The following is a 60948-nucleotide window of genomic DNA, read 5'->3' as shown; positions in this document are numbered from 1 at the left end:
GGCCGCAGGACAAATAGTCCCCGCCGTCCCCCGCTCCTCCTCTCTCCCGCCCGGCTCTCCTCCTTCGCTCCCAGCCCGGCCTCCGCCTCCCCCCGTCGCGGCGTCCGCCTCCGGGCCGCCAACCGGGCTCTATCCGGCGGCGGCGGAGCGCGGCGAGGGTAGGAACGCCGCGGCGGAGTGATACGCGGAAGGCCGGCGAGGAGGCGCCAGCGCATAAAGAGGCGGCGGAGGGATGCGGTAGGAGCTGCGGCAGCCCCAGCCAGCTCCAGCCCAGCGGTACCGCCAGGGGAGCAGCGCGCCAGGCCAGCCCGCCCGCAGGCCCCCCGCCCCCCCTCCGCCGCCGCCTTCTGGGGGGGCCCCCTCCCCTCCCTCCTTCCCTCCCCCCTTCTCTCCCCCCCTTCTCTCTCTCCTTCCCCTCCCCCTTCCCCTCCCCCCTCTCCTGCCGCGCCGCCGCCACCTCCGCGCTCCTCCTTCCCCCCCCTCCCCCTCGGAAAATAGTCCCCGCGGGCTGCCCCCTCCCCGCCCGCCCCTCCTCGCCGCCTCGCGCACACAATGGCGCTGAAGAGAATCCACAAGGTAAGGGCAGGGCCCCGCCGCGTCCGCCCGGCCCCGCCGCGTCCGCCCGCCCCGGCCCCGCGCCCGCCTTACATAACGCGGGGAGGCCGCCGCCGCCCCGGCCCGGGCGGGAGGAGCTGCGGGGCGGGGGGAGGCCGGGCCGGGCCGAGGCCTGCCGCGACGGCGCGGGGTCCCTCCGGTGCCCGCCTCGGCCTGGGGGGGGTTGGGGTGGCGGCGCCTTGGCCCGCCCGCGCTGAGGGGACGGGCGGCCGCGCCGTCGGGAGAGGCGGCAGCCGGGCCTGGGGAGGGGCACAGCGGAGGAGAAGTTCCCCGGCGGCGCGGACCGGGCCGCGGTTGCAGGAGCGGGTTGGGGGGCTCCGGCCCAGCCTGCCGGGGAGCTTTGTCTGTTCCCCGGGGAAGGTCCCACCTCCCCGGCGCTGGGGGCGGCCGTGCCGTGCCCTCGGGGGCCCGTTACCCCGGGGCGAGGGGGGCCGGCGGTGGTCTCGGCGGCCGGGCCCTACCGAAGCAACGTGGCCCCCGGAGGCCGGGCCCTGGGACCGCGAGGGGGCGCCGGGCAGGGCGGCGGGCCCGGGGGTGGGCAGCAGCCGCCGCCAGCTGTCGGAGCCGAAGGGGCTGCTCCGCGGCCTGCGGAACGGCTCCGGGCGTGGGACCGGACACGCGTGGGGGGCAGCGAGGAGCCCCGCGCTGGAGCCGGGGAGCGCCGCTCTCGGGAGAAGGTGCCCAGCGGAGCGGAGGGCTGCCCGCGCTGGAAGTTTTGGCGTAGCTTGTTGGGGAGCTTCGTGGTGAAAGGCTCTTCTCCTTCCTCAGGGAGCGAGGGCCTTGGTGCTGGGTACTGAAGCGCTGAGCGTAGTAAACGTCACGTTCAACTAGTCAAAATAGTGTGATTTATCGTTTTAATGGAGCCAGGGCTGTTCCACAACCTGAGTCATCTCCTGGGCTTGTAGGGAAAGGCAGGCGAGGTGCCTTCTCCCGGAGCAGGAGGTGTGCTGTGCTTGGTGTCCTGGCCTCTTAGAAGAACACTGCTGCTGAATCCCCTGGGCTCTCAAAACTGTACTTTGCTTGGTCATCACAGTATCTTTCACCGGGGGAGGGGGGGGAAAGGGGGGGGGGGATTATTGAAGTACACTCTTACTGCTTCGGTAAGTCAGGCAGGGGATTTATATCCTGTTCCCTGGAAAACGTGTCACTGTCAGTTTGGGGTCCCCATGCAAGGTTCAGGTGTAGAAGCCTGTGCTCCCACAGGGTCTCTGGTCTCGATTACTATGTAAATCTAGTCTTTGTCTAGAACCAGATGTGAACCCGCTACCTAATGTTGAACGTCAGTTTGCTGGCTCTGTTCTGTTACGTGTGGAGCGTCAGATTTGGATTGCGTATTAACATCTTTGCTTTGATTGTAGGTTATCTTGAAGTTTTTGTGAAGCTTCGTGTGTTGTACTGATCAAATTAAAGCTAAGTGGAGAAGAAAATTGAAGAGAGCTTGAAGGCTTACGTATGCTTGTGGAATTAGATAGAGCTTGAAAGGGAAGGATTTTGAGTATAATTTTAGTGTATTGAAATTTCCAGATAAGCGTACAGTAGCGGGTTACATAAGGAAGTTGTGCTCCAGCTGAGTGTCACTTGTCTGCCACATTCTGTCACTTTAGCAATCCTCAGCACCCTGTGAAGGCTGTTCCACAGTGTGTTTGTGGGCTCGCAAGGGTTTTGGAAGAGGGCTTCCTCTGTGGGAGTGGGTCGTGTGCCTGCCATCGGAGCAGACCTAGGAGACAGCAGTGGATGCTGAACAGGGCAGATGTGGCTGGTAGGGGCAGGGAGGACATGCAGACAGTGCAGGGCTGTTGTGGGGAGGCAGTATCTTCTCTTGGGTAACTCGAGGAGCAGGGAAAGCTGCTTTATTGTAGTTCGGTGCGTGCTGAGGTTCAGGGTTCAACACTCTTCAGAGCACTTCTGCTTCGAGTCTGTGGTTTTTAACAGGAGAGGAGCCGAGTGTGCCAAGTCTTTGTTAACATCAGGTGCTCATGGACTGAGTCCTAGTGCTGCTTTTCAAAGATGAAGAATCCTGAGGGATAATGGGGACTGTGTATGGTGACGAGAGTCTAAAGCCTTGGGAGGCAGTGAGAGCATTGCCAAAGCAGGGGTGTGTGTTGAGCTCTGCAAAGTACCAAGTGCTTCAGTTGTTGACACTCTAGCTGTTTTAAACCCCATGGAGAGTTTTGTTATCTTGTGTTTGTTCTGATCTCTGGGAAAAGCAGCAGTGTCTTCTGGGTAGTGACCATCCCTGTCAGGATAAGGAGGGGGACAGCAGGTTTCCGACCTCTGCTGTTGCACCTTGTGGCAAGAACAAAAGCCTGCGAAATGTGGATCAAGTAGAAATGATCCCAATGGACTGGAGTGCAGGGAAGCGATGAGAAGGAAAGCTGCTGCTTAAGTGTTTTTTTAGAGGGTATTGTCAGTCTCGACATATCAGTGTTCAGGTCTCAGTCTTGCCGCTGGCTCTTATGCTTGGCAGTCTGGGTTTTATGCTCGACCGCAGACTGAGGTTTTCTCCAAAATTGTGTCCTTGGGTAACACAGGGATGAGAACTTGGACACCAGCACAAAATCCCCAGAGTAAGCCTTTGATACAGTGTCAACAGTGTTACCTGAAATGGCCTCTTGCATGTTGAACTCCTCTGAGCTGGGAGAGGGGCAGGACAAGAAGCTTTTTGCAGCTGGGTGAGTAGCGTCGGTGCTGGCATGTGAGGTGGCGTAAGAACCTGCATGGTCTGTCCCAGCTTGTCTCTGGTGGCACAGTTGCTCTTGGGGTTGTCCAGAGCCTCGTGCTGAGGCAACGTGGCCGCGTGAAGCAGCAGCAGCAGCTGTTCTCTAAGCAGATGCTCCAGAAGAGCTCAGCCTTGAGTCCTGCTATCAGATTGCTGCTTGTATTATTCACCATGTTCTCCCAGGCAGTGGTGGTTTTAATCCTCGCTGAGGTGCTCACTGGCTTGCCGGTCTAAGGCTTGGAACTCTCTTCTTGTGAGAACAGTTTGGTCTGTAAGCAGCGATGCCAGCCAGAGCCCCCGTGAGGCGTGGGGGTGACAGTGAAGTGTAACAATTTGGTGGTCATCTGTCTTTCTGTGGATCTATACGAAACGCCATGTGAAGGTAGCCGGGGTAGGATGGGAGTGGTGCTGGAGGGCCATAACGAGCGGCTTCCATTTTCGGGTTTAAGCCGAAGCACTTTGGATTCAGCCACGTCCCCATCTGCGTTGCTTCCCTTTAGGAAATGCGTTGCCTGTAACTGAATAACTAGGGCACAGTTTGGAGCTTTCTGAATGGGAGAGCAAATAAAAGGTTAGTTCACTGGTTTTTATGGGTTCCCCCAGATGAACTGCGTGAGGGACCCTGCAGTGAGGGGGAAGGGGGCATCGGGAGCTGTGCTTCAGCCCTGTGCTGGGAAAACATTTTTGTATAGCAGAGGAATGGTGGCTTGTTACTGCTTATAATGTAGAGACCCAAATACCAGGGCATGCTTTGCAGCACTAAACTGTCTGTTCCGTAGTGATGTCCCTGTTCAGCTGCAGAAGACGATGGGCTTCTCTGGAGTCCAGAGCTGCTCGACCTCCCGAGATGCTGCGGTATCCCTTCTGCCCCGAGGAGAGCTACCTGCGATGGGACGCATCGGGCTGGTTGGCCAGTTGGGCAGCGTTAGCGTTCAGAGCTGTGTGTGTGCTACCTGTGCTGACCAAACTGGGATATTTCTGTGCTCCCAGTCCTGCTTTACAGCAGCCGGTGGGAACAACGTGGTTCTTCCGTTACGGCCTCTCGCTGTGTTTGTGGAGCTGCCAGCGCAGCCCATCTGTGTTACATATCTTGTGTGTTGCTAGTACGGAGAATACTGGTTAAGCTTCTGTTAGCTAGCGAGGCTTATCGCTACTGGGATTCCACACCAGGAGGAAGTTACGCAATGCTTTGGTCTTCTTGCTGTTCAAAAAAATAAAAAGAAAGGTGGCAGTTACATCAGAGCTTGTTTGTAACATGTACCTGGGTTATTCCTGTGTTTCATGCAGCTTGATGCTACTCGCTTAACTGCTTGCCTTCTGACTTCTGCCAAGCCCTGGACAAAGCCAAAGTCAGTGGATCTGAGCCATTTCAGGCGTTGAAGGAGCAAATTCTGTCAAGGGGCAAGGATTAAAATCTTTCTGAAGATTAAAATACTTCTGTTAATAGGGGTAGTAGCCTTCGAATGGCTGATGCTCTGAAATCGCAGGAGTCCCGTAGACCAGGAGAGCACCTATGGGTGCTTGGGGAGCCGGTGGTGGGACCTTGGTGCGCACCTGTGAGCGCAGGGGGACTTGCCTGCTGGGCAAGGGGAACGCAGCGGAGTGACACGCGTGGTGCCTCCTGCGCCTCGCCCTGTGCGGTACCTTCAGCAGGGCAGAACCTGCAGGTCCAAGGAGGGCTCCTGGCCAGCCCGGCACCTCGGGCCTGCCTGCGCTGCCCTCCTGCTGCTGAGGGGGCGCCGAGGGCTGTCGGTGTGACCTGGGCCCCCGTTCCGTATTGCTTGGCCCTGCTCTGTCGAGAGCTGCTGACAATCCGCGGCGGCTGCAAGCTCCGTTATGGTCAGATAAATCACGATTTTGTGGCCTAGGCTGCCTGTCACAGAAGGGTTTGGGGGCTTCAGGCAAATAAACTTGCTGAAGTCGGATTAAAAGCTTGTTTCACTTACAGCAGCAGCCTGAAGCAAAAAATTATGCTTACAGTCAAGCTGATGATGTGGTCTCTGAGTAAATTACAGTTTGAAAACTGGAGTAGGGCAGAAAGGCCATGGAGTCCAAGCTAAAAGGACTTTGGACGATCTTTGACTGTTTGGAGGCGTACATCTGGTGTGTTGGGGTGTATTGGGGGAACTCTGGGTACCAAGGTTTAGTAAAATTGCTGGAACTGACTGCTGAAGGGTGCTGGCCTTTTACTTGCTTGACTGGCCACTTGAAGTTGCCAGTTATGTTGGTTATTCTTACTAAAGGCTGTATTAGCATTAACTTAATCCTTAAAACTAGTCTTATCTCCTGGCCCAGAGCAGTTTTTACCAGGAACATGTTAGACTGGCAAGGGAGTTGTTGTCTAGAGGAATAAATTTGAAATTCTCCAATAGTGTCTTTGGAGCTTATGATTAATACTAATTATAACTTGAAACCTGTGCAGGATTAAATGTTAAGACTTAAACCACTTGTGTTTGATAGTGCTTTAAAAACTTGTTGTGCAGTTTGAACTCATTGATCAAGATGCGTTTTAAACGCACTGTGCCTGCTGCTGGGAAGTAGACTGATGGGAGGAGGAGGAGGAGGGTAGTGTGGGTCTGGTTGAGACTCCTGGCACTGGCTTTCCCATGTGTCCTGAGGCCCCAGCTGCTCCTCTTCACGACTTGGGAAGCACAGCTAGGGGGTCCGTGGCATAAGCATGCTCCATCTTCCTTAAGATGCTTTCCTGGAGGCCCTGACTGGGGGTTTGTTTTGTTGGGAACTTAGGAACACGATTAAATCTGCTTTTGGAGCCTAAAGGTCAGTTTCCTGTGCAAGTTTTGTAGCTTTTAGGCTGTCTGGTTCGTGGGTGTAATGGCAGGAGTTTCATTCAGCTTGGCCTTTGGGCAAGACACCTTGAACCTTGCTTTGCTTTGGGCCATGCTTCCACTTCCTCGTTTTTGCTGAGGAACTAATTGCTACTCTTACCTGTAAGATGGTCAAGTTAACGGTGTGATCTGCAGCAGTGGGCCCGACCCCAAGGGTGTTTTGCTGTAGGGGTGATGGCAGAAGCTTCAAGTTGTGTAAGCTGGCTTTCCAGTGGGAGGCGGTTGGGGGTGAGGGAGCCTCCTGGGAGCTGAGTGACTCCAACTGACACTTCATCTAAAGGCTGCTCGAGTCTTTGCTTTTAAGGTCCTAAAGCAAAACCTTCTGCGTGTGCGTAGGGATCAGAAACTGCCTTGAATGGTAACCAGCTACGGCTTTCTTCAGGTTTGGTTTAAGATCGGTGTTGTCAAGATCAGACTTGATCGTTGACCTGTGGGCCTTCCCGGATCCCAGGGAAATACAGCAGGCTTGCAGCTTGGGCTCTGAGACATGTGGTGGTGGCTGGCTCGTAGATGGTACGAAACTGTGGTTGAATCTTCCCTTTATTAAGAATATTATTATATTCTTAATATAATAATATTCTTATTAGAGAATAGGCACTATTCCCAGTTCCATGGGAATTCCAGAGTCATTTCTTCTGAGTTACAAACCAGCTGGTTCCTAGTCTTCCCTCAGCAACATCTGGAGGCAGAGACCTCCCCGGGTCTGGAGGTGTGCTAGCAGAACCTTGGAAACTGTGCAGGGGTTTTCAAAAGGCAGAATAACCTCTCGGACAGATGCCGAAGCTTGGCACTGTGCTGCAGCAGTCAGTGCTTCTCTCCGTGCGTGCCTGGATAACTGCAGCCGTAGGGAGCTGCCGTTCCTGTTTTTAAGCTTGGCTCTGCAGGTCTGACAAGGGAGCAGTCGCACCAGCACGTCGGCAGCTTGAAGAGAATGGCACGTTCAAGCGATCGTCTGGGCCCTGCTGGGAAATCCAGTAGTGTGGTGGCCTCTCTGGTGTGCAGAGGCAACTGGCGGCTAGTGGTGGTGCTCCAGAGGTGTCTCGTGGAGGTTCAGCCTCCTCGTTGTGTCTGAGCTGCTGCTCTGCAAAAGCTGGGAGGTCTTGTATCGCAGGGGCTTGAACTGAGAGTTGCGGCAAAACTTTTCCAAGCTGAAGGAGCTTACGCGTTGCTTTTTAGTCTGTGATGTTTCCATCCCAATTTCCAGAGCAGAACCTGAAACGCTGCCTTAGGTGAGAGCTGCACCACTGGGACAAGTGGTATGAGCGTTTGCTGTGAGTTGTCTCTTTCTAGTGAGATACTGCATACAGCTTCAGAAAGCCAAAAGTATTCCTTCTAGCTGGAACTGAAGGTTGAAGAGAAAGAAATAGTATTTTGATGAGAAACGGGACTGTTACTAACTGACCTTCGTTGTTGCCTCTGCATCTGCTGTGAGACTTGCCTTGTGGTGTCACTGGAGGTGTGTTGTTTCAGCCAGCTGGCAAAGCGGTGCTTTGAGCAGCAGGATGTAGGGCAAACCTTGGGGCAGCTTTGGAGCTGTGTATTCCACTACCTGGTAGAACGTGCTCAGGCTGCAGCCTGTGTTTGTAACACTTTCCCCTTGCAGCAGGGAAGGTGCGTGCAAGGTTCTTGCATGTAATCCATAGCAGGTCGTGGTCTTACATGGATTCTTACAATGGTACTCTTCCTGAGTCTAGTGGTGTGGCATGGTGTTTATGCATAAAACAGGCGTGAGGGGGATGGGAAATGGTAAGGAAAAGAGGTTTAGATGTGGGGTGGTTTTTAATAGATGTGTTTGGGGTTTTGAGTACTGTAGCATTAAGTTGTCTCTTCCAGAAGAGTAGAGTCTGGTAGCAGTGGAAGTGGACTGTACTCTGTACACCTTTAGAAAAAGTAGTTCCTGCTTTGAAGTTTTCATTCCCGTACTTCTAATTTCTGTGTCTGGAGACGCACTTTGTGCTTTGTAGCCCTAATCAGACACTGTGAAGACAGCGAGTGGGCCTCGGGTGCCGGTGAAGCTGGGTGCGAGTGGCTGCGTGTCCCTTCGCTGCGCTGGTCGCACAGGGTGTCTCGGCTCACTGGTGCCGAAGCAGCGCGGGGCAGTCTGCTACTCTGGGTCTTTCAGGCTGTCGCTATCTGAAGCAAACTTTTACAGCACATGCACCTCTCTGGGGTGGAGCAGTAGTCTTCTGGAGCTCGGGATGGTAATATATTTAATGTTCTGGAGTTAAAGTAGAGGTGTTGAGTGGGTGGTGTGAAGTGCGCTGGTGGGGAGCGAGAGCACATTCCTGATCTTCATGCTAGCTGATACTTGCAACCAGGGGCTGAGAGGGAATCCTCACTTGGCTAGAGCTGGCTACTCTGAATTGACACGCCTAACTGACAGCTCTGAAGGGCTTTCCTCCTTCAGAGGCTGTCTGGAGATGCTCTCCACCTTTGGGTGTGGGTGGGAGTCGGCTCTTCAGCAGGTGCTACGTGCTCAGTATCTGCTCCTGTCCAAGTCCGTGCTGAGCCATGAGCTGTGGGAGCAAGGTTTGCTTGGTCAGCAGTGTGAGAAGCTCAGCAGGAGCACTGAAACAGCTTCTGTAGTCTTGCCTCAAGTCAGGAGGCTTTCAGCTGGGCTCGTTAGAAGTTGGGAGCAGCTGAGAGCAAAACCAGACTTGTGTATGCTTTACAGTAGTCAGGGTATGTGAAGCTTTGTATCTCCACTGCAAGGCTTCTGGGGGACTGCATACTGGGGGAAAAATCCCAATATGTGCCTCTTTGATGTCAGGCAGCCTTCCTGTATTGTAACAGAAGGGGGTTTGGTTAGTGATGGCATCCCAATTCATGGGAAGTAGGAGCTGGAGCTTCCAGAGATCATCTATTCAAGAGCTTAAATGCGGCCTGTAAATAACAAAAGGCTGTTAAGTGGCGAGCTTTTTCCATTCCTGCAGTCAGCTTGTCTTGGATCATTTCCTTAAATGTTTGTCTATCAAAAGCTTCAGATAAGCCTGGTATCCGAGGCTCCGCTGGGGGCTGTGGCTGGTCACCCTTGCAGGCAGCGAGGTGAGAAGCTGAATGTGCAGTGGGCCGGGGACAGCATGAATGCTAGGTTTGGTTGTCTGGTGCTTCTGTTTAGCTTTGTAGACTGAGCTAGCCCAGAGAAAAGTTACTATGTTTGGGCCCATCATGCAAAGCAGGTCAGTGGCTGAGCCAGAAACCGAGCAGACAAAGTTTGACTTTACAGTTTTACTCTACTTGCACTTCCCACTGAATGTCCGCTTTGAGCGAATTGCTAATGTGAGTTACTGGGGAACAATGTGCGGACTCTCAGATCTGGGCGGAAATTTTGCTTCAAATTGAAACTTGGTATAGCTTGGAAATATTCCGAGTTACTCAACCCATTCAGCCAGAGCAATTGAGACTCATAATAGGATTTCTTCAGAGGAAAATTTGACTGACACAGGTGCTTGAAAAGTGAGGATTTCCATTCGTAGGCTGGCAACTCTGTAGGTACAGCCAGCCTTGTCTTACTCTTGTTTAACCACCTATATTCACTGGTGCATACATCTGGAAGTGAAACAACCACGGGTTGCTGAAGTTTTGTGTACTACAAAAAGGCTTCTGCAGGCTCGAGATGATAAACTAGATCACTGTGGCCGGAGCAGCCTGGGAGCTGTTACAGGGGATAAAATAAGGCCGATGCTGAGAGTGGTTGGATTGAGGCCGTCTTATCTATCTCTCTGTGACCTGGAGATAGTGGAATATATAATACCTCAGTAATGCTTGGGATCTCTTGAGTTTTGTTATCAGTGAAGGCAAACTTGATGGACCCTCTGACTCAGTGAGGATTGCTGTGACTTAATACTGCGTGTAAACCTAGAGGGGGCAGCTGGTGCGTATGCCAAAGGTGTTACCTGGCTTTAAGATGCAGCTTCACTTTCTGGGGTCCTGGCTGTTAGTTTTGTGCTGTTGCCGTTCTGGTCGCTTCAGGAAACTCGCTAACGTGAGCAGCACGTTCATGAGCCGGAATGACAGCCGAAGTGTGACTACAGCCTTTTTAACATGATTGGTTTTGAAACTAAATTAAATAAACTGTTCCTGTTTTTTAGGAGTTGAATGATCTGGCACGTGATCCTCCAGCACAGTGTTCGGCAGGGCCGGTTGGTGATGACAGTAAGTATGCTCCTACCAGCAAACACTGGCAGTCTCTAACTTTTTTTCCTTTTTCTTCTAAAATGGGATGCCCAGTTCTTTAGCAAGTAGAACCTTCTCCTTCTTTTGATTAGAGTACTAGATACTACCCCCCCATACTAATCTTAAATTTGTTGCCCTTCTGTATCCCTTAATACCTTCCTTGTGTATCACTGGAGATCTGTTAGGCCCGCTCTGTTGATTGGGCAGCTCTGCAGTGAGGACCTCAGAAGTTACACCTTTTGAACTGACTGGTCTGGAATCCTCATAGGGCACGAAGTTAGTGAACTTCAGTAGCTCTGTGGCCGAAGGAGCAAGCAGCTGCCCACAGCTTTCTGAACTTCTCTGGTGTCTAAACTGTACATGGTGTAGTCACATGGTCCTGTGGAAGTAAAACAATCTATTGCTGGTAAGGCAGGGTCAGGGTTAACTGTGTTTTACACAGGAGCGCATTTTTTAAGAGGGTTACTAGTCCTTGGGGATGAGGTTGAAACGTGAACAGAAGGAAAAGCAGTGGGTAAATTAAAGCTTGAATGATGAAGTAATGTTAGATTTTTTTTTTCAAGTCTGATAGTTACTGCAGTCAAGTGAGTTACAGGAACACTGGAAACATTGCTTGTTCTTTAGTCTGTTTGGTGTTATTGTGTTACAGAGCACGTTAGAGTGTAACAGCTGAAAAACAGGTTTGGCTCTTAATTTTTAGGCAAGATTTCACTCAACTTAGAATACTGCTTGCGGCTTTCTTAGTAAGCCAAATCAGAATGTCCAAGTCCTGCTGTCAGGACGCGATTGGGACGTAGCGGCTTAGGTGTGAGGTTGGAAGTGCAGGTGGCGCATCCTTAAATCACTCAGTGTTGTTCTGTCTGAACACTACTCAGATCAGTTGGCCCTGCCAGGTTCCGTATAAGGGATAACCTCGGATGATTTTTTTGGCCTATACATCAGGTGGTTGTCTTTCCTGTGCAAAGCTGTGCACCTGGTGTGTGATTTGGAGTTGTTGTTCTGTCCTTTTGAAGCTTGAGGAGCTGTGTTAAAGCAGAAACCTCCCAGTTGTTCTTTAAAGTCCTACCCTGAATTTTTTTGTCTAACTTCCTCTCATAGGAAGAAGATCTGCTTCATGTCACCTTGAGCATGTGTTGTTGCATGGGGGAGGAGGGCAAGATATGTGATGTACTTAATGATATTTGTATGGATGCTTCTTTATCTTGGCTGTAGATCATGTTTCCCAGTCTGCTTTGATTAGCTGTGCGTAAGGCTACTCAGTTGTTGCCCTGTGCTTCATGGTGGTTTTCTGTGAGAGGCCTTTGAACTGGCAAGCTGTCCAGTCTTCTCCATGTTAAATAGGATTTTACACTTTCTGGTGAGCTACTTTATTTATAGCAGCGTCAAACTCTTGGTCATAGCTTAGGTGAGCAAGATCAGTAGGATGTCTTCAGTGAGACAAGAACACTTGCAAATTCACCTTTGCTTTGTCACTTTACCATGGGCCCTGGGGTGAGTTCAGGTATTCGAGTTATCTGTTAAATGCATAAAATGCCTGAGATGAGGGAGTGTGTTTATACTCCTCCTGGTAGCGGCTCTGCCACGTAGAAAAGGCTTGGAAGCTTTGACTGGGATGTCCATGAAGCAGCGTGCACTGAACTCACCGTGCAACAGGGTCTCTTTGACAAGTGTGCTGTTCAGCAGAGCATCCGAGCTCGTGAGGGTAGGGGGGCATATTTAAATAGGGAGAGTATCCATTTATGTCCTAAGAGCTCTGAGCTTAGGTATCCTTTCTAAAAGGAAAGAAAAAAACCTGCTGAGATCTTTCTGAATCATTTCTGAACTATTCAGAAATGCTGAAGTGTATAGAAACTTACACATTCCTATAGAAATCTAGGACAGGATTAAAAAAGACACTTGAAACCTGAGAATGAAAATACTGAAATTAGTGGAGATGTTGCTGTTCAGCAATGCTTTCAGACAAGTGAAAGCTGCATTTGGTTTTGAGGGTCTTCAGCAGTAGTGTCAAGCTGCTCCTAGTTACTCCACAACTTCTTTTTTGCTTTCAAAATAGTATTTCCAAGAAGCTTGTTTCGTGGAAGGGAGGTTACTAAGATGTAGAGCCAGTCTGAGGCTTTTCTTCCCTAAAATTAGCAAGTCTGATTTGTGCAACTACTCTGTAGTTTCCAGAGACTATCAAAGGTGACGGAGGTTGTCTGGTGGAGGAGGTGGCAGTGTTAAATTGGTGAATGCTTAAAATGGAAAGTTACTGCTGAATACAGAAAGCCTGAAAATAATACTCAGTTCTCCTTGTGCCACCTTTCTGGAAGACCTCTAATGAAAGACTTTCACTATTGAGAGCAACTCTTTAGGTGTCTGTAAGTGGGTATCAGTGGCAGCAACAGAAAGGGGCCTTCTGTGAAATACTTGTGTTTAGGTCTGCCTTGTCAGAATGACAGCTCGGAATTCAGGATGTGCTGTGCTTGCGGAGGGGTATCTTGTGGCTACTCCAGCCCCTGTAGACTGTCCCCGGTTATAAGCTGCCTGCCCCTGTAATTCATGAATTTTGGGAAGTGAAGAGCTGTTTCTGCTTTGTTAACTGTAGGGACAGGATTTTCTTTCTCTTGGTAACGCAGTTCTAGCCCTCTTTCACCCACCTCTGGCCTTTGTTTTGGAAATAGGCTTGGGACAGGGTTACACTGGTGTACTTGAGTGCTACGCGGTGGCTTACTTCACTTCCAGACATGTAGCTGTGCTTAGCTACTGAAAGTCAGTAACCCCCCGACTTTGTAAAGAACTTCTTGAATGGCTCATTTCAAAGTAAAGAATCAACCGAAATAAGCTCTGCATAACCATTTTGTAGTTAATTGAATTTGCTCTGGGTGTTGTGAGAATCTAAAGTTTAGGTTAAACAAGCACTTTCCTTGAGTCTGGGGTGGGAGTTGGAGTGGGGGGGAGGAACGAACGACACCAACCAGCCAAACCACCCTTCTGGCTGGTAAAATGTTAAGATTTCCTGTGAAAGCTTTCTTCTTTCTGGTTTCTTGTTGGGTTTAAGACAATCGTTGGTTATATCCGCTTCTCACCTCAGTGTGCAGAGGTACGCAGGTGAAGGTCCAGTGCGCTCACAGTGACTCTTATCAGTAGCTACTGATGTCTGTGAAATTCTTGGTGGTTTTTCTGTGATTAACCACAACCTTCATTGCCAGGTTTCTGCTGTCTCTGTCCCCCTGTTCTAGGTTTCTCACTGCCCTGCAGGTGGTAGGGACTTTCTGTGAAGCCCCCTGAACCCTTTTTAAATGGGTGGACACTACCTATGAACACGTGAGCCGCTGGCTTGATTTCCTGACTCTGCCTTGAATGTAGAGTGTCTCACAAGACTAGCTGGTGCTACCAGCTGCAGCACCCTCTGTAACAAACCTGCTGCTCTAACCACACGCTCTTCTCCCCTTGCCTTGGCAGGGCTGTTCCACTCTGCTGCTTTTCCCTTCCTTGGATGAGATCATTCCTAGCTGTACCACACGTAATTGCAAACTGCTCATGTTAGGTGAGATCAGGAGTGCCCCTCTGGGCCCCGGTAGTCTTGAAAGCTGTAGACACCGGTTGCAGGTTCAGTACACAGCTGCAGGTGGCTTCAACTTCTGCGTCTTAAAGCCTTACCTTGCGACAACTGGAGCCTTTCGTCCAGTGCCCCGTTGGGAAGGTGCGCTGGGGCTGGCACCTGTGCAAAGGGGAACTTCCCATGGTGCAGTTTCACAGGTCGTCTGCTCAGCTGGTGCTCTTTGCACAGGCTGGCAGCAGAGCCCTGGGAGAGCGCAGGAACCGTGAGAACGCCCTCACGTGCCTCGTACAGATTAACAGCTTTGTTTTCCTTGTGTTCTGCAGCAGAAAGACGTTCTTCACCAATCCCCTGTATTACCACGTTAAGATGTTCTCTTGGACAGATGCATATGAGTGAGACTTAATTTTTGTCCCTTTAACCTAAAGCGTGTCCTGCCACATCCTGGTCCCCCGTATCGAGCAGACTGTCATTCTTGCAGTCTTTTAAGACTTTGATTGCTTTCTGCTGCTTTGAAATCTCGAGGCCTCTGGAGACTGAACTTAAACAGTCAGTCAAGGTAGCACTGGCTTAGGTTGCCTCTTTACACGTGGTGTGTACGAAGCTTAGGCTTGCTCTGTTTGACTGAGGATCTGTGTAGGAGAGATCTGCCGAAGGAAGGTGTGAGCTCGTACTGTACCTTTGCTGTTGCTTCCTCGAAGAGGGCAGTCTTTGGAAACTGGGCTTTGATTCAGGTGCTTCACTTGAAACTAGAAAGTTGAACCTACAGATTTGTTGGGTCTGAAAAGTTGACTATGACTGTCTGGATTTTGATTGTAATGGGGTTTTTTGCAGGGCATATGTGTGGTGGGTACCACAGCAATCCCAAAGTGTGGACCAAGTGAGTGTGGAGCGTTGAGTACTTTGCTCTGTCTCTGTTTAATTCTTTGGCTTGCTTCCCTGTGGCCTTTCAGAAGGCTTTGTTTTTAAAACAGACTTTTCTGTGCTGCTTTGTCTGGAAGAAAGTAGTTCACTACTTGAGCTTCTCCAAACTGAAGTAAATCTTTCTCTTTTTCAGTGTTCCATTGGCAAGCTACAATAATGGGACCAGTAAGTATATGAGGATTGACGTTCGTAGCTTTTTGACTAGTCTTGTCATAACTCCTCAAACCACAATGATTCTCTCTCATTAACAGAATGACAGTCCCTATCAAGGTGGAGTATTTTTCTTGACAATTCACTTCCCAACAGATTATCCCTTCAAACCACCTAAGGTGAGTGGCTTGTACCATAGACCTGTTCATTGCCATGTGGTGTGATGTGTATTTGTGAGCCTACGCTGAAATTTTCCTTCTTCTGCAGGTTGCATTTACAACAAGAATCTATCATCCAAATATTAACAGTAATGGCAGCATTTGTCTTGATATTCTACGATCACAGTGGTCCCCAGCACTAACGATTTCAAAAGGTACCTCCAATGCTCATTTAATTTTACTTTGCTGAAATGAATTACTGGTTTGGATTTAGAGTGTAAAACCTGCTGCATTCCTGCTGTCAGCCATTGCTGTGGTCACTGCTGCAGTCTCGTGGCTCCACATCTGGCTTGCAGCCCCTTCGTGAGCGCAGGATCCTCTGGACATCCAATTTCCCCCTGACTGTAGGGAGACTGTTCAACTTGGCCAGTGGGTCAGATAAGTCCTACGACACTAAGTATATAGTCTTGCCACCTCACCTTGGAGTCTGAACACTTTAAAACAACCAACCAAACAAACCTTAAACCTAGTATATGGCGTGGAAGACTTCAATGTTCAAAATGCACATCAAGTGAAATACGCAGGGGAACAGCTGTGGCTTTTAAACCAGCAGAGCTGCTTTGATTCTTTGTCATCTTAAGTCCCTTTTTCAAGGGTACATCAGAATTCCATCATGGTCTTTTTTAACAAAACTTTCAATGACATAGACTACTAAAACTTTACTAGCTTGCACTCTCTTAATTTTATTTTTTTTTTAACTACAACAATCTTAATCCCTGTGAACTGTGTTAGCTTGAGGGGCACAGGAGTATATCCTTTGCCTAGTACAGCAGTGTTCATATCCAATAGGAGGCTTTAAACACCTTGAAAGATGACGCAGGTTTGAATTTTATTGTGTTGGGTTTTTTTTCTGGCTATTGAAACTGTAGATCTACAGTTTTGTGGATCTAGCCATGACTTGAGGAATATTTTGGGTCTCTTCTGTGCATGGACCATGTCTTGACCATTCTACTTTGTAGCTTCACACTGTCTTTGTAATTAAGTGCTGCAGCTAGCACGTTTAATTACAGTATCCTTCACATTGTGTCCCCGCTCTGTGAGGCTGTCCTGTTGCCTGTAGTTCTTCTCCCGAACTACATGCGATGTTCCCAGACAGTTTTTTGGTTCAGACAGATGACTCCGGTACCCCTCCCTTGGACAGCATAGCTGCCTCCCTTCTACTGAACTCACAAAAGTTCCTACCTTTGCTGTCCAGCTAAAGACTATTTGTAGAAACAGATGGGAAGGCAAAACAGTATCTCCACTTGTCTCTTGACAGAAGTGAATCTGCTAGTGCACGAAGCTGAAGGTCTTCACTGTGAGTTGAAAGAACTGGAGAAATGGTGTCAGTAAAGGGAAAATGATGGTCAGGTTGATGCAGCTTTCGTTACAAATGCTTTTAGCCAAGTACTGGCTACTGTTAGAAGCACTACGTTAGTACCAAGTCCTGATGTCTGTTATGTTTTGATTAAATTGCTGTGTAACTGGTTAGAGTAGTGTCGTTGCAGAACGTGTAATGTGGCCTGGGGTCTTTCATTTGTTCTAGGGAGTCCAAAATGACTGTGTAGACAGCAGTTTGGAAAATGCTGGAAGATAGACTGGAATTAGGGCAGTTGGAGAAAGCTGGGGCAAGAATTTGAGAGGCTAGCTGGGGGCATCGCTGGACCACCTATTAGTGGCTGTCAGCTTTAATCTCTCACAAAATGTATCTTAACATCAGTTTTGCGACACAAATGCAGTTGCAGTATGCTCTTAACATCTCAGTCGCCTGTTTTCTACCTCAAACTCCTTTTTCTTGCCCTCTGCAAACTGCATCTTTGTGGCTTAGCTAGAGTAAGCCATGGGATCAGTGTGGCCATTCTGTGCTACTTAGCCCCTTCTGTTGCCTTATCTCCCTCTTAAATTATGCTTCTGGAGATTAGGTGTCTATTGCTGGTCAGTTCTCACTCATTGCAGAAGAATTTGTACGAATGAACTCTCCTGCATGTAGCACAAACACACACAGATCTAACCAGCCAGAAAACAATCTTGTCCGGGTTCCTTTGGTGTTCAGTTTGTGAAGGAATTAAAGGCAGTAAAGGAAATTCTTGTAGGTGACTTCATAGAGAATCAGTAATACTTCCTCAGAAATAACAAGGATGTCTTATCAGAAAGCAGGCCTCAACTTAAGAAGCAAGGGCTGATACTTAGAAGAAGCGTTCCTGTCTTGAAAAAGTATAAATAAAGTCCACAAAGGCAACTTGAGTCTCCTAGGGTGGAAATCTTGTTTTCAGTCAGGTTTGAACTGTGTCATTACAGACTTTGGGGCTATTTCAGCTCTGTAGTAACTCTTTGATTAGCCTTATCAAAGAATAAAGGTGTTGCTAGTAGGAAAAGTTGTTGGGTTAGGTAACTTAAAGTCAATAACGAGACTTAAGACAGGAGTTATTCAGCATGATGCTTACATTCCTTCCAAAGCAGCAATTTAGTATTTGTAGGGTGAGAGTATTTCCTGAATTGTGCCACCCTTTAAAAGGGAATGCTATTGGGAGCAAGCTGTTTGAGCTTAAAATCGGTAAGCAGATAACTAGAACGCAGCTGTAAAAAAAGTGTACTGAACTTCTCCTGTCGCCAGAAATTGTTGAACTGACTTAGCAGGAATTCAAGTTGCTTTGAAGCAAGAAGTTTAAACTGCTCAGGTTTAAAGGTACACTTCCTGTGAGACTAGGTGAGATGGCTGGAAGAGTTTGAAATGGGTAAGAAATAGGATTTAACTTGAGCAGAGGCTGGAGTTGCTTTAGTTTACTCAGGTGTGTCTTGCCCGTTCCCAGTCAGAGCCCAGTCCTTTGGTGGTTAGCACTGGAACTTGTTGGACAGCAGCGCGTTCAGTTGTGTGTTAGTGTTGCGAGGTTAACGTTTGTCGGTGCTGATCAAGCTCTGACATCTGTATGCCTCTGGAGTTGCCAGGGTCGGGGGCCTGAACATCAAAAGTAGTGATTGTGTAGGCAAATATTCCTTCTGGGAGTCAGATTTCTTCCTGGTTTTGAGGAGTGGGGATCTAAGTAGTAGTGGACCTTGAAATGGAGGCTTCTGGCCATCAGGCTGATGGTCAGCCGAGGAGGAGCCCTAGCTGGTGTGAGAAGCAGGACAGCTGGATAAAGCCTCCAAAATAGAATTAAGAATTCCTCAGCAGCAGTACGTGGCCAAAGCTCAAATTTATGCTAGCAGAGATGTTTCATAATCCCCAGAGTACCGGACTGAATTAAACCTGAGCTGACAAACTTTGTTACTTTCATGTTCAAAACTTGGCTGGATGGATCAAAAAGCCCAGCACTGCCTGTCAGAGCCTGTAGCCGGGTCTCCAGGAGGGTGACAAATTGCTGTCCGTAGCAAGAACTGCCTGGCAGAATGTTTGTCACTCACCTGGGGCAGAGCAGGCAGGATGGGCTGCTTCCACTGCTGTGAGCTTGTGATGCTGGCGTGGTGTCCGAGAGCGGATCCTTCCCTGTTCTTGTCTGACTGCTCCATGTCAGTGCCTGGGCTTTTTGATTATGTGGTGACCTGGAGACTGCTGTGCAGCTTCAGCTGGGACAGCTAGCCGAGTGTCATCCTGCTGTCCTGACAATCTGGCCTACAAAGTAGCAGTCTCGTCACCTTTTCGGTACTTGAACAAAAATTGGGTGCAGTCTCTATGCTTGCTTCGAGATGGACCTTCCTGTGGTGGGAGAGGACTGGCTTGGGGTCTGCTGAGTCCTTTTGCCCCGTGCAGGGGTTAAGCCTACAGGAATAACTGCTTTGTTAAAAGGCAACCAATCTATTCCTCTCATTCTACTCACATAGTGATGTGCTCTTTGCCTTTAATATTAAAGTTAGGATAGCTGGGACCTTCGAGGGGAGAGGTAAGGCTTTCTTTCACTCATCTGTTTTTGACCTAAGCTGCTTAGTGCCCAAGGAAACCCTTTACTCCTAGGCAAATTCGAACTTGGCTCCTCTTCTTTGGAGAGCAGTAACTGCACCAAGCAGCTGTTGAATCGGAACACACCAGTGAAGATGTTTCTTCTGGGTAGCTCATTACCTTGGAAGAACTGATGCTTGCTTTTTAGCTCCCTGCTGTGATTCAGCTGGAGATTCCACTGCTCCTCAGTTGCTTTTCTGTATCCTGAAGTGTCCCATAGAGGAGTGCTTTACTGGCAGGAGTTGTTTGCAGCTCCAGCTAGACTCAGTATCTGCAGTGGCTGGTAACCTGTGTTAAAGGGGCAGCTGGAAGTGACAGATATTAGATCTGTTCAGGCTTTACAAAGGGTATTACTTGAGTTCTGCGTTTGGAAGGTGATTTCTGTGTTAAGAAAGCGGAGATGATAATTGGCTGCTTTGGGCAATCCTTTGGAAGTCTGTGCCTTTCTGATCATGTCTCAGGCTTCTATGTGAAAAGCCCCTAGACCTCTTGATTAACTGGGGTCACTGTCTCAGTACAGCGTGCTGATACCTAAAGAAGCCAGAAGGTGTAGGGTTTGGGTCTTGGGTCATGCCCTAACAAGGCTTAAATAGTTTTTCAGCGATGACCCAGACCGTTGAGCTTCTGTAGAAACCAGCTTAGCCCCGCTGACCTGAATGTCGGCACGGTGCGCGCAAAGGCGTGTTAACCACTGGCTTGTGCAGCGCTGCTTCTGGCTCATAAAGACACTTTCAGCTGCAGCTGCATGCTCTGGACGTAGCTGCGTGATGCACTCGGTTATAAAGTCATCCGTGACATCCAGAGAAGCTAATTGCTGTGTATGGATTGCGAGGCACCCTTGACTTCCTCCCCCTGTTGGCGCTCTAGGGGAGATGTCTGTCTTCTGGCTGCGGAGCTTACTCCCTCTGCCTGGAGCTGGAGCCTTGTGGCCTTTAAAAGAGTCTCTTCACCTCTGAGTTCGGGAGCTTTGACCTGCCTCTTAGGTTTGTGTGAGCCAATGGATGTTCCACTAGACAGACGGGGGTTTAAATGGTTTTACGTCTTGCTCGTGCCGGAAGGGTCTGTGGAGAGCTGACTTCGTGAATTGTCCTGACTAATGACTGAGCTGCTCCATGGCACGAAAACCTCAGCCGTGGAGTTGAGGTGTTGAATTTGCATCTGCCCGCACGTTCCGTCTGGGGTGTGGCGGAACCGGGAAGGTGAAATTGCTCACCAGGAGTGGCAGCCGGCTCACAGCACAGAAGCCGGCTGAGAAGATGAGGTGGATCACGCAGTGGTAAACTGTAGCTGAACCTGTTGACGGGTTGTAAATGGCATGATCCTCTGCTTAGAGGAGCTGCCCTGAGCAGGATTGTCCTTGGACTGTGGAGTGTTACATACTCTGTAAAGGGGAGTCTTGCAGTAGAAACTCGGATCAGTTGTGCTGCGTTACCCTGGTAGACCTCATTTTGCCTCAAGAGCACGTTGCTGGAGCATCCTCAAGTGATCGTTCTGCTTGATGAGAGTGCGTTTATATCGCTGCTCTGTGGGGAAGCTGAGCCCATTACTTTTTTAGAAACACTTTGTTAGCAGTCGTTCTGCTTGATTAGTTGGTTCTCCTGGTTCCTTGGTCGTTGTGAAGTGCGTGGTCCGTGCTAGTCCACAGCGGCAGGAGGCCCACTAAAGGAGAAGTTGTTCTTGTTGGCTGCAGTAGATAGATGGGGATCACAGTTGAAGTATTGGGAGTTAAGTAGGCTGCGTGGTTGGTGAAATAAAACCAATTTTTGAATTAAAGGGAGCTTTAAACTGACAGTATTTTAAGTTGCTTAATGTTTTGCTACAGACTGGGCTGCTTTGACAGCAAAGAGATTAGCAATAACTCTGTACTTGAACCCCTTGAATCAATGGGAAGTAAAATTTATTTATTTTGCTATTACTGACAAAAATCCAGACTTAAACTCTGAAGAGTGCACCCTTCTACTACTGTATCTCTTCCAGTGACAGACTGGAAGAGATGCTGTCAAACTGATACCACTAGAGCAGCTTTTCCTGTGGACAAGGTGTAAAACATTGTCACTTGTCTTGTGTCGTTATTCAACCTGATTCTGTGGTTACAAAACTTGACTTTTTGTGAACTATTTTTTTAATTGTCTTTACTAATGTTGTAGTCATTTGGCTAGTGAATGTCAGGGCTTTGCTATGAAATTCATTGCAATAATACTTGATTGTAGAAGGTGATCTGGTGATTCTTCTGCAGTGTTGGTTTAATTAGCTACTCTGCATCAAAGAGCTATACACAACTGACATCTTTAAGGATCACTTCCTTTTTCCTCTTGCACTTGTCTCCTTAGACTTTATGAGAAGGTACCTTTTTCCAGGTGTTTTTTTAGTGGTCTGGAGGCTGGTTGTGTTGGTTGGTCTAAGCCATGTGCGTATATGCAGTGTTCTGGTAGAAAACCTCAAGAGAGAAACTTCCTGAATTTATTTTGGACAAATAGCTGGGTTCAGCAGGCTGTTAAAATTAAACCAGTTTAGATAACGCGGCTAAAAATGTTTTTCTTGCTGAGGCTGTGCAGATGAAAGGGGAAGGTTGTGAAGCTACCAGCAAGACCAAGAATAATGGAGAACAGTTTTGACTACTGAAGAATTGCGAAAATAAAACAGAGCAGCTGAATGTGGCAGTGCAGCTTGAAGCCAAGTAACCGTGTCTGGTTTTATTCAATGTTTTTGGAGTGATACTTCTTATTTTCTGAGTGAACTGCTGAGGAATGAAATCTAGAAATGTTTTTTTGAAGTGACTGCACTGACAGAATTCATCACAGGAAGCGTTTAGCTACTGATGGTGTTCTAACAAACCACAGGCCTCTCTAGTAAAGGGTATTAGTGGCGTGGGATTTCTTTAATGGCCAGCAAATAGCAGTGAGACACTCCTCTTGTCAGCCTGAAACCCCTAGGTTGGGATGGGGGTTAGCTTTCCCATCCCTTGCAGCAAAGGAGGTGCTGTCCCAGACAGACCCTGTCTTGCCAGACCAAACTGACTTGGGGGCAGCCTCAGCCTGTCACGCTGCCGTTGCTCTGGAGGACGGAGAGCAACACAGTGGTTATCCTGGTGACCCTGCTGACCGACCCACCTTTGGCTGGTCTGGTGGGGGTTTTGCAAGGCTGATGGGAGGTGTGGAAGGAGGAACTCCCAGCCGGTACCACGAGCGCTGGGAAGAGGGGCGTGGTGGCTGGGGAATGTAGGCAGAGAGGCCTGGGCAGGCTTGCAGCTTGGTTCTGCCATCTTGTTCCGGAAAGTCCTTGGTTATTAAAGGGCTGTGGTAAGGTAAACCTCGTGGAAGTAGTTACAGTAGTTGACCAGAAAACTTTGATTGGATTTCCTGTGGCTTCTGTTAAAGGGAGGAGCTAGATGTCAGCTGTTTTACTCATCCTACCAGCTGGAGAAACTTCAGCGACCAGAGCAGTGGAAGCTGACAAATACAGAGAAATGAGCTACAGGAAGGTAGCTGGAGAGACGGCTGTGTTTTGAAGCTAAATTGACTGGCAGCAGCTGGGTGTAAGGTGGCAGAGAGGTTCCCCTTACTGAACACCAAGTGTTAATCTGTGTGCAGGGGGGGAAAGCAGCGCTGAAGCTGGTGGAAGGTGCTGCGGGTACTAAACGTGCTGTGTCCCTTGTTAAGGGACAGCAGTTTAGGACTAGTGACTTGTAGATGCCTCCAGCTGAAAATTCAAGACTTCACCCCCTGAAGCTATATTCTGAGAGGTGGCTGAATAAGCGGTCTGAGTGTCAGTTGATGGTAGAGAATAATTAACTTCTTAACTCTTTCACAAGTGTACAGTAGGACATCCGGAAGAGGAAGAAGAGGTGGTTCTTTATGCCAGAACAAGGAATCTGTTGACTTAAGAACAGTTTATTACTGAACTTGTTCCAGAAGCTTTTAACTTGAAACTTGTAGTTCATTGGTGAAGAGTCTACAGAAGTACGTAGGAGAACGGAACGAATTGGGTTTCTGGGTTCTTGGTGTGCTCGTCACTGAGCAGCTCCCTCAGTTAAGACTTAGTGAAGCTTTTGCTTTTGTCCCACCTTAAAAATGATCTGCAGTTCTTTGCTTTGTGGCCTCTGTTCCAACCTGTCGTGAAAACAACAACAGAGTTACGGAGTGCGTGCTGTTCTCTCTCACTTTTCAGCTCATGTCTTTCCGCACCGTAGCTCTGCCTCCTGCTCCACGGCACAGTAGCAACCGATGGAAGTTTGAACATTTGTGTTTAGTGCCTTCCGACTTTGAACTGCTGTCATCTCCAACTTGCTTGGAGGATGCACTGTGACAACTCAGCTGTTGCTGCTGTCGGGGAAGGGACATATGGAGTGGCACTGTTTGGTTACAACAAGCCGCGAGAAAGCAATACAAAGGAGTGTTTGGCGTTTCGTGAGGAGCGGGGGCAAGGTGGCCCTGACATCTCACGTAGGGTTGTCCCAGCATGCTCTGCTTATCCCTTCCTGCTCTCTCATCTCTGCTCCGGCGTGAACGTAGGAATGTGCACGTGCTGTTTGTAGCTTTGCAGGCACTCTCCCGGCTCCTTCCGTGGTTGAAGGCTGGTGCTACGCCGAGTGGCATCATATGAGTGGGATGTGGCTTCTGGGATGTACACGGTATGTATTTGTAGTGACACTTCAAAGTTCAGGGCTTTGTGGCTGGTATGAGTGCATAAGCTATGCTTTCTTGATTCATTTTGAATGCTATTATACAATTAATCCCTCTCAACCTCCCTTATGCTCAGAAAATAATTGGATAAAGCCTCTTAATTCTCTGCAAGGCTTGCAGTTTTTTAAAACAGTTCTTAAGTAGCTGTGAGCAGCTCGTGCTTCCTTCATCTCAGTTGGACCTGTCTGCTGTTTGACTTTTGGTTAGTGCTTCTGCAAGTCGTTAACAGTGAGGTTGGCTGGTTTAGGGAAAAGCTGAATTTCAAGCGTGGGAGCAAGGATGTTTTCTGAGAAGGCTTTCAGGTAGGGTTTCAGAGAACACTTCGACCTTGTGTTTCAGGGCTGCAGTCAGATACATCCATCCAGGAGGTTACCTGTTGTGGTGATACTGGAAATGTGGTCATGCAAAGCTGCGTAGTTAAATGGGAAGGATTTTTGTTCAGAATCGCTTGACTTCAGTATGTGGGGTTACTGCTCCTTGGTGGTGTTTGAAAAAGATGCTAACGGCTGGAGGGGAAGCAAGTGTGCGGGCTGACTTCTACAGGTGTCTTCAACTGCACTTAAACTCTAATTCAGTATCTCTTTTCTTTCCCTAGTACTTTTGTCCATCTGTTCTCTGTTGTGTGATCCCAATCCAGATGATCCTTTAGTGCCTGAGATTGCACGGATCTACAAAACAGATAGAGAAAAGTGAGTATGGAAGCCAAAAAATAAGTAACATTCTTGACAGAGCAGAATCCACACTTAAATAGTAACGGGGGACTGAAAAGACCTGCTTCTTGGAAGAGTGTGGACTTTGATTTGCCTTTTCCACTTGAGCTGTGGTCTTCTAGAGACTTGCTTTCTTTTTCCCTGGCATCTGTAGTACCAATAGCTTAACAGAACTGCACTGCTGTGGGGAAAAAGCTGGTTTTGCCAGTAGAAGTGAAGGATGTGGAGGCCTTGTACTTCTGTGGTTTTATTGCTCCATTTCCATTCCACACAATGGTCTTTCATTAGCGTTGTAGCTGTTGATTACACGTTTACTTGATGTAATGAAAATGTGAAGTGAATATGCAAATCTCTTTCATACGGAGCTCTACGTTGGCTGGGACTGGCTTTAAGAGCCTTCGCTGGCTGCTTTAAACCTACATAACCAGCAGAGGGAGAACAAGTTACTCTAGTGGGAGAATGTTTCCTTGCTAGCTGTTGGTGGTGGAATCGTACAAGCAAAGAAATAACAAAAATACCCTGTTTCATCTGCATTTGACAGCACAAGGGAAGAACAAATGGTGTAGAGGTGGGGTGGGAGGACTCCAGGCTTCTGTGAAGTGAATGGCAAGAATGGAGAGCGCTCTAGCACTGCTGGGCACTTGAAAAGCGGCAGCTCAATGACTGTTGTAAATGCTTTTCTGCCTCACTGTTCCCTTCCAGATCTGATCAGTAGTGTTAATTTCTGAAGCTCCCTGGTCGTTTGAGAGCAACATAGGAAGGGACAGTGATCCACACACTTGCCTGCTCTGCTGCGTGCTTGAGAAACAGCGTTAGAGTTCAAGCAGCCTGGCTTTCATGAGCTGCAGGAGTAGCAGTGGGTATTTTGAGACGCAGCTGACAGTGGCTGACTGCACTTAATGTATGCAGGACTCTTTCCTATTTTTTCCAAAAATAGGGAAATAAATTTTATGCTTAAACATAGCTGGACTTGCTGCTTGAGTAGTCTCTGAACAGTGGATGTGAAGGTGAGAGCGTTTGTTACCAGTGGATTGTCAGATTCTTTAAGGTAAAGAACCTTTTCTGTAGACTCCAGCCCAAGAACCTCATTGGTGTAGATAGCTACGAAAATTCTTGCTGTAAGTGTCTTGTATCTTCCCTACACATTCTGTAAAATCACAACTGACCTTCTGTTGTCAGACAAAAGCTTTTGGCAGTGCTGTTAATCACGACTGCTTTGTTTTACCTGAGTGTCCTGAGCCGCTTCTAGCGGCGGCTCTGGCTGTGAAGGGTATTTGGGTGCAAAAGCTGCAGGTGGCTCGGGAAACAGAGCATGTTGTGCCTTCAGCATGAAAAAAATCTGGTGGACAAGTCGTTGTGTCCTGGCTGTCACTGAAACAGTCAAATGCAACGAGTAGCAAGGAGTAAGCCTGCCGGGGTTGGGCAGCCTGGTAGGTGCTAGGTACTGAGCTTAACTTTTGAAGGGAAGAAGAAGAATGAGGTGGGAGGGCTACATTAGTATGGTTTTTTCCAGAATGCCAGAATTAAATGATAGTAATCATTTCGCCAGGGATGCAGCAGTTAGGGGCTGGGGGAGGTGCAGGTAAAGACTTCCTGAACATGCTTTCCCCGCAGACCTGCGCTAGCTCTGTTTTGCTAGCTCGAGTCGCAAAGATCTTGCGTTCCCCTTGTAAATCTGACTAGTTACTACTTCTCCATGAAGTGCTGCGGGCTTTCGGGCTTCCCCTGGTTGCCTAGGATTTCAGTTTGCTCTTAAATTTTACTAACTCATGATACTACGGGAGAGAATGTAGGCTCATGCCGTGTGTAGAGTAGACTGCTGGAGTTGAAACGCTGTTCAGATGTGATGTTAAGTAAATCCTCTTTTTTTATACATACAGGTACAACAGAATAGCTCGGGAATGGACACAGAAGTATGCGATGTAATTAAAGAAATTATTGGATAACCTCTACAAATAAAGATAGGGGAACTCTGAAAGAGAAAGTCCTTTTGATTTCCATTTGACTGCTTTCTATGAGCCCACGCCTCATCTTCCCCTGTGCACATGTTTACCTGATACAGCAGTGCTGCGTGTTGTACATACTTGGAACAACAAAATAGAAATACTGTATTTCCCCGTACCAACATTGACTCCTAGCAGAGAAGTGTGTGTGTGAAAAGCTGGTTCTTCAGTCATAACTTTGTGAGCCTAAAAGCATTCCTTGTTGATTTAAATTGGGTCATAAAATGTGACTGGGAGAGTTCTGGTGGATTTCATATTTCTAAGGACCGTGTTGCTGATCCGTGAAGGATTTTAAGTGGAATCTTTTAAACTCATAACAGTTATGAAAAGCAAGGTGAAGAACTTGAAGCTGTTTCTGTATTCATTTTATTCTGAAGGACCTACACCTTAGGTAAATGTTATGACCAATGAGGTAAACTGTACCCGCATCCCGTGTTTAAGGTCTAAGTTTAACCGGTCAACATTTAAATGGATTGGAGCTATTAGTGCATCAAGTGATGTTGATTTGTTTCAACTCTCTCCCTCCCTTCATACTTCTTTTGGTTTGTATGTGGTTTCTCAGTTAATACATAGCTAATAGCTCATATTTTTTTTAAAAATTTTTTTAACTGCTTAGGTCTTTCTGGATGTAAGGGTAAAAATCCATTTGACAGAAAACTTGTGTATATTTAAAGACCCAACTGCTCCCCTGGAGCTTGTACGTTCAAGAATGATTAATCTGTGTAATAAACTGATTACTACAGTCATTACATATAACTTTGTGTGAATAGGCTTTTAATTTTAAGAGCAGTTTGTTACAGGCTAAAACTAATGGTGGATTTCTCTAAAACTCTTGCATTCACGGATGGTTGCATTTGGAAGTCGTGAAGCAGTTTTGGTTTGCATCACACAAGGCTGCGCACCTGAACAAGACAGACGTAAGCTTAAGCACTTACATGAAATCAGGATGTGTAGTGTGCCAGGAACTCGACTGTTAAACCAAATAAGCAGTTTACTAAATGAGAATCTGAGTGACATTTTACAAAGCCTAATGGTATTATTCCCACTTGCATGGGACCTAACACAATGTGTATGTACTGTAGGTAAGTGAAACCTTATGTAACTAAAATAATGGATGTAAAAGGGTAAAAAAAAAAAACAAACCTACCAAACACATCAGCACAAACTTTTCATAAAATGTAGCTTTTACATAATTACTTTGCACTAAACATTTGCAAATGTTCATACAGTTTTAAATTGTACTTGTATGTGTCTTTTTTTTTTGAACAAAGTCTTCACTTGAATCTAGTGAAAAATGTAGTTTGAAACTTTTCTTTGTATACAAGTGTATTTGCCAGCATCGTTGGTGTGACAGTAGGTGAGTCTGCAAGTTTATCTCCTCTTAGTAGAATTGTAAACAAAGCCATCGGCTGAAGGAGGGGCTGTAGCCTCCAGCTCTCCCGCCACAGGGGTCTGTCCCATCCGTTTTCAAATGCATCTTTACACTCTTGCACAAACGAGGAATAAATGTCCACTGCTTTTGGTCTAAATCTGTTCCGCTTGTCTCATCTCTCAGTGTCCTGGCGTGTGCCCGGCTGGACGGCAGCGCCAGCCGTGCTTCTCGGTGTCCTCTGGCAGCAGGCGGTAGGTGAAGCCGGGATCTGCGTGTGGCTCCGGTGGGCACGGGGGCTGCTGCCCTGGCGCTGCCGCCGCTGCGCCGCGCGGGGAGGAGGCAGGGCTGAGGCGGTGGAGCAGAGCTTCGCTCGGAGAGGAGCGGCGCGTGGCTGTGTTTCCCGGCTGAGGGACAGCGTAGGGGTGACGGCTGCAGAGGAGGGGGAGGAATACGGTTTGCAGGGGTGTGACCCTGGGCGCTGGGTCGGCTTAACCTGGGGGCGCTCGGCCGCAAGGTGTTGGTGTCGTTACGGTTTGGAAAGCAGCCTGTGGCCCGCTGCTGAAGGGTGGCCCCGGGTAAAATCTTGTGTTGGCAAAACTAGAGGGTGAGCTGGTGCCTGCTGGTGTGCCGGGGGGTTGTGTCGCCCTTCAGCCACCTCTGGCCTTGCCTTTTGCTCACGTGTGGGCTGGCGCTCCTGCCCGACCCGCCGGGACCAAGGCAGAGACCGTGCGTTGGCAGCGGTGTTGTCCTCCCGTGTCTTTGCGGCGGGGTCGCCAGGTACTTGCTTTCAGAGAAGCCCAGGGGGGGTTGGAGTGGCTGCAGACCTCTCAGCGAGCTTTTTTTGGTGGGGAATCCCTTAACTGCTGCGCAAGTGAACCACCTGAGAAGGGCTTTTGTGGCAGATTTGGCTGGGTTTTGGCGTTGGCAGTTACTGGGAGAGATCGGAGGCCGGTACAGGGGTGACTGCGAAGGAAGTGGTCATGGGTGCGGAAGCTGAGGATGATGGTTCCCCTTTCTGGTGGGGCAGAAGTCACAGGGGCTAGGTGACGGGGAAGTACTGCGGCTGTACGTGGACTGAAATAGTCAGGAGCGGTGTAACCGCTTCACCTTAGTTCGTACATTAGTGCCTCTGCTTGCGTTGGGGTGGCTCTCGCCCTAGCGATGAAGTTTGAACAGATCAGACTTTCTGGTGGCACGGCAAAGGTGGTGGCGAGGTAAGAGCAGGCCTGGTGGTCCTTGGGTAGAGTAGTGTGCTGTCCCTTGTGTGGGCTGGCCGTCTGTTGTTGAGGGTGGTACTGTGAACTAGATGGAGCCTTTTTTGTAGGGTTTCACTTAAAACCTGATCCGGGTTATAGCCTTTTTGGGACTAGAAACTTGCTCTTAGAACTGTGTGGTGCGTGTGTACCGGTGTAAAACGGCCCAAGAAGCCAGGAGCTCTGGTCGTTGCCTTTCTAGGAACTCTGAACTTGCCACGTCACGAACTTTTTCAGTCCCTGTCCAGTTTTTTCTTTTTTTCCCACTTGATCTACTATTTTAACTACTCCACTTTGCATGGCTTGCTTTGCGCTGGGACATCTATGGGTGTTGATGGTACATGCCATATCCCTTTTTCCTTGTCGGGCGCCAAGTAAATGCGTTATTAAAAGATAAACACTGGGCTGCTTGCGTTCTGCCAGCCCTGGCAGCGCTGGGCAGGTGAAACACTGGCTGGATGCCCCGCTTGTGTTCATCAGCGCCCGTCCGCTGCGGCAGCCAGCCGGAGGACAAGTCCCTCGGTTCTGAGCTGCACCACGTGGGAATCTTGAGGCCCGCTGCCTCTGTCGAGCAGCTGGCGTTGTCTGGCAGCGCGTCACCGGCTGCAGCGCGTGTTGCCTGTAAGTTGAGTTTTCAGGGGCTGTTTGTGTACGCGTGCTGCGCTTGCGCGGGAGAACATCCTCCAATAAACTCTCCTAGCTTCGTACTGAGCTGCCACTCGTCGGTGTGTAGGAGCTGCTGGTTAGCTTAAACGTTCAGGTGCTCCGAGTCCAGCATCCGTGGCCCTGTGGGCTGGGAGGGAGCTGGTTCTGGGCAGTGCTGCAGACCTGACTGCTGTGGCTGGGATATCTGGCTTGTCGCTCGGTAGCGTGCGCTGCTGCGATTCTGCAATAGCTTGTTGGCAACACAAGGTGACTGTTGTTGTTGTTGTTGTTGTGGTGTTTTTGGCGGTTTTGCTTTGCTATACCAATGCTTTCAAGTCAGCTGCATACTGAGGTGCCTACAGACCTTTCTGTTTGGTCTGCGCGTGTCGAGTGACGCAGGAAAAAAACAGTGGGACTAAGTTGGATAACAGTCTCGTGTCCCTAGCGTGGTCAGGAAAGCAAACTACCCTGTCCCTCGCTGCTGAAGGCCGTGGCTTTCATCGCTTTTGGTAGCTGCAGCTGCCGACAGAAAGGCCTGGCTGTGTCTTCTGACGGTCATCTTGCCATTCACAACAGCAAAACGGCTCTAGAGCTGTTCTGGTTCCCAGCTCTGATGTACGGTAGAGGATCAGAAGCCTGAAGGAAGGACAATGGGAAGTGCTTTGCCCAGCTACAGATGTATTTCCCTGCGCGCTGGGGAGAGCAGCGCAGAAGACCCGGCCGTGTGGGAGGTGCAGAAGAGAACTGCTGCTCAAGGCAGTTAAAACTCACTCATCTCACCTTGCTTTAAAGAACCAGGATAACGTCACCAAACATCTCTGAACGTGCTCAGCACTTCCACTGCAGATGGAGGAGCCCGGGGGCTCAGCCTCCAGGCATGCCTGCTTGCCCAGGCGGAGCTTGGGAGCCACCTCCTACAAGAATAAGAGCCCCATGGTGTACTTGAGTCAAGGGAGGCTCTGCTCTTTGAATGACCTTGGAGCAGTTTTGCTCTCATCCCTTCAACATTAGGGAAACCTCCCTGTGTCTCCTACAGGTAGCTCCTAGAAGAGTTTCACGCCCCGCACGGATTATTGTTTCCTTCCATTCCTTGGCTCCTTTGTGTAGACTCAGAGCAAGTCCGTGATCGAAATCTCAGTTATTTTGGGTTTGGCAGAAGCTGATCCTACAGGGAACGGACGGGGACAAGAAATGTGTTGAGGGCAACTGCTGGAAGGTCAAAAGCAGGACAGAACCTGCTGTCCAGCTTTCCGGAGGCATGGACACCACCCCCTGCGTGAGTGACAACCGCCGGAGGCTTTGTGAGGGGTTCCTGCAGCTGTTGCGTCCCTGCCCTCTCCTGGGAGCGTGTGTGACTAGACCCATGCTGACACTACCTGTACTGTTGTAATATGTTGCGATTTGATCACCATTAAATAATTCCCTTAAACTTACTGTGGCTTGATTGCTTTTATTTTTTTTTTCTCTTTTTGCTTTACCCATTTTTTTTGAGGCTCACTTTGTTTTCTTTCCTCTTGCGGCCACTCTCCCATCTCCCCGATGATCCAGTGCTGCGCTGTCCTCTGCTCAGCTGTCTCCCGTCACCTTCGTCTTGGTCTTTCTCGCCTTCCCGCGAAGCCTGGCTTGCTCTCTGAGCACGGGCAGGACTTTGCGGTCTTCTGCCTCTTTCTTGGTGTCGAGACACGTATGCTCTCACCAAGCCCAGCGCTGGCCTCGTCTTGGAAGCTGTGATGCAGTAGCGAGCTTCTTGGTGCTTTCCTTTCGTAGCACGCTGCTGCTGACGCTTGATTCGGAGAGCGTGCTGTTACGGGATCAGCTCTGGTGCAAGAGCCTAAGGCGTGTGTGGCGTCGGAGGGAATAAGAGCCATCTTGGCCCCTCAGGGGTCCCCATGACTTGTGACTGACCCTCGTGGCTTACTCTTCAGTTTGGCATCAGTGGCTTTAGTTCTGTTGCTGTGTTTCTGCCTCTCAACATTGACCCCTTTCCTTCCATGTGTGAGGATATTTAGTTTTTATATGGTTAGGTCGAAGCGTCTCGGGGTGAGTGGGGCTTGGATGTGTTTACGGTTCTTGCCCTTTCACGAACAACTGTATTTGTAATGACAGCTCTTTTTATGGGTAAGTTTCTCACAGAGTTGCTCGGCGAGAGATTTATCGGTGAGTTTATCTCGGTGAGTTGCTCGGTCGTATACGCTTGTTCCTTGCCCCCGTCTGTGGGGAAAAGTCATTCAGCTCCCAGTGAGGGAAGCTCTTGCTGGTCTGGAGCTTCTTGTAGGTAGTAGCTGGGTCCACTGAGGCTGCAGAGCAAATTCAGGGTGGAGTTGCAAGGGCTCGGGTTGAAAGGCCAGGTCACGGGGTGTAGGTGCAACTCGACGTTTTGAGTAAGCCAGGAGCTCGTGTGCCTTTGGTCCCTGCAAGTGCTGGTGCCGGCGCTCGGGCTCGGCGCTGCCTTCCTGTCCAGGAGAAACCGCGTTTGTCGGCACTGGAAGTCGAGCTGGCCCTTAGTCTGTCTCCGACAGCGGCCAAAGTAAAAGGCCTGTGTGAGAAGATGGGAACAGGGTGGGCAGCTGTGATGCTTGAGCTGCGCTTGCTTCCAGCTGAGGAGCTGCCTGTGGGGAGGCGTGGGTTCTGTAACCTCTCTGGTTAGCTCCAGTGGACCTCTGTGAAGGTGTCCTCCCTGTCCTTACCTTTGTGTGATCTCTCGTTTATCCATGTTTGATCCTGTCCATGCACAGGAGTTCAGAGGTACTGGTGATGACTGCAGTGTCGGGGGAAGCAGGGCTGCTTGGAGGTGCTCAGCAGGAGCAGTCAGAGGAAACCTGGATGACTTGGAATGGTATCACCAGTTAGAGCTGCTGTTGAAACGGTTGCTGTTACACTTGTAACCTGGGGAACTCCTTGGTGCGTGATGCCTGCAGTAGGGAGTGTTTTTTCCTAAGGTAAACAGGGAGGGAGCAGCTTCCAAAGCCTGCTGGAGGGCGGTCTGTGCCACGGTGCCCCTGCCCTGGTCCGAGCGCCTGTTTTGCTTCACCTCCTTTTGGGTCTTGACAAGAGCGGATTTACGCTCTTCAAAGACCAAAAGTTTTGTAGGGCTTTTTTCTTGCTGGTCTTTGACACTTTCTTTTCAGAAAGCAACCTGATTTTTGTCTTTTTTTTTTTTTTTTTTTTTTGGGGGGGGGGGGTGGGGGAGGTGGGGGGGGGTGGTGGTTTTTTGAGTTTTTTTTTGTTTGGTTATTGGTTGTTTTTTGTTTTTCAAATGCTGAGTTATGTGACACCCTTCATAAGCTGGTACTGATAAGAGGGCCCAGCAGACCAGGGGGAGCCGTGGACCTGTGTGCTCTCAGGCTGTGGTTACAAGATCAACGTGTAAAGCACCATGTCCCTGTTGTTGGGGAATACCTACCCCCGAAAGCAACGTTTTGGAAGAAAGTACGAAGCGGAGTAACCGGGACCGCCTTACAGAGACCAAAGTCTGAAACTTGGAGCAGCTCATGGCACGAGGGCAGGCGGTAGGTTGCGAAGCTGCGGTGACGGTGGTCTGGCTGTGGGCGCGGGCGTCCGTGTCGTGCTGCGGGGGTTTGCTCGTCGTCTTGGCGCTGGCTGCTGGGGAGCGTAAGCTCTTCCTCCAGCTATGCTTCCCAGGTTCCTCTGGTACACGATGTCCTGAAGCCACGAACACCATGCCTGTAACTTCCTTCTGATCTGCATGCGTGGTCCTTCTGTCCAGCTGAAAGAGCGTGGTCCTGCCCTCACCCAGCCCCAGCTGCTGGAGGCGGTGAGGGGACAACTCCAGCTACAGCAGCGCCATCGCACTCTGCTCTCGGGGGTGGAGGTGGCACCTGGACCGGTCAGGCTGGGCGAAAGGAACAAGCCAGCCTTGGGCCACCGCAGCTGGCAGCCGGGTGGGGAAAAAGCGCCAATGATGGTGGTCTGGATGGGGGGAAGCATTCATTTCTTGGTCCGATGGAGCGAAGGGGAAGCTGGAGGTACCGTTGCCGCGGTTTCTGACCCCCTTTCTGGTGCCTTGTATCTAAATCCTCTCCCTGCTCACCCTCCTGGGGCACCCCCAGTAGTTGTGGTTCTTGGCAGATTTGATTTCCCTGCCCTGTGTCTGCCCTTGAGCCGGCTTTTAGCGAGTTTTATTAGAACTCTCGTACAGCTTGGGACTGTGATTTTTCTTTTTTTTTTTTTTCTTTTTTCTTTCTTTCCTTAATCTTGACCTAGAGCTTTGTGAGTCGATGTAGTGACACTTCAGTGGCAGTTGGTGGGGTCTGTGTACGGCCAGTTCAACGTGGGATTCAGTAATCCTGCGTTTCTGCAGGGTGTCGTGCATGTCCCTCGCCCCATGCTTGGGAGCGGCCCCGGGAAGTTCAGCAGTCCCGGTGCGAGTCGTGTTGAGCAGATGAATAACTTGATGTCGCCAGAGCTTCAAGAAAAACATCGTCGTACCTTACGGCTTGGCCTTGGCTGCGTTGACCTGCCTCCTGCTCAGCTGGAGGAAAGGTGCTCTGAAATGGCCGAGCCGCTATCCTCCTGTTAGTTCTGCCCAGGGCTTCCCTGATTTGCCCCCCTTCCCCTTTTTTTTTTTTAATCCCCCGTGGCTGACACCTTGCAGGGTAACAGCTTGGACTTTGAGGAAAACAAACGGAGTTGAGCAGAGCAGTTGGTGAAGACGTGCGAGCGGGGTGGTGCCGGGCGGTGTTGCGCCAGCCCGCTCTCCTGGATGCGCTCGGTCTGTTTGCTGTAACTAAGCAGGTGCAAGGGGCAACTTGGCTGCGGAGATGAAGGTTGCGTGCGCAGCCCGGACGTGGCACTCCATCCCTGGCGAGCTGTCAGCAGCACGTGCTGCGTGTTGACCTTGCTGAATTAGTGACTGGCGTTGACCCTGTTAGGTTTGTCACTTGTGTAAAGCTCCGTGTAAGTTTTTTCCTGTTGTAACCCTCAGTACCGCCATAAAGTACTTGGTGTTTCAACTTGCAATCCCTTCTTGGAAAATGCTGATGGAAAAGCTGTAGGAACTTCTCCGGATCCACGTTGGATGCCTCACAGGAGGACAGGCTTTTGCCAAGCAGATTTTATTGGGATTGTTGTGGGGTAACTTCAAATGCTGCGGCCTGAGATGCCGTACACCAGGTAAGCATCGATGCTCTGTATTTACGTGACAAAATCTTTCCTCAAGTCAAATCTTGCCTTGGTCAAGTAACTCAGCTCACAAATGACGTGTTGGCCTCTCTGAGGCGCCCACCAGGAAAACCCTGCTCCTTGTCAAGAGGCTTATCTGTAAGGCTTCCCCATGTCAGTGCCTCCTCCAGAGAAGAAGTGGCCTTGGCTGGGAGTTGGTGTAGCCCCATGGAGGAGCAGATGGGGCAGACCTGGGAGCACCTCCCACCAGCAGCACCTCGAGCCCCATGTGAAGGGCACATGCCCTGCATGGAGATGACCCAGGACGTGCCTTGGGGAGGTGTTGGCGAGGCCCCGTTGCTGCAAAGCTGAAGGGGCTTTACCGTGAGACTTGAACCTCTCCTGTTCTGGCGGGTTCCTTGGAGCAGCACCGATGTGCTCCTGCTCCACGGGCATGACTTGCAATCCCTTACCGTGAACTGCATGGAATTCTTAATCCTTCAGGTTGCTCGGCCCCATTTCTCCTTTTTATTGCTGTCCTTTATTGCTGTCCCTTTTCTTCTTCTCCTGGCAAACTTGACTTAGGGCCGGGCTGCGTTTGTCCCAACCCTTGCCCAAACCCTTGGCTGCATTAGCAGCGTCTGAGCTAGACAGCCTGTCGGCCAAGCCCTTGGCTGGGTAACAGCAACGTTCTGGGCTGGCCAAGTGGCCAACGCAAACCTGAGGCCACCGCTCTGGTTGTAGCTGACAGAGCCCCTCTGGGTGCAAGGTGTGCGTGGGGAAGGGGCGGGAGCTGTGGTGGCAGGCGTGGCAAGGTGCCACTTGGCTTTTGCCGTGGGCTTGAAGACCAGCTCTGAGCTGGGCACTGATGGTGAAGTTCCTGCGCCTGCCTGGATGTTGCTCCCGTGTGTGTGCCGAATACCTGCTTCGACGGCGCTGCGGGGATGCTCATGGGAGCCTGGAAGAGGGGCACAGCCCCCTGGGGAGCCTGGCCCTTGCCTCCCCACCGTGGCTTGGCAAGGCTCAAGCCGATGCTGAAGAGGGTCCCTCAGCTTCACTTCCCAGCCCGAGCTGTGGGACCAGTTTCCCCTGTATAGGTTGGTATAGGACTGGGGTGGGGGGGAGCTGGGAGCCTCTCAGGGCTGTCCCTGGGAGCTGAAAGCAACCACCGAGGGAGAATTTGTTTGTACAACCGCTGTAAGAACTGCTGGTTGTTTCTAGGTGTGGGGTTTTTCCTACCTCTGCCCATCAGCCTCTGACCATGACTCTCATTGCAATTTTGTTTGCTGGGAGAGAAGCTGGAGCTGGTGATGAGACCAGGACTCTTGGAGCGTCTCAGCGTAAATAGGGGATCTGCTGAATTCATGCTCCCTTTTTTTGGGGCGCAAGTCACCTCTGCCCCTGAAGCAGGGCCTGTGCCTGGCCTGAGCCTTCACACAAGGAAAGAAACCCGCCTGCAACCTCCTTCCAAAGACAAACCACCCTTCCTGCCCCCTGCCTGCCTCTCTCTGGGTGCTGCTGGAAGCTCAGGTGCTTCTCCAGGGAGGACCAAGAATGGGCCCATCTCCCCCACAGCCTGTAAGGGCTGGGGGCCTGACAGAGCTGGTGCTGCCCTCGCTGAGGCGCTTTGTGGGCAGGGGTTGCACGAACCCCCTGCTGGCCCTAGCGCTCACAGCCCCCTTAGCCCCTGGCCAGGCACGAGGGTCACATCCTTGCTGCCCCTGGCTTTGTCCGGGAGAAGGGGGGGGATGCTGGGGCACCCGTTCCAAGGCACCTGCCTGCAGCGGCGTGGCCAGGGATGCTGCTCCGAGCAGGGATGTGGCACGCTGGCTGCTCTCACACCTTCACCGAGGGGCCTGGGGCTGCTGCAAGGGGCCGAAGTCCCCCCTGCAGCTGCAACGCTGGGGAAGCGAGGAGATGGGAAGGGTAGGCTGGGGTGAACACCGGGGGAAGGGGCATTTATCCCTGGGGGGGGGGGTCATCTGTCAGATTTGGGCTTTCCAGCTGCGAGCAAAGCTGGGCACAAGGAGACTCCCAAGTCTGGGAGCGGGGGGGGGGGGCGGTGAGGACAAGGGAGAAGAGGGCTGGGGGACAGCAGGAGAGCCCTGCCTGGGGACGGGCCACCCCACGGGTGAGCCCCTTGCCTTGCTCGCTGTGGGAGGGGAAAAAAAAAAAAACAAAACCAACCCCACAGCTGAAAATAGGAAATATTCCCCCCAGCAGGGCTGAGAATAGAAAATACCCCCCAGCAAGGGGAGGGGGGTATCTCCCCGCCCCTCCCTCCGCCCAGCAGCGGGCAGGGCTGGGCAGCGGCCCCTCCGCAGTGGGTCCGTGTGTGTCCCGTTCCCCCCCCCCCCCCCCCCCCGGGCGGGCAGCGCCGCACCGCTCCGCCGCGCTGCCAGGGGGGGGCAGCAAAGGGCCGGGGAAGGGGCGCGCCGGCTCCCCCCGCCCCGCAGCCCCGCGCTCTCGGCGGGGCCGGGCACAGAACCCCCTCTCCTTCAGGGAGCTGCCGTTATTAATAGCGTTGTTAGTGGTTCTTCTTATTATTTACGAGATTTATTCTGTTTGTAAAAAAATATTATAATAAATGCAACATATTGTATTATAAAGAATAAGACATGTTCTATCATATAGACTATGTCTTACTATTTATAATAATTATTATATTCATAATAATTTTTTATAATAAAAGCAAGCTCCCCCGAGATAAGCAAATGCGCTCTGCGATGCTCCGGTGCCCCAAATCCTCCCCGAGGCGTCTCCCGGAGCTGCCGAGGGCTTGTCCGGCTGCTGCGGCTGCTCCGCAGCGGCTCCCGCTTGAGCGACGCAGGGGTGACCTCGTCGCAAGGGACAGGGGACTGCCACCTCGTCGCAAGGGACAGGGGACTGTCACCTCGTTGCGGTCTTCTCTCGCAGAGCCAAGAGCGGGATGGAGGACGCCGGACCTGCCGGCCGCCCCGTCATCTTGGCAGGAGCACCCCCAGCCCGGCCACCCCGCTGCCTCCAGCCGCCATCCCGGCAGCCTGGTGCCAAGGAGCGGGGCGGGTGGGCCCCTGCCAGCCATCTGCTGCGGCTGCCGCTGGCAGGGGGCACCTCGGGGCTCCGCAGCACCAGGCTGGGGCGCAGCCGGCGGGGGCGCGTGTGCCCAGGGCCCTCGCACCTCTGCCGAGGTGCTGCCGGCTGCCGGCACACGGCCTGGCCTGGGCCCGGCCGCCCCAAGGCCCCACGGCCGGGCTCCGGGTCGGGGTGTCCCCACGGCGCCAGCTCCCCCCTCCCCGGGCTGCCTTGCTCCGTGTCCTGCCATCTTGCGCCTGTGAATAATTCACCGCCTCTGTCCCCGTTGTTTCCTTGCAGGTATTTATAGCCTGTGATCACGTCTCCTTGGAGGCAGCTTGCTTCACGGCGGTGTAAATTTAGCTCCCGCCGTCTCTCACATGTCATGCCCTCCAGTCCTTGCGGGAGCCCTTCCTTGTGGCTCCTCGCCGGTGGGTGCCCAAGCCCCCACGTCCCCCCGCTGCTGCCGTGGCCCCGTCTCCACTCCCCGTGGCTGCCTGCTGCCCACCCTGGACCGTGGGCAGCGGTGCTGGGGTGCAGTGAGGAGATGCTGTGCCGCGCTGTGCGTCCTCCTCTTGGCTGCTCGGCCCCGGGCGCCAGGGCGGCTCGGCTCGCCTCCGGCAGCTGCACGGGGCCGCCGAGCTGTTCAGCTGCTGCGGCACGGGGGATGCTTTGAAATTCCTGGGCTGCCATCTGTGCTATGCAAATCCCCCGATCTGACGGCTGTGTGCGGACCCGCTTCCGGACCCAGCGACGGGAGCTGTTATTATCGCGCTCCTCCTCCCTTCCAGCACCCAGCGGCAGATTCAGAGCAGAAGAAACATCACCCTTCCCTGCGGGAAGGAGCCTGACATCCTTGGACAAAAGACCTTTGCTCTGCCCAAGCTGGGCCACGGAGTCGGGAGGGAATGGATTGGCTGTGGGGCCTCTCGGGGATGGTGGTGCCACTGGGTCACCGGTCACCTTGAGTCCCCAGGGTGCTGGGTCTGGCTCCTGGTATCATAGCACCCCACAAGCATCTGTCCTCCCCAGGCAGGAGGTATGAAGCTGGGGACGAGGGACAGCAGGCTCAGCGCCTGGGGATGGAGCTGCGGCTCGGCTGTGCTGCCCGCAGGTGGGTTCTGAGGATGGGGACCGGTGGGGACTGCGGGACGCTCAGCCCCCGGCGCAGCCCACGCAGCCGGTGGAGTAGGGTCCTGGGGCTGACACGTGCAACAGGGTCCCCCGCACCAGGAACCAGAGAAGAGGCAAGTGCAGCCGCAGGAGCAGCACAGATGTCCTGGGTGCAGGGTGAGCACCGACTGAGTGGGTGACACTCAGGGCTGAGCTGTTCCCATAGGACACGCCACTCCCCCACCCCAGGGACCCTGTCCTCAGCCTGGGGTCTGCATGAACCACACGCAGACACAAAAAACACAGGACCAACCACTGTCCCCTCCTTTCCCCACCGTGGAGCCCCTGTGCCTTTCCCCCAAGCTCACCCTGAGGTGTGTCTGGAGGATGAGGCCATGCCCAAGGGCGCCAAGGCGGCAGCGAGGGCCCACCTTCCCCAGCACAGCCCCCCGCTGTGTGCTCTGTGAGATGCCGAGCCGGTGGGGAGGCAGCGGTTCCCCAGCCCAGGGTCGGAGCAGCAGCAGCTCCCCAGGGGTGACGAGGGAAGCAGGGGGCAGGTTTGCCAGCGCCGAGTGCAGAAGGTAATTAATGAGCATCCTGTGCTGCTCCCCACTGCGCCTCTGTCCCCCTGGGGACCCCTCGGCCGGCAGCGCCGGTACCGCCTGCTCCTGCCGGCGTCGGGGGCCGGGGGACCTGGCAGCACGGGCCTCGTTAATATTTTAGGAGCTCTTTTGTCCGCAGGGGATGGGGAGGCTCGCTCGCAATCGCCTTTCATCTCCGTGAGGCCTCAGCGTGGGCTCCAGCCTCTTATCTGCCGCCTCCTCGCCACTTTGCTGCAGTCAGCTTGTTATGGGGCTTGGGGTTTTGTGTGGTTTTTTTTTTTTTCTTCTGGGCAGGGCTGGAAAAAAAAAAGCCTGGCTGCTCCTGGCCAAAGGGCATCCGCCAGCCGCGCTGGCGGCAGCTGCCGGAGCATCGCTGCGTGCCTCCTGCCTGCCTGCTGCCGCCCCTCAGCCGCCTGCTTCTGGGCTGGAGCCCCTACCCAGGCAGGGCTCTGCCAAGGGGCTGGGGCTGGATGCGGCCCCCGCGGCCCTGGGGAGGGCTCGGAGGCGGCTGCTGAGCCTGAGCACGTGTGGGTCCCTGTGGTGGCAGGGAGAGGGGCTTTGGGGGGTGCGTGTGTGTGTGTGTGTGCGCTGCCTGCCCGCTCCCTGGCTGTGGGTGAAGCTGGGGTGGGATGTGCCAGGGGCTGGCTGTGTCCCCAGGGCCGTGCCAACGGGGGCATGGAAACCCTGGCCCCCACGGGGGATGCCCAGTGCGGCCGTGAAACACCAGCCCTGGTGCTTCCCAGCCGGCTGGGATGGGGCAGAGCTGGGTTGGTGAGAGGCGATGAAAGAGCAAGTGGCTGGAGGGGGAAACAGGGGGGCTGAGCTGCATTTCTGCTCCCCCCGAGGTGGAGAGCGCCAGCAAAGCTGGGAGAGTGGGGGGTGCCCTGTGGACAGGCCCAGCTCAGCCCCAGGGATTTTTCCAGCCGTGCCCCACGGCTGGTCCTCTCCTTGGTCCTCTCCTTGGTCCTCTCCTTGGTCCTCTCCTTGGTCCTCTTGCTGGCTTGGCTGATGCCTGGCTGTCCCCAGCTCCCACACTCAGGGGTTCGTCCCCTCTTCACTTCCCCAGGCAGCGTTGCTTGTGGTGCCCTTTCCTCGGATCTGCCAGTCCCAGATCACCGAGAGGAGTGGGCTGTTCAGGGTCCTTTCTTGGGGTCCCTGGGGACTCTCCAGGTGACACCCACACACACACACGGGCTCTGCTGAGGACAGTGTTGCATTTCTCTTGCTGACTCTGTCCATCATCTGTCCCCTGTGTCACAAAGGAATGATGCAGCAGGACTTACCTTGCCCTGGAAGAAACCCAACCCACGTGCCCGGCCCTGGCAAGGACAAGGTATGGCTGCCCATGTGTCTGCCCCATGAGAGCTGAACCCGTTTGTCCATCCCTTTGCTCAAGCAAGGACTTGGGTCCCAGGAGGAGAGATCCGGCTGAACGCCTGCAGGGGACTTTGCCGGCCATGTCCTGTCAGGGCTGACGGCTTCTTCCCATGGGAAGGTCCTTCACCATCACCCAGTGACACATGCTGGGGTTCAAAGCTGCTCCACCCCCCACCCGCACCGCCTGCAGGCACGCTGGCGAGGACTGCTGCCGTCCCCCGGCGGGTGGGCATCCCTCCCAGCGCTGGCACTGCTGCCGGGTCACCCCAGCTGGCAGGCCAGGCTTGGGGACCGCAGGGACGGCTGGCGCCTGCGCTCAGGAAGGCGGTGAGCTCACGGGTTTAATTTTCTCAAGGCTTCGTTCAGCTCTGACATGTGATCCTCGTTACAGGAAGGACGCGGCAAACGCCTCGTCCCCCGGGGCTGGCTGGCTCGACCTTGTGGGAAGAGGTAAGAGCACATCACGGCTTTTCCGCCCTGCTGGTGTTGCTTCCAACAGCAATTTAATATCTCCCTGATAACCCAGGCCGAGTTTCAGACACCATTAAAAAAAAAAATAAAGAAGCATCTGCTGACAAAAGTACGTACCCTCAGTCGGAGCCCCTGGGTGCGGGTGTGCGCAGCTGGCCCCGCGCTGCGGCTGGCCAGTGCTGCCCATCGCCAGCCCCAGGCCCGTCCTTTCCCTCTGGCAGGAGGCTGATTGCCCCAGCCAGAGACCTGACGCCCTCCCGGAGAGGCGAGCAGGACCACTGGGGCTCCTGGCGTGGGGGCTGTCACCCCTGGGCTCTGTGCCCAGTAGAGGGAGAATGGCCAACAGCTCCATCTAGGACAAGGATGCAGGTCCAGCCCACCCCATGGCGAAGCTGCTGTCACGCCACCCCCGCATCCCAGCCATCCCTGCGTGATCCCACCCGGCCCTCACCCCGGGGCAGATGCACAGGGGCTTTTCCCAACCCTGGGGCAGCCGCAGGGGAAGAGCTGGGATGCTCCTGTTGGCTTTGCACGGTGCCAAGCGCAGCCACCGACCTCACGGGTGGACCAGCGCAGGCAGCAGGGATGGGGCTTTGCCTTTGGATGAAGCAAGACTGGAGACAGGCTCATCTGCCTGGGCATGGCCTTCCAGGCACAGCCCTCCAGGCTTGGCTTTCCAGGCTGGTCTGGCCGTATGCATCTCTCCAGCTCCAGGTTTGTGGCTCTGTGGGCTCAGCCCCCCCCGGGCTCGACCTGCCGAGCTCAGTTCTCCAGACTCAGTTTCCCAGGCTCCTTTCCTTGGGCTCGCTTCCCTGTGTTGACCTCCGCGAGCTCTCCAGGTTCGGTTCCTTGGGCACGGCTTGCTGGAGGTGGCTCTCCAGGCTTGGTTCCCAGGGTACAGTTCTCCAGGCTTGGCCCTGTGGGCTCAGCTCTCCAGGCACACTGCTGGAGGTGGCTCTCCAGGCTCAGTTCTCCAGGTACCACTTGCTGGAGGTGTCTCCCCAGGCTTGATACCTCTGTGGCGGTTCCCCAGCTGGCTCTCGGGGCTGGGCTCCCCAGCTAGCCTGGTGCCAGCAGAGGGCCTCCCTTACCAAACAGAGCACCGTGCCGCCTCGAAATTATAAAACACATTATCTATTTGGCAAAACTTTGTGCAAGGACCAGGAAATGGGCTGGAGTTCATTCTCCTCCAGAAGACCGGAGACAATGTGTCCCCCCCTGCTTCTTTTTTTAACGCCAGCACTCGAGATGCATTAAAGCCGCGGGAGTGTTCATCGTTAAAATGGCAATTGCGAAGCGAGGCAATAAATTTAACATCATAAAAGGCACTGGGAGGGTCTCGCTCATCTGTTGCTCTTCAAAGAAAAGTGTTAGTTGCTTCTGAAACACAAAATTGGGAAGAAACAGGTGAGAGGGAAAGGGGCGGCAGCCCTCCCTGGCTGCTGGGATGCTGCAGGGGAGCCGGCGGTGGGGCTTTGGCTGGGGAGACGTGACCTTTCGGGCTGCCCATCTTGGGCTGGGGCTGCTGGAGGAGGGACGGTTCGGGCTGGGACTCTTTGCAGGGGATGGATAGGCGCGGCTGTACCGCCCGGCAGTTCTCCTCGCCGGGGTTTTCTTCTCCAGGTCTGCGCGTCGCAGCGGGGGACGAGTGGAGGAGAGAGGCTGTGGTGTGAACCTCTCCTCTCCTGTGGAGGGGGTGGCTCTGTCCTCCGCCCTGGCTGGCCGGCAGCAAGAGGGGATGTGAAAACCCCAGCAGGCAGGGTGAAAACCAGGCAGGGACCCCCGCTTTTCCCTGAACGACCGTGGCACCGGTGGGTGCCCCTGGCTGGCGGGGGCTGCCCTGGGCTGGGACCACCCGGCTCTCGCCGCCAGCGCCCGCCGGCCGGCCGTTGCCGATAGCCATCTCCTAACGCCAGGCTCCGGCAGCCGGCGTCTGCCGGCAGAATTAGCCGTCGTATTGGAACCATTTGCTAAATAATTCAAGAGATTCCTCTTTTTTTTTTTTTTTTTTTTGTGAGAAAGCTGTTTTCTTTTCTTTTTTTTTTTTTTTTCTTTAAGGTTGTAGTATTTTCCAAGCTGGGTTTCAAGCAAGGGGGGGGGGCACAGACACGCTCAGGCAATACCGCCATGTGTTTACAGCTCAGCTCCCGGCGTTATTTAGGGATTGTAAAACCACAGCAACTCGCTCGCTCCCTCTCTCCCGCCGCAGCCAATTTTTTTCCTCCATGCGGCTCTCATTGCAGCGGCAAAGGTCAACCCCACTCCTTTGAAAGCAGCACCCCCCGCCCCTCCGTTATCAGATTTAGGAATCCTAGGGGGAGGCTGCAGCCGAAATGAAGGCAAAGCCAGCTGGCCGTGGCCCAGTGAGAAGGGGTGCTGGGTGTTGGCTGAGGGGGGGGACAGTCGGGCCGGAGGGTGGGAAGGAAGGATGGAGATGGCTGCTGCGGGAGGTGGAGGATGGTGGGATGAGCCCCCGTGCCCAGGCGGCGCGGGGGGCAGCAGGGCTGGGAGGGCCGACAGCAGCGAGCGCGTGAATAATGGGGGCGAAGATAATACAGCTGATTAGAGGCGGCTATTGCGAGGAGACGCCGAGCCGGCCTCGGAGGGGCGGGGGTTATGCTGCGAGGATAAAAATCTCTGCCAGGGCGAAGTGAGCGTGGCTCCCGGAGGGGAGGGGGTGCAGGGTGGGCTGGGTGAGCCCCACAGCGGAGGGCTGGGCGTTGTGGCGGAGGGGTGAGCCCTACAGAAGAGGGTTGCGGGTCATGGTGATGGGATGAGCCCCATGGAAGAGGATTGGGGGCGGTCGCATCAATGGGAACGCCACAGAAGAAGGTTGGGGGTCACCGTGATGAGATGAGCCCCATCGAAGAGGATTGGGGGGGTAACGTCAGTGGGAGCCCCACAGAAGAAGGTTGGTGGTCACTGTGATGGGACGAGCCCCATGGAAGAGGACTGAGGGTGGTCACATCAACGGGAACACCACAGAAGAAGGTTGAGGAGTCATCGTGATGGGATAAGCCCCATGGAAGAGGACTGGAGGGGGTCACGTCAATGGGAGCCCCACAGAAGAGGGCTGGGGGTCATGGTGATGGGGTGAACCTCATGGAAGAGCGTTGAAGGGGGGTCGCAATGATGGGATGAGCCCCACGGAAGAGGGTTAGAAGTCACAGCAACAGGGTGAGCTCCACGGGAGAAGGCTGGGGGTTGTGTCAGAGAGGTGAGCCCCCAGAAGAGGACTGGGGGGTCGTTGTGACAGGATGACCTCCGTGGCAGAGGGATGGGGGTCACAGTGGGGGGATAGGGCCCATGGCAAAGGGCTGGGGACAACGGCAGGGGGCTGGGAGCTGGTGGTCCCCTGGGGTGCCCTGCTCTGGAGGCAGGGGCAGCTCTGGCCAGCTGAGGGGTACACCCAGCCCTCTGCCCCTCGAGCTGGGCAGCCTAGGGGCACCTCGGCGTGGCTGGGCATGGGGAGGGCCCCCCCTTGGGGACACGGCTCTTGATGGGGTAACCAGGGGACAGCAGAGCAGTGGCTCCAGAGGGTCCCTGGGGAAAGGGAACGAGGCAGGAGGGAGCAGAGGAAGGGGTGAGGGCAGAGCCCAGGCACGGGGCAGGACCCAGGCATGGGGTAGGGGAGCCTGGCAGCGCTGCGGGCAGCCGGCAGCCCCGGTGCCAGTCGCTCCCCCGGAGCTGTTCCCTGCTGGCCTTGTCCTGGCCCAGGCAGCGCTCACCCCTTCAAACTTTGCCAGCGGATGGTTTCTAATTAAAACCAGAAGACGTTGCTCCGTGCCCCGGCCCTTCAGGGATGACCACTGCTCACATCCTCCGCCTTTGGTCTTCCTGGCTGCACAGCTTGACGCGGGGAGATGAAAGTCGTCCCCCACCCCACCAAAAAAGCATCAGAAAAAAGGCAGTCATAAAATCACGCCGCCGAACCATCCCCAGCTGAGGGTCTGGCGAGGTGCTGGCTACCGTGAGCCATGGCTGGAGCCGAGCGGCAGCCCAGGGAGCGGGGCCATCACCTTCAGCCCTTCTAAAAATAACAGCTCAGAGCACAGCGAGCGCCGGGCGCCTAACTGGAACCAGCTTTCCAAACTCCCAGCTGGAAGTGGCTTTCGAAGCCTACAGCAGCCTTTCTGGGAAAGAGCAATTAAAAATAGCGAAGGACTGAAAGTGCTATCCCTGCTGCCCGTCCTGCCCCTGCCTGGGGAGGACACGGAGGGCCGGGTTTGGAGGGCAGGTGTTTCACCTTGCTTGCCTTGGAAAGACCAGCGGGGCCTGGAGCAATGGAGATGGGGCCGGAGGAGTGTCCTGGGGGTGATTCAGCCTGCCCAGTCCCTGGAGAAGGGGGACAGCAGGGCTGGAGTCCCCCCAGGGAGAGCCTCTGGGGCTATTCCAGCATTTTCCCCAGCTGGTTGCCAGCATGCTGGAGCTGGAGCTGGAGCTGGCATGCAGCTGGGGCTGCATCCAGGCTAGAGCCCAGAAGGGCCAAGGCCAGGCTGTCCCTGAAGGAGGTTGGACAGAGCAACATCCTGCAGCCCCCCCGTCCAGCAAGACAGGCTGGGAGGACAGCTCTGGGGCCAGGTGGGCAGCTCGGAGCAACCCACACAGGCTCCAGCCGTCCTCTTTGGGGCTCAGTCCCACCCCTCCTGCAGACACCCATGGCTGGGATGGGTGCTGGACCCCTGCCTGCCCTGAGGCTGGGGATGGCCCCGTGCAGGTCTAGCGGCGATGCCCCGGGTCAAGCCTCTTCGGTCACCCCTCCACGGCGCCGGCACGGAGCCTGCAAGCCCAAGCGCTGCTGCCCGCTGCACCCCCAGCTCCACGCTCGCTTGCCTTCCCCACCACCAGCCTCACGGCTCAGCCCCTCTCCGGCTGCGGCCAGCTTGGCCCCTTGGGTGGCTTGGCTGCCCCCTTGCCTGGGCACCCTCCTGGGGCTCCGGGCATCCGTGCTGTCCTGCTTTCCCCAAGCTGTGGGTCGCCTGCCAGAGCCTGCCTGCGTTTCCTTCCACTTCCCTAATGAGAGCAAACGGGGCCAGGGCAGAGCCCCCGAAACTCCCCCAGCGGCGGCTCCCCTGGTGTTCGTTTCCTCTCCGCTGCATTTGTCTCGTTACGTCCTAATTCCCTAACGAAGGGCCATGAGAGAGGAAGTCTTGCGGAAGCCCGTCCTGGCAGCAGTCTTCCTGCTACCAACCCGCGCTTCGGCTCCGGCAGATTTCCTCAGGATTGGACAAGACCTAGTTTGTGTATTTGGACTGGCATAAACCACACGGCTCTCCTTCCCCTCTTGATCCAACAGGGCCCCACTCTTTCTTCTTCCCATTTATCAAGGTCACAAATGAGGATGTCCCACACCCTCCTTTAAAATACTGGCAAAATGCTCATTTTTTTTCCCCACGCCATCAGCATGCAGGGGATATTGAGGTGCCTCCCTGAGCATCCCAAGCTGCCACTGGTACCTGCAGCGAGACGAAGTCCTCCTGCTGCCTGTGGAGATGGTGGTATTTTGGCATCATCCTGGGATAGCAACTGTCCTGTCCCAGCTGGGTTTCTGAGCACAAATATGAATATCCACCACCACTGGTTCTCCTTAGCAATGTGTTAATGCCCCTGATCACTTCTTCTTTACTGCTGCTAGGGAGAAACCCTTGCCCTTTTCCTTTTTCCCACAGTCCAGAGAGCTCCTGCATCCCTTGCCTTCCCTCACCAACTTCTTCTAGCTCCGTAGGCTCCTTTTCCTCCCTCATCACCTGATAATGGCCTTCAGACCCATGAGAAACGGACCCGTGCATGCCGCCGTGGGCTGGGGCAGGAGGAGGGACGGATGAATGGATGCCCCTGAAGTTGTGCAGTTGGTGAGGAGCAGATCTGCCACCTCTTGGCGCGGTGCTCAGCCTGGCTGCCTGCTCGCCATCCCTGCCAGCTCGAACAATGGATGTGCTGCCACTTCTCGGTAATAAAATCCTTCCTCCACATAGATATGCACAATCAGGGGCTTACATTGTTTTTTGGTGGGTTTTTTTTTCCTTTTCTTTTAGAGCTAGTCATGTCCACGCAGTGACAGCGGAGACACCGGGCGGGCAGAGCCGCGTAGGCAGGACCGTGGCATCCTGGTGGGGATGGATGCCCACATGAGTGGGCACAACTGGGGTGTGTGTGGGTAACGAGTTTAACGATCTAGAAGCCTCCTTTATGGATGTGGAGGGAAAAGCAAAGCCTTGAAAAGTGGCAAACACCGAGGGGTCTGCGGGCTGGGAGGCAACCCTGTGATGCTCCTGGCTCCCTGCTCAGCCAGCTGGGGTAGCCCAGCAGAGCTCAGAAGACCACAGGGCTCTGCCCCTGCACTCTTTCCTGAGGAAATGTTACTCCTGCAAAGAGTCGAGGGAAAGCCCGGGGCAGTGGATGCCCCGGAGGGGATGCCTGCAGTAGCGGTGGTCCTGCACAGGTCACTGGTGGCTCACTGGGAAGAGGGGCAGCTCATGGGGGGCTCCACCAGGTAGACAGAGACCAGCTCTGGAGCCTGGCAGAGACCAAAAAAGGGGAGACACGGCTTCTCCTGCCTCTCCTGCGCTTGCTGCCTTCCCGAGCATGGCTTGGCCCCGCCAGGTGAAGGCAGGAAGGCGGCAAGCAGCCACGCGGGCTGTGCAGGCAGGAGCACAGCAGGGGCAGTGGGAGTAGCATGGTGGGGGGCCCAGCTGGTGCGTGGGCCCACGGAGAGGCTGCACCGAGGAAGGAGAAAAGGGAAAACAGCTTCTTGAAATCCCTGGGCTCTGGGTGCCGTGGGAAGGCAGGAGGGGGGCAAGGCAGGGAGGGCAGAGCCTGAGGGAAGCCCTTGCCTCTGGCCCCAGAGGGGATGGGGAGCCAGTGTCCAGGCAGGGAGCTGGGCAGCAGGAAGGCAGAGCCCTGGGGGCTGGACCAAGCTCCAGCGACCGAGCTCCATCGGTGACCATGGACATTGCCAGCGCAGCTTCTTGGCTAAGAGCAGGACTCTCCCAGTAGCCTGCGAACCCCACAAAACCTTGGTCCCCAGAAGCCACCAGCACATAGACTAAGCCCCCACACCACCCCCTGGCCCAAGGTGGCGAGGTGCAGGCAGGAGCTCTTTCTCTGGAGCCACCATCCTGCCCTGCCCCGTGAGGTGCTGGGACCTGCCCAAGGGAACAGGATCCCACTCCAGCACTTCCAGATCTTCTGGGCTTGGATCCTGACTTGCAGCAGACCTGGCTCAGGGGCGCAGAGCTCCAGCTCTGCAGGGCTGCAGCAGATCTCTTCCAGACCATGGGGGATGTGCTGGGATGATCTGTGTATGGCCCAGGGAGCGGGGCATAATCTGGACCTGTTCTTCTATACAGCCACATACATCCACCCGTCCGTCCTTCCCCTCCTGTTCAGCACTGGTTGTTTCCTTCCATTGGCCCATGAGTGCTGATACCCACTTCCACGGGGATGGGAGGACCTGTGAGGAAGGACAGCCAGCTTGCTGGTGACCACAAGAGCTCAGCTCTGCCCAAGAAGCGTCTCTCTGGCTGCCTTGGAAGCAAAGCCAGAAGCCCAGGGAAGCCTGGGCACTCTTCACCATAGGATGGGGGTCAACAGCAGCAGCTGGCCCTGCGGCAGTCCAGGGGCTAGCAATTTGTGTTGAGAAGACATTCAGCACCGAGACAACATCCAGCATACTGAGACATGGGGAGAGTCCCTCTACAAGGTGAGCACTCAGTAATACCTTCAGAGTTGCCAGCTCGGCTCCTCGAGCGTGTCACCACATCTGCCTTGCTTCAAGGGCTTCTCTCTCCCTCCACCACAAGGAGCAGGAGCCTGCCACATCCCACCAGTGGGGCCACCTGCATGGCTTTCTGCCCACGGAGGAGCTCATTCCCCAGGGGCAGCTACCCTCAAGAGTCGCCGCAATGCCGTGAGCGGGCTCAGGGCATGGGTAACCACTTCTCAGCACAGCATCTCCTGGGGGCAGCAGCTGAGGGAGGGTGGACTGAGACCAAATTGAGCTGGGCTTGACCAAAATGGACCAATTCAACGAGGTGCAGGGAAAAATGAGCGGGGGCGAGAGCCTTCCAACCACAGGAGACAGCGGGAGAGGGCTGCAGAGGAACTGTAAGGGAAGAGGGGAGCCCATGTTGGTGGGAGGTTGGAGGAGTGAAGGTGCCACAAGGTGTGTTTAATTCCCTGGATGGCTTCAGCAAAGGACGCCCTGGCAGCACGGTGCGGTTTCTCCCAGCTGTGCTTGTCTGCAATACAGCCATCCCTGCTTCCCCAAAATACTTGGGAGGGCTGGAGTAGGCCAACTCCACCACCCTCATCGATGCTGCAGGGAGCCTATTTTAAGCCTTGCTAACGTAGGAGGATTAAATTTGGCTGGCTGAGACACGTCCTGCTCCCAGCTGTCCCCCAGCCTCCCCTGAGGTTGGCAGCTCTGCTGCAGGCACGGCAAATGATGAAGGAGGCTGCCCTGGACCTCCAGGGTCGGCTGCCCCGCCCAAAGGGAACCCAAAACTGGGGCATCTTCTCGGCCGCAAGGGCACCCGTCTCAGATTGACGGCAAAAACCCTTCCAGGCATTGGCGTCAACGGGCTGACCCACAGGAACCTGGTGGGAAGCACCGTGGGATGAACCCCGGTGACAGGTGGGTTCGAAGTGAGCCGAGGTCTCCAGCCCCACGGTCCCCTCTACAGTGCCCTTACTGGGGGGAGCTGCGTGATGGGGCAGACCGTGCCTTACCCCCATCTCGGCCAGCTGGCTGCCGGGGCGAGGGCAGAAAGCCAGCCCGGGGACCGCCTGCCCCTGCCCCTGCCCCTGCCCTGCCTGCCGAGGATGCAGGTGCTCGGGGAGCCCTGCCAAGACCAACTCGGTGATCCACCTACGCAGGCATCTGGCTCCCCGCGGGCTGTGCGGTCCTCTCGCTTGCCCTCGCTCCCCCCCGACCCCCACATACGCTCTACGTTCCCGGTCAAGCGCGTTGTTTTATTAATTTATAGAGTGCTTGTTGCTGGAGGCCTTGCAGAAGAGCCTCATGGAAAATTGCATTTTGCCGGCGCAGATTTATCTGCCCAGAGCCTGCCGTGTGTATATTTAAGCGAGCGTCACCGCCAGCCATCGCTGGCTGCATTACCAAACGCCGTCTGGAGGCTGGGCAGCAAGGGACAAATGTTCGGTCGGAGGAAATGAGGCAAGCGGTGGAGGGGAGAGCGCTGATTTACACCCAGCGGGGCAGACCACCTCCTCCTCCCCAGCACCGCACCGGCCTCCGTTGCCAGTTCCCGCTGCCACGGGGAACATCACTCGATGGCCCTTCCTCCGTTTGCTCATTTGGAAGAACGGGGGTAATAATACCCATCACCTATTTGCGAGGCTGTCGTGAATTTTCATGAGCTACCATCTGAACAGGGCTTTGAGCAGGAAAACTGCTGTATCAGCTCTAGGCAATGATAAACAATACTCAGCATTTACATATTCAAAGCACTTTGATTAACTCTTGGGGTTTAAGGACTTGAGTCGATTCCCACCCGACCGTAATGGCAGCTGGACGGCGGTTAGCGGCGGTGCTGGGTGCGAGCTTTGGGGAGAGCTGGGGCTTCACCCCACCGGGCAGGATCAGGGGAACCCCCCTGCCGGCGTCACGCAAAGCACCTCCTGCCTTAAACCCCTGCCGGGTAAAGCAGAAATAAATAAGGCTCCTCCCGGCCCCTGGGAAGGGGCGAGATCCTGCTATGGGAAGCAGGCCGGAGCGTGGAGCATCATCGTTTCTGCTGCAAAAGCTGTAACCAGGTGTTAAATAGCTGTGAAATCCTAAATTGAGTCACGCAGGAGTTGCCAAATAAAGGGATTTTTCTTTTCCTTTCAAAAAATAAAAAAAAAAAATAGGGAAAGATGGGCCTGAACACCCCCCCCCAATGCAAAGCGCTGTAATACGGTGTGACCTCCTCCCTAGCCTGCCTGCTAAAGCCATGGGGGCAAAAAGCGAAGGACCCCAAACCCCGGAGTGCGATTTATCACTTTATTCAGCAGAATTTTTTTCCAAGTCTTTTCAGCCCCCTGATTTTAAATGCCCCCCCCCCCCCCCGCCCCCCCAGCGGATGATCAGTCTCCCCCCGGGGTGCCTGCTGCAAGAGAATCCTTCAGCATTATTATTAAAATCGCTGTCAAACAAGAGCAAAACCTGGTGAAACTTTGGTCCCCGCCATCACCCAGCGACTTCAGATCGCCCAGGGGCTGCCCAGGCAGGGGAGGGGGTGTCCGGCGGGGCTCTGCCAGCTCCCAGGCTAAAATTCTTCCTAAAACCCGCCGCCTCCATGAATTACAGGCACTCTCGGGAAAAAGTAGCTCTCCTTGCTCCAGCGCTGGGGGCACAGCCGTCACCTCGCACCGTGGGATTTCAGCACATCCCCACAACCCCCCACCCCAGGCAGACGGGGAGACGTTGCTGCGGTGTCCGACGCCGTCGCTTGACCCCGCCACCGTGTCCCCGGCGCTGAGAAGCCGGCGCTGGCGGGGGGGGGGATGAAGGGCAGCGGCACCATCATCCCTCCCGGGCGGCTGCGGGCGCGGAGCTGCGCTGGCCGCGGCGCATGTGCGCTGCCCAGCGGCCTCCTCGGCTTCCTCGGCTGAAAAAAAGAAGGTTTCCCTGCCGCCGGGGAGGAAACTTTGGGCAACGTCCCCTGCAAGCAGCAGCCGGAGCGAAGCCCTCGCCAGCTCCGGGGGTGGCAGATGCTCGGGGCTGGGGCGAGCGGTGGGGGGGGGGGGGGGGGGGGGGGGGGGGGGGGTTGTCCGCAGGGGCGCAACCGCTCGGGTCCTCGTCCCAGCGCTGGTGGCGTGTCGTGAGGCTCTTTGTACCCGGGGGGGGAGGCACCTGCCAGGAGCCGCAAGGCCCCACGAGAGCGGCGGGAGGGCTGGGTCCTGTCGCAGGGGCTGAAACGGCTCCGTGAATGGAGGGGGAGGGAGAGACGCGCACCCCCGCCCACCCCCCCCCCCCTCCCACCCAGCACCCCCACCACCAGGCGAAAAGTCCCAGCTGGGGACATTTCTGCAGAAGGAGGGCAAGGGGTTTGGGGGACGGGGCTGGTTCCCGCTGTCCGCATCCCTCTGGGTCACAAGGACACGGGGACGGGGCAGCGTCACCCCAGCGAAACTCGCTGCCGGCTGCCGGAGCCCCCTGCGCCCCCTCCCCTCCCGCGCCCCCCCTGCCCCCCAGCCCCCCAAGCGGGCCCTCCCGGGGCGGGCAGGACACCCCCGGGCTGGGCTCCCGGCGTTCATCCCCGCCCGCTACGGGGGGCCGCGCATCCCCGGAGGGGCTCCCCGCTGACCCCGAACCCTCAGCGCGGCCCCTTCCGCGGGGGCGCCGGGGGCAGGAGGCGGGCGGACCCCGCGCAGCCCCCGGCGGGCTCCGGGGCGATGCCGAGCGGGGCGACCGCGGGGTGGACCGGGATGGGGGGGGGGGGGGGGGGGGGGGGCCCGGGGTGCCGGGTGCCGGGTGCCGTGCCGTGCCGTGCCGTGCCGTGCCGCGCCGCGGTGCCGCCCGCGCCGCGATCGATCCGCATCGACCGTCCCCGCCGCGCTGCTCCACTTTCCAGCCAATGTCAGGCGGCGGCGGCGGCGGCCCGGGGAGCCCCGCCGGTGGCACCGCACACCCCGCCTGGCGCGCCGCCCGCGCCGCGCTGCCCCGAAGAGCCGGCCTGGACCGCGCCGCGCCGCGGAGCCGCACCGCCGGGCCGGCAGCGGAGGGCGGGCAGCGCGCCGGGCGCCGAACCGGGCACCGGACCGGCCGCTGAACCGGGCGCGGAACCGGGCACCGGACCGGGAAAACAGCCGGGCATCAGACGGCACTGAACCGGGCACCGGACCAGGAAAACGGCCGGGCACCGGACCGGGCACTGGACCGGGAAAACAGCCGGGCATCAGACGGCACCGGACCGGGCACCGGACCGGGAAAACGGCCGGGCACCGGACCGGGAAAACAGCCGGGCACCAGACGGCACCGAACCGGGCACCGGACCGGGAAAACGGCCGGGCACCAGACCGGGCACTGGACCGGGAAAACAGCCGGGCATCAGACGGCACCGGACCGGGAAAACGGCCGGGCACCGGACCGGGCACCGGACCGGGAAAACAGCCGGGCACCAGACGGCACCGAACCGGGCACCGGACCAGGAAAACGGCCGGGCACCAGACCGGGCACTGGACCGGGAAAACAGCCGGGCATCAGACGGCAGCGAACCGGGCACCGGACCAGGAAAACGGCCGGGCACCGAACTGGGCACCGGACCGGCCGCTGAACTGGGCACGGAACCGGGCACCGGACAGGGAAAATAGCCGGGCATTAGATGGCAACGAACCAGGCACCGGACTGGGAAAACAGCTGGGCACTGAACCGGTCACTGAACCGGGCACAGGACTGGGAAAACAACTGGGCGCCAAACCAGGCACTGGACCAGGAAAGCAGCCAGGCACCGAACCAGTCACTGGCCCAGCTGCTGAACCGGGCACCGAACCGGCCACTGAACCGGGCACCGGACTGGGCAAACAACCAAGCACTGGGACCAGGCAAACAACCGGGCACCAGACTGGGCACTGAAGCAGGCACCGGACCAGGCCCCAGACCAGGCATGCAACCGTTTACCTAACCAGGCACCAAACTGGTCAAACAACGGGGCATTGAAGCATGTACTGGTTCAGGCAAACAACTGGGCACTGGAGCAGGCATGGAACCAGGCACAGAAGTGAGCATTGGACTGCGCACTGCACCAGGCACCGAGCCGGGCACAGAGCCAGGCACCGTGCTGGGCACCGCTGCAGCAGGCACTGAACCGGGTACCAAACCAGGCAAAGATGAAGGCACCAGGTCAACAGAAGGCGCTGTACCAGGCACCAAACTGGGCACTGCACTGGGCATTAAACTGGGCATCGAACTGGGTGTCAAACCAGGCAAAGGACCAGGCACTGCAGCAGGCAGTGCTGGGCTGGGCACCGAACCAGGCACCAAACCTGACACCGCTGAAGCAGGCACCGAACAGGGCATCAGGCTGGGCAGCCTCCTGCCAGGTGCTGAAACAGGCGCTGAACCAGGCACCGAACCAGTCAGGCAGACCCATGCTGGCACGGAACCAGCTACTTAACCGGGCACTGTACTGGGCACAAAACCTGACTGGGCACCGTGCTGGGCAACACCAAACTGGATACCTCTGCACCAGGCACCGAACTGGGCGCTGAACAAGGTACAGTGCCAGGCAGCACCACGCCAGCACCAAACTGGGCAGTGCTGTGCGGGGCAGTGCCGTGCTGGGCAGCGCCACACTGGGCGCTGCACTGGGAACCACGGCACTGGGTACCACACTGGGCATCACCGCGGCAGGCACCGTGCCAGGCTGCGCTGCACCAGGCGTGATCACACTGGGCATAACCTCCCCACCGCGCTGGGTGCTGCACCGCAGCGGGCACCACGGTGGGCAACACGGCACCAGGCACCCCACTGCTGCCCTACACCGCACCACTGTCACCTGGCATTACCCTACACCAACACCCGACACCCTACACCACTACTCCTGCATCCCCCACCGAGCATCACCCCAGCACCCCACCCTGCCACCCAGCGTGACACTGTGCCAAGCCCCAACCCCGCACCCTGCTGCCCTTCACACTTGCTCCCTGCGCCAGCAGACCCCTGGGGCATGTGTGTCCCCCCCGGACACTGTCACAGCACCTCTGTCCCCTTCGCACCCTTGGCAGGACTGCTCCTGCACCCATCCAGCGCTGCCACCTGCAAGCCTGTCCCAAGAGGGTAAGTGCCACCCACCGCCCATGGTTAACTGGGCGCAGCAGCCGCAGGTCTGCCACCCCTGTGCTGCCAGGATGGGCGCAGCGGCACTGCGCTGCCCTTACTGCCTTTGGCGTTGGGGGAAGGGGACGGACCCACGGAGCTGGCTTTGTCCCAGCGGCCCCCGCAGCGCGGCCAGACCTGCGGTGCCCCCCAAGTGCCCGTGGCGCTGGGAGGGTGCCGTGGCCGTCGTGCAGCTGCAGGAGGATTGTCAGCTTGCGTTATTTCCGTGATAGCGCCAAAATATGTCCAAACACTGCCTCCATTATCTCCTCCTCGGGTCTCGGAGCAAGCGGGAGAGCGACCCGAGCGTGTTTTGAAACGCAGCCTTTGCGCTAGGTACACAAACCGGCGACTTCTGCTTACCACGGAAACGCTCGCCGCCGACTTAATAGAGCAGCTTTTGATTGTGTGGGTAACGCTTTCGAAACCCTCCCGCTGCTCGCCTCAACCGCTTTACAACCAGCAACGCAAACAGTTGAAAAACAAGGCTGGCCGGAGCCTGATTTGAAATAAGCTCCTAATAAAGGTCCCACCGGAGGAGCTGCCCTTCAACGTTAAGATGAGAGCACCAGCGGTGCTTTTTTTTTTTTGAGGCATCCTTTGTGAAAAAATCCGGGGAAGGGGGATTTTTAAGTATCTAACGCTGCGGCACCGAGAACTTCGGAGGACGGTTCTAAGGAGAAGCGAGTAGCTGGAGGGACGAGGAGAGGGAGAAGTGCTGGGAGTAGCAGGAAAGGTGGGAAGCTGGGGGCTCGCAGGATGGGTTCAGAGCCGTGGAGCACCTGTCCCCACTGATGGACCTCAACCCTGGGCTGGTATCACCCGTCTCCTGCTGGGATGCCCCAAGCCGCTCCCCGAGGCCAGTGGTGCCCCTGCAGCCCTGGGGGCAGGCTGCAGAGACTGGCTTGGGTTGATTGCCCCTGCGGGACCATGCCAGCACCCCGGCAGCGTGAGGGACCCCTATAGACCATATAGTCTGTTCGGCAAGTGCTGCGTGCAGCCAGTCTTCTCAGCGAGAAGCCGACGGGTGCCAGGCGAAGCAGGCAGTGAGGGGGGCTGGCGGTCCCCAAGGGTGGGTCGGAGAAGCCCTGATGTGCCATCATCCCATGTGGCTGGGGCCAGGGGAGGTGAAGCCAGGACCTTGGGGCAGCGTCGGGAGGTGACTCAGTTTCCCCGCACTGACACTGGCGGGGGGCCCGGCTGCCCCTGCCTGCTTGCCGGGAGGCTGGTGGCGGTGGTGGCAGTGGTGGTGGCCGTTGGGCTGGCAGGCGGGCGGTTGCAGAGGCTTCCTGTTTCTGCAGGATCCGGCTGGCATTGTGCCGCGCAGCGAGGGGGGCAGAGCCTCTTCTTGCACCTGCCCAGAGCATCTGCTAGGGAGAAAATCTCCATGGCAACTCTGCCGGTTCCTCCATCCCTGTTCCACGGGGGACAGGGGGCTCTGCCTCTGCCTACCCCCACCCAGCCGAGATGTCCCCATGGTGGGGATGGGCCACAGGTGCCCTGAGAGATTGGCTTCTGGGAAGGGAAGGTTTTGCCGCGGGGCAGCCCGTTGCCATCGAAGCCTGCTGATCCCTCCCCGTGGGGGCTCCAGGTCCCGGACCACCGGTGATGGGAGGTGAGATCTGGGATTCACCCAATTTAGGTGGCAGTCCCCCACTTTGCTCCCAGTTTCAGGGAGGGCAGATGGTTTCCCACCTTCCCTAACACACCCCATCAGGACACACGGAACCTCCCCGTGCCTCAGCTGGAGTTGAGACCTTTGCGCTTTCCGAAGCTGGGAGGGGGGGAATTTTGGGAAGGTGACATGAAGTCCAGCGGGGCCAGGGCTCCTGAGCCTGGAGTGAGCAGTGAGCCCAGCTACGGGGTGAACTTTGCACTGCTCATTTGGGCACTCTCCCCTGGGACTCCTGGTGGGGGTTGCTGGCTGTCACACGGAGCCCTGACGTCGCCACCTCCCCTTGTACAGCTGCAGGGGAAGAGATGGGAGGTGGTCTTTTGGGCATGGAGGTCCTTGCATGTCTGGTGTCCGTTGGGAAGCCGAGCAGTGTGAGGACCCTCAGGCAGCTCCCATGAACCCTGAGCACCCATCATCTTGCTCTGCCCACGCTGCAGGGGCTCTCTGAGGGACCATGGGTCTGGGCTCCACGAGCTGTGGGCATGGGAAGGGGCCATGGAGGAGGTGGGAGGAGATGGTTTTCAGCCGAGACTGGAGAGGAAAAGGAGGGAAATGAAACTGGAAGCAGCGTTCGTGAGGGCTACAGACACAGTCCTCACAGCATCTGGCCCTGCCATTTGTAAAGGCACAGATGCATGGAGGGAAATACTGGGGGGGGGTTAAGGGCTGGAGCGGCTCAGTGCCTTGCAAACCACCTCCTGGTTCCAGGAGCGACTGGGATCCTGGGGGATAACCCCACCTCTCTGAAGGCCACTAGTCCCACCAGACCCTCTGGACACCCGCCACCCCTGCAGCCCAGCCTGGCTGGTGGTGCCTTTTCTCCTTCTTCCTGGGACAACCGAGCCCTGGGGGACACCCCCTCTGCCCCTCGCCTGCTCGCTGAGCCCCTTGATCAAACCAGGGTGTTTTGGCTACCCCTCAGCTGCTGGAAACCCGCAGTCTGTGCATTTTTAAAAGGGGAAAGCAAATTGCAGTGCCAAGTAGTTGGATGAGGGAAGCCCAGGCTTCACTCTGGATGAGGGCAGGACCCTGTCTCAAGTGCAGACACATTGCCCCATGCCTGAAGGTTTCATTTCTGCAGACAGGACGCTGCCAGTCCCCATGACGGGAGGCGGCCTCTGCCCCAGAAGGTTTGCAAAGGGAGGATAAAGAGCGGGACAACTAAAGGAATGGCCCTTCTGTTCTATGAAGGTGGGAAACCGAGGCACAGAATGATCTAGGGACTCAGTCAAGCCATGTGTGATATGGGTGGTAACTGATGTTGAATGCAGATGGCCCAAATCCCAGGATCTTTTCTGAATTGCTGCTGGATTTTCCTAGAGGCAAAAATGTAGCGATTTTTGATCGCCTCTGAAGCACCCGTTGAAGATGCTGAGCCCTCAGGAAGGAGGGACCAGTTAGTGCAAAGTCTCCCAGGGCACCAGCCTGAGCACAGGGAGATGGTGCAGCTGGCTCGGGGAGCAGGGAACAGAGTCGATGTCCTCCTCAGGACCATGTTGGAGGTGGGTGTTTGGGATCATCTGCGGACTGGAGTGAGTTTCAGCAGCCAGATCTCCGTGGAGCATCTGCTAGGGCACGTGGTGGTCCCTTTCCAGGAGGCCATTCGTGCCTGGAGAGCCCAGGGCAACTTGTACAACCTGCTGGTGCCACATGTCCTTGTTGGGACAGTCTTTGTGGCCATCCCCAGCCTGGCCCAGGAGCGTGCAGTGGCCGAAGCAGCACCAAGGTACCACTCCTGGGATGACGACCAGGCTGCTCTGGGACCCATAAATCTGACCCCATGGCCAGGGCATTGCTTGAAGGAACATGGTTTCCACCTCCGGGCAGTGTTTGTCCCTTCCTGGGGACCTTGCTGGTGTGCTCGAACCGGGTGTCCCTTTTCCTGGCTGCTTGTGGGACACGTGCACTCTCTGCCCGGCTTTATCCCCATCCCGGCTTACGTGCCAGGTGGTGGAAGAGTTTGGCCTTTGCTGCGGGCAGAGCGAAGCGCTTGTTGAGAACTGCCCATGTGTGAAGATAAAATGAAGGGAATGTCACGTCCTGGCGCTGCCGTCTCCAGGAGCGGTCGAGGGGGCTGGGCCGTGCCGGAGGTCAGCGCCGCTGGTGCCGAAGCAGCACGAGGAGCTGTGATGGGCCCTCAGCCTCAACCCTCTCAGACATGGTCTGTACGGTCCACGCAGAGCAAAAGGACCCCAGGGGTGTCTGAGCCCCAAGGCTTCTGCTTTGCCCCACCGCGGAGGGCTGTGTCCGCCTGCCCCGCTGTGCCTGGAGAGGTCCCCAGCTGGCTGCAGGGGGTCTCATCCTGACCAGGCGCTGGAATTTTTCAAATGGGTCTGAAGTGGGGGAGAAGTGCTCACGGAAGCGAGAAGTTTCATGAGCTACCCCACGGTCGGGTGGCACCAGCACCCATGGGGTGGCTGGTGTCCCTGCTCTGTGACGGTGCTCCTGGCCGGGAGGAGCTCGAGCGCTTGGGACCTGGGCAAGGGCTGGACAAAATGTGCTCATCACCCCGATTTGGACCGGAATCTGCTATTTCAGTCGCTGTGACCTAATGCTCTGTAGGTGCCTTTGAAAATAGCCGGAGGGCGGTCGCCGGGGCTGGGTTTCAGCAACACTCCCAAAACTAAGCCACAATGGAGCAGCACCACAGTCCAGCAAAACAGGGCGACTGAGAAACCCCGAGGAACTGAAACTGCTGAATGTGGAGTGAGGGAAAATGTTTGATGCAGATAACGCCAGAGCATCGGGTGGTTGCATTATGTGAGAACAGGAAAAGATGGTAGAGTCCAAGGGAACAGTGCTGAAGTCATCCGTGTTAAAAATGGCACCAAAATCAGCCTTTTCCTATGAAATAATTTGGCTGGAATGAAACTGTTTTTCCTGATGGCAGCCAGCTCCTTCAGGGGTTAACTGCAGCCCTGTCTAGAGAACTGTAAAAGGTGTTTCCGAAATATTTCCACTGCCCCGTTGTTTTTATGGCCAGGAAAGGCAGGGCAGGCCTGCCTGGGCAGGAGGGGGCTGCCGGCTGGCCGTGCAGATGGAAACCAGGTTCGGGAGAGAAAATGGGAATTTCAGGCTGGGCATCGGGAAAGTCACCAGCAGCGGGGGTGGGTGCAGGAAGGGACCCCCCCTGCCCAGTCGATGCACCATGGGGGTGATGAATGGTCCTGTCTGGCTTGAGGGACAGCGTGAGGGTGCTTAGACAGAGGTGTTGGAGCCAGTTGCTTTCAAGCAGGGTTATGGAGGGTCTGGAGAGCCTGTGGATGGGGTTGGTTTTTTGGGGATTGTGGAGTCACATGCAGCCAGCCTAATTCTCCCACCCTTGCCCAGTGTTGGTGGATGAGACCTTTATGAGTGTCAAACTCACAAATGGAGGAGGATGGAGAGGTACCACACCCTGTTGGTCATGGATCTCAAAGTCAAAGTGGGTGGAGAGGCGGAGCTTTGCCAGTCTGAAGGCCACAGGAGATGCTGTGATGCTGCCCGGATGCTCTTCTCCGCCTGCCCTGGGCTGTTTGACTTCCTCGGTGTGCCCATCGGGCTTGGACACATGTGGGAGGCAAAATCCTGAGGGACACAGGTGCTGGCCATTGGCGTGCTGGACACCCCAAAACTCACCCCAAAAAGCACGTTGCAGCGAGCGTGGCCAGCAGGCAAGCTTTGCTCTGGCCCATGCCGGGCACCCGGGAGGTTCCCTCTTGTCTGATCCCTCCTTTCAGCCACCTCCAGCACTGGTGCTTGTGCTGCGCTTGGTTCCTCCTGCTCTCCTGCACAATCCTTGGCTGCCCCTCTTCCCCCTGCTTTCAGGCCAGAGAGGTTTCCAAGTGCTTTACACTTAAGCTCAGGCCCAGAAATTTGTGTCCAGACTGTGGCAAAGAAGCAGCAGCCAAGTTTGATTTGAGCAAAAAGTATATTGAATTCCCTGACCTGTGTGGTGCAGGACGTGAAA

At 54.9% G+C, this 60948-nt stretch overlaps 1 protein-coding gene across 3 annotated transcripts; it reads left to right on the top strand.

Annotated features, from left to right (window-relative positions):
• Positions 1-521: 521 nt before the first annotated feature.
• On the top strand, positions 522-27636 carry UBE2D2 (ubiquitin conjugating enzyme E2 D2). Of its 3 annotated transcripts, none has more exons than XM_086471054.1 (7): positions 522-576; positions 10272-10335; positions 14952-14983; positions 15070-15147; positions 15236-15341; positions 24377-24470; positions 26372-27636. In XM_086471054.1, the coding sequence occupies exons 1-7, from the start codon at positions 553-555 to the stop codon at positions 26415-26417; spliced, it is 444 nt and encodes a 147-aa protein (XP_086327180.1). In that variant the 5' UTR covers positions 522-552; the 3' UTR covers positions 26418-27636. The 3 variants fall into 3 exon arrangements, with proteins under 3 accessions (XP_086327180.1, XP_086327181.1, XP_086327182.1); XM_086471055.1 differs by lacking the exon at positions 522-576 and adding an exon at positions 8057-8381; XM_086471056.1 differs by lacking the exons at positions 522-576; positions 10272-10335 and adding an exon at positions 13971-14289.
• Positions 27637-60948: the final 33312 nt, after the last annotated feature.

The sequence above is a fragment of the Leptosomus discolor genome, chromosome 10, assembly GCF_034619465.1.
Source record: "Leptosomus discolor isolate bLepDis1 chromosome 10, bLepDis1.hap2, whole genome shotgun sequence".
NCBI lineage: Eukaryota > Metazoa > Chordata > Aves > Leptosomiformes > Leptosomidae > Leptosomus > Leptosomus discolor.
Note: the sequence above shows the minus strand (reverse complement) of the source record. Positions and strands in the feature narration are given on the sequence as shown.

Excerpts from the sequence above, each read along its gene's own strand:
- UBE2D2 (XM_086471054.1), top strand. The coding sequence starts at position 553 with ATGGCGCTGAAGAGAATCCACAAG. Across the intron at positions 577-10,271 it reads CGCTGAAGAGAATCCACAAG|GAGTTGAATGATCTGGCACG; the intron begins GTAAGGGCAGGG and ends CCTGTTTTTTAG. Across the intron at positions 15,342-24,376 it reads AGCACTAACGATTTCAAAAG|TACTTTTGTCCATCTGTTCT; the intron begins GTACCTCCAATG and ends TTCTTTCCCTAG.